This window comes from Mauremys reevesii, unplaced genomic scaffold, assembly GCF_016161935.1.
Source record: "Mauremys reevesii isolate NIE-2019 unplaced genomic scaffold, ASM1616193v1 Contig21, whole genome shotgun sequence".
Lineage (NCBI taxonomy): Eukaryota > Metazoa > Chordata > Testudines > Geoemydidae > Mauremys > Mauremys reevesii.
The window spans coordinates 520,935-592,071 of NW_024100831.1; the positions used below are offsets into that span (position 1 = coordinate 520,935).

The following is a 71,137-nucleotide window of genomic DNA, read 5'->3' on the forward strand; positions in this document are numbered from 1 at the left end:
GGAGTGCACCCCTGAGGTGTACAATCTTGTCAAGGTCAAAACTTCCCTCCAGGGGAAACTGCAGGGTTGGATCATCTCTGGTATACCAATTCCATTTCTTTAAGTATTTAACAGTCGACTGATTATAATTTAAATACCTATATGCAGCAGGCGTGCCTTTGGGTGGGAGCGGAAGGTCTTTTGACCCTCGGTTCCCCATACTCACTCCAGCTCGGTTTCACGCAAGCCAATCACACAAGGAATGCTTATTAGGACTGCCCCGGTTCTATCACCAGTGGCCCACTGACCTGCCCATGGCAGGAACACAAGGGAGCAGGTTCCGAGGCTCGGGATACCGCCTCTGCCAAACCTACAGGGCGAGCGGGTAAGGGGGGCGGGCTAACAGAAAAGCCCGTGGTCTCCGCACGTCTCTCTTCAGCCCTGAGCACCAGCCTTCAAGCCAACGGTGCTGCAGTAGCTTCCGAGCCAACGGTGCGGTTTCCCTGGGGCTTCCCTCCTCTCCGAGAAGGGAAGGGAGCTTATAGCTCCGGGGGGGAAACAAAGGGACCCTGCGGCCTTCGGTGAAGGCAGTGCTCAAAGAGCGGTCACAGGATCATGGGGACGTGGAGAGGGAAAAGGGTAACGGGACGGGGGACGTACATGCACCTCGACTGGTTAGCCACTCACCAAGGCCTGCCAGTCGGGGAAGCTTCCACAGTCTCTCTTCAAGCAGGGTTGTGGGGCTTGCGTTCGAGACACGCCCGGTCACTAGCTTTTGCTTCGCGGAAGGTTCGGGGCGTCTTCCCACAACAGACAATCACACTGGCCGCTTGGCCTTCACACACATACAGGCACGTTCCTGGCACAGTCGCCAGGGCGAATACTGCTCTGGTCCCTCCCGACCTGGCGGCTCCAGGACCCCCGAACCCCTAAAAAGGCGATCAGTTCCCTCGGACGAAAAGGAGTGCGGGTCCGAGGCTTGAGCTTGCCGGCACTTCCAAACAACCAAACAACCAACCAACTCCGGACTCGTTACCACACCGGGAATTACACGGGTCAAACCAACCTCAAGAAAAGGCGTCCGGCCTGCCTGATGTTAAAAGTTCAGATCCAGCTTGTGACTTACCCCAAGCCGGAGCCTACGGATCAGTCCTCCTCCAGACCCCTCCAGAGATTTCAAAAGGTCTCTTACCTTTCAGATGGGCCCGGGGTCTGGAAGGGAACCGCCCGCGGTCCTCCGATCCAGGGATGCCATCTGTGGATCCCGGACGAGCCCCCAAATTGTTGTGGAAAAATCGACCACAGCTTTGAATTTTGGATCAGGCAGCCGGAGGCACTTTTATTATAGTACAAGCATGCATGCAGGGAGAGGGTTAAGCTCCCCTCTGCCTGTTACAAATTTTACCAGGCTTATAAAGGTTAAAACCGCAAATTAGCATTTACTTAAAATTCCCTTATTTGGGAGTATCAATTGTACCATTAGCAAGCTACTTCAGTTTTCTCCCATATATGGTGTTTCCTTTTATTGTTTCTGGGCAGTTTTTTGTTGGTGGTCTGCCAGTCTTAAGACCCTTTCTTTGTGGTTACATTATACAGGCTAAAATTCATAAAGCAATCTAAAAACAAGCTGAACACTCCTTTCTTATTTCCTTCTTTTGGTTCCTCATTTTCCCTGAATGCCCTCTGTACAGATAAACATATTAAAAGCAGAAATGCAAACCTTGGCTTTATATAGAACAGTTGTCTAGACTATAGGCCTTTGGGCCTAATACAATAAATGCTGCAAGCAAATAATAACCTAGGCTGGACAGGGGGGGGCAAATTTTCCCTATCAGGTTGTTCCTTTAAGAGGAATTTCCTCTCTGCCCCGGTCAGCCAGGGATGCAGACCATTCGTTTCTGAGGCTTTTTGTTCTTTTGTTTTTGCAGAAAGTGGAAGGGACAGGAGGGGAGAGCACTCGGCCCAGTCAATTCAGCTCCAAATGTAACAACAACCATGATGAGTCCGGTCCCAACCCCCCGGCTTTGTGATGCCCTGTGTGGAGCAGGGGCAGCAGCCTCGGTAAGTGAGAGGGGGATTTATGGTGTGAACTCCCCGTAGGGAGCGGCTGCGGGTGTCAGAGACTCTGAAAGCCCCTGGCAGTGACAGGCACAGGTTTGGGCGCTCTGGGCACTGGATCCCCCGCTCCAGGGCTCGGTCTGAGGCCTGCACACACAGCACTGACCCTTCAGATGAGCTCTTAGCACCAACAGGCCTTGCTGAAGGGATTCTTAGGAGAAACCGGTGCCTCCTGACTCTGAATGTAAACCTGGCCGTGGGACTGTCCCTGCCAATTCAGAGATTGCTCTGTTCGTCTGCACATGGACTGGCTGGCAGGGCCGCCCAGAGTATTCAGGGGGCCTGGGGTCTTTGGCGGCAGGGGGCCCCCACCGCCATATTGCCGCTGAAGACCCGGAGCGGAAGAAGCTCCAGAGGCCTGGGCACTGAGAGAGTTTTCCAGGGCCCCCGGAGTGAGTGAAGGACCCCACTCCAGGGGCCCCGAAAAACTCTTGTGGGGGCCCCGCAGGGCCTGGGGCAAATTGCCCCACTTCCTCTCCCCCCCCCCCCCCCGGCGGCCCTGCTGGCTGGCACAGTGCTGGACTCCCTGTCACTCATTGGTTCTGTTCAGTGATGCTAGATGTTGATTGGCCAGTAACTGCCATGCGTAGTTTTCCTGTTGTGCTGTGGTGGGGGGGTGATGTTTGTTTGTGATTCTGCCCCCCTTCTTCCCCTTTATCATTAAGTCACTAAACTGAAGTTCCAGAGTGAGGGGGTGAAAGACAAGAAGAGAAAAACCTTTGTCAATGTATCATCCCTACCAGCCCCTTGCCAGTCTGTGGGGCCATTGCCCCGAGGGAGGGCAGGAGCTGTTACTGCTGCCACTCACCCTATGGATGTCTGCCAGGGCAGGGGGTGCTTCACCTGCCCCAAAAGCTCAGTCGGTTGGAGTCACGGGGGAGTGGTGATGGTGGTGGCCTTGAGTCTTTGTCCTGGAGTCTTGGTCTGGCTCCCTTCCTGGCCGCTCTGTGGGCAGCACTGGCTGGGGGCTGTCCCAGGCTAGGGAAAGTCACAGGCACAGTCTGGTTCACACTGACCACTGCACGGCCTGGCAGGAGCCGCATGGCTGGGTGCAGCGTGCCCTGAGTGACTAACACTAGTGTAATAAAAACAGCAGTGTAGCAGGGGGGAGCGTGGATGGTGGCTCAAGCTAGCTGCCAAGTACATACCCAGGGGGTCCAGGCGGGTTTCTTCTCAGGCAGGTAACCCGAGCTGCTGCCTGGCTTACCCCAGCTACACTGCTAGTTTTAGTGAACTAGCTCGAGCAGAGCTATCCTGTGTCCGTCTACACCACGGCAAAGCTCGCTCCCACCTGCAGTGCAGACATGCCCTGAGAGAGGTTTAATGTTACAGATCCCAGGGGGCACAGAGCCAGGGTGACCCTGCTCAGAATTCACCACGTTTGCACCAAGGCTGGAGCCAATGAGGGTGGGTCACCGACATGTAAAATTGCCAGAGCCAGGCACTCATCAGCTCATTGGGAGACCCCAGAGAGCCCTCACGTGGGACAGGTGTGATCAGACAATGGAGCCACTTTTTCCCACAACGATCAGTGGCCATTCCTACCACACTGGCTTGTTTTCCTTTATATATCCCATTCGACAGTAGTGCCTAAATGCTCCAAGCGAGATGGGGACCCCGTTGTGCTGGGCCCTGGACACACCAATAGTCAGGGACCATCCCTGCCCTGGAGAGTTTCTTACAATCTAATAGACCCAGACAGGTCCACAGGTGCAGCCATGGTGTGGGCATGTGGTATGGACTGGCTCCTGACACAGGGACATCTGACCCTTCCCAGAGCCAGGGCAGACGAGGGCTGTGGGGGAAATCCCTTCCCTTCTGGTCTATGTTGGGCAGCAGAGAGGCTTGTTACCTCCTCCCACTGCCCCGTGGCGCTGTCACTGCATCCCTCTCACTCACTCACTGTCTCGTTTGCTATTTCTCCTGTTCCCCAGACCCAGCTACGATGACGGGGAAGGTTCCCTCGTTCTCCCCGGGCTCCACAGTGAGTTCTGCTCTGCCTGGCTACGTCACTCTCTGCCTCGCCCTACAGGTTCTCAGGCTGGTGTCAGGTAGGAGCTCCGGCCTCCTCGCGGGGTTTGCTGTTGTTCTATTGCTGTTCACTAACATCCATCTTACATCACCGCCGTGTCTTATAAACCACGTCTGTGCAGCCTGCCGACAGCCAGCAACGTGGAGAAACCACAGGGCACACCTGGGTCCCCAGTAACCGTGTTTGCTGCCTAGACACAGTCTTCTTGTCAGGCCTTACTGTACACACCCTGCTGCTCTGACTAGAAGCTTTTAAGACATAGAACGTGGTGAGCACCATTACAGGGCTCACATACCATTTAAAGGGACACCGTCCAATTCCTATAGATTACACGGCTGGACCGTGTAAGACACAGATCAGACTCTTAAGCCATGAACAAATCCTGAATCCCAGACTCTCCGGTTATGAAATGAAAATGCACAAGTCATTCACACTGCACTAGGCACATCTGACTAGGGCCGGGAGCGAGACCTCATCTCACAATGGGGATGTGAGGATATTTACTGGCTTCTTCATTCTGTGCCCTTGGTGAAGACCTCACCCCCGGGGCTGCTCCCACAACTACTCAGGCATTTTGGTTCCTCCTGCTGTGGTTTCCATCCTGCTAACTTAACCAGCGCGCGCACACGCGCTCTCTCTCTCTCTCGTCTCTGCCCTGAGACCCGACCCCCCCCCCCCACCCGTTTGTGTGCAGTTCCACAATGCTGGTTCTCTGTCCCCAGCACTTTTCGATCTGCCGCCTTCTCCCTCTCCATTATCTGACCTGTAACTTTACCTGCATAATGATGATGATCAGTTTTCATATCTTTACATCTTGCAGGCCCTTACACCGTCCCTACACTGGTTGGAGAGGCCCCCGCACTGGAGCAGCATGAAAAGTCCTTGGTGTATCAGAGAACCAGACCCCCAGTATCCATTATACCCAAGGGACCCCTATTCAGAGATAACAGGGACAGTGTATAATGTTCACATGTGAACTCTGGGTGACCAGTATTGGAACCACATGCAGTATTTTGGGAACTATTGAATTAACATGAATGTGTATTTTTGTACTCCTTGATAAATAGTATCTATATGTAGCTTTATGGGCTCAGGACTGTAATCTACTCCATGGGGGAGGATGTGACGCTCTGTAACTCAGGGGAACACCCAGCACCCCATGTTCATCCTTGTAAAAATGATTGTGTGGTGTCCGATCCAAAGTTTGTCATGTTGGGTGTCTTCAGAAAGCTCAAGATGCACTGAGCGTCGTTGTTACAAGTAATGTTGTAGTGATGTTATAGGTTATAATTTCAGGTACGTAGTTATGAGGCTAAAAATGTGTCCTCATGGCTTAAAATGAGCCCTGGCAAAAACTCTCCAAGAGCAGAGGGGCGGTTCACACCTCATCAGGGCATGTATAGGACAAACCCAGCCCAGCCTCACAGGAACAAAGGACACTGGCCTAGGCAGCAACAAAGGGTCTGTTGGACACTCCAGTGAGTCACCCCCTTCCCTTGGTCAGTTTGGGACTGCGATGAGGTGATGCTCACCTGACCCTGAAGTAGGGGGGTGGGGGAACAAAGCCAGGAGGGAAGAAAGAAGATGTAAAAGGGAGAGACATTTGCCAGGCTCTCTCTCTTCCGCCTCCATCTACAGACACCGCCACTAAGCGACTGAAGCGCTGATCAAAGGGGAGAGCCTGGCTGAAGAGCAGCCAGCCTGTGGTGAGAAACGTCCAAGTTTGTAAGGGCATTGAAAGTGTTAAGATCAGCTTAGAATGTGTTTTGCTTTTATTTCATTTGACCAAATCTGATTTATTTGCCTTATAATCACTTCAAATTTATTTCCGTAGTTAATAAATCTGTTTGTTTATTCTACCTAAAGCAGTGCATTTGGTTTGGAGTGTGTCAGAGACTCCCCTTGGGATAACAAGCCTGGTACATATCAATTTCTTTGTTAAATTGATGAACTCATAAGCTTGCAGCATCCAGCAGGCATAACTGGACCACTGGAAGACGGAGGTTCCTAGGCCTGAGTCTGGGACTGGAGATATTGGCTAGTGTCATTCAGTTGCACAATCCAAGGAGCAGATTACATGCCAGAGGCTATTTCACTAGGAGGGTGGTGAAGCACTGGAATGGATCACCTAGGGAGGTGGTGGAATCTCCATCCTTAGAGATTTTTAAGACCCGGCTTGACAAACATAGTGTTTCCTAATATCCAACCTAGACCTCCCCCACTGCAACTTGAAACCATTGCTGCTTGTTCTGTCATCTGCCACCACTGAGAACAGTTAAGTTCCATCCTCCAAGTGCTTCAAAATGGATTCTTTGAGGACTTGGTCCATGATTTTGCCAGGGACTGAAGTGAGGCTGACCGGTCTGTAGTTCCTCGGGTTCTCTTTCTTCCCTTTTTAAAATATGGGCACTGTATTTGTCTTTTTTCCAGTCATCCGAGACCACCCCGATAACCACCGTGGCTCTGCAATCACATCTGCCAACTCCTTTAGCACCCTCAGATGCATTAGAGCTGGGCCCATGGACTTGTGCATGTCCAGCTTTTCTAAATAGTCCTGGACCACTTCTTTCTCCACAGAGGGCTGGTCATCTCCACCCCATGCTGTGCTGCCCAGTGCAGCAGTCTGGGAGCTTGTTCTTGAAGATAGAGGCAAAAAAATCATTGAGTACATAAGCTTTTTGCACATCCTCTGTCACTAGGTTGCCTCTCTCATTCAGTAAGGGGCCCGCACGTTCCCTTGATCTGTTGAATATCTGTTGAATTCTACATACCATCATTTCATGTGAAGTTATGAAGTATTGCTCTAGGTTTGTTACTGAAATATGTGGTAAGTGGGAGACACCCAGAGGTAGGCTTTCAATGGCAACAAAGGAGCAAGTGTCACTGTTCAGACAGGTGTTGATGGCCCATCAAGGAGAATCCACTCTCCCATAGGCTTCTCCTAGAGGGCACGCATGCCCCAGTGGCTACCAACCCCCACCTCACATCAAGCATCTTTCTAGCACCTGGAGAGAAAATATAAGTGAAGGATGATATCACATCACAACTCGGCCTCTCTGCTCCCCCCTCTGAACACGTGCAAGATAGAGGGAAGACAAAGACTTTGAACTGGGGAGATTGGTCCCCGGCTGAAAGGGATTCCAGCCAGCGGATTAAGAAGTGTGAGCTTCCTGGAATATCGGTTAGGGTGAGAAACTGCTTGATTCAAATCTTGCCTAGTCTGTGCAATTTACACTGTGATTTTATTTCTGATGTAATCTACTCTGATCTCTCTGCCTGCTACTTATAATCACTTAAAATCTATCTTCCTGTAGTTCAGAGGTTCTCAGACTTCATTGAACCGTGACCCCCTTCTGACAACCAAAATTACTACCTGACCCTAAGAGGGGGGAACTGAAGCCTGCACCCGTGTGTCCTGGTGGGGGAGGGGGAGCAAAGCTGAAGCCCAAGGGCTTCAGCCCAGGTGCGTGATCTGTATCCTGAGCCTCGCCACCAAGGGCTGAAGCCCTCAGGCTTTGGCTTCAGTCCTGGATGGTGGGGCCTGGGCTTTGACTTCGACCCTAGGGCCCAGCAAGTCCAAGACAACCCTGGCAACCCCCTTAAAAAGGGGTGATGACCCACTTTGGGGTTCTGACCTGCAGTTTGAGAACCGCTGCTGCAGTTAATGTATCTGGTCTATATTTTACCTAAAATAATGTGGTTTTAGTTGAAGAGGTTAGAGAATTTCAACCACAGGTATTGGAGCCTTCTCAAAAGTGGGAGGGCTGGGGGCCCCCACCACCTGAGGCCCCTCCCCTTCCCCCCAAGGGCCTGCCCCGCCCCTCCTCTTCCCCTGGAGTCCCCATCCCCGGCCAATCTGGAAGCTGCCAAAAGCATCCCCTGCCCGTGTCCCTGCCCCCCGGATCTCCACTCAGTGCAGGTGGAGGGACCCAGGCTCACCACAGCTGCCCACGCAGCTCTCCCCAACCCGGCTCTGGCTGGGGGGCAGGGTCTCGGAGCCGCAGCCCAGCTATGATAAGAGCTGTGTCGGCAGCTGTGGAGAGCCATGGCGGACCCTCCACCTGCCTGCAGTGAGCAGCCCCCAGCCCATATCCCCATCCCCCAGGCTCCAGTCCCAAGTTGTACCCTGGGGATCCTGTCACAGCCACCCAGCGGGGAAATTGCTTAAAGTAGTTCAGACCAGCTCCCAGAAGTCAAAGAGAACAAAGATTTTTTTTGTTAAATCCTTGATTTAAACTGAGAAGAGACCTGGGATTTTGGGCTACAAACTGACATGACCTGTTAAGCAAGAGGGCATATACCATTATAGAAATGTTTAAAGACGGCCCTACCAGCAAGTCTCATGTGCCAGATGAGAATCATTTGGTATAAGCGTAATGTGTTCAGACTTTTGATTTACGGTACATTTTCTCTGTCAGACTTTTGCTCTGCTTTGGAAGTTATTCTGTCACTAGTAACCACTTTCAAATGCTGTTCATAGCTCTGGGAGAGAAGGCAAAATGCAGGTGCTGGAGTTTTCTCAGGCCTGCTGGGAAAACCACAGTGAATTGCAGGGAGCTGTAAAATCTCAGTGTGGTGAGAGAAGGACGTAGATCCCTGCCCAGAGAGAGGTGATGGCTGAAGGCTTGAGACCTAAGGGGAGGGACGTTCCTTGAGCAGACCACAGAGGAAGTCAGAGGCCAACCCTGTGACTCTCTGCACTCCTAGACATGTTGAGAGCACTGCCTGGGTACATGGTGTTCACTGCTAGTGCAGGGCGCTCTCTTACTGTATATCTTACTGCTGAATTAATGCCACCTTCAGCCTCTCGCCGATTTAACTTCCATTGTTCATTGTACATTTCACAGCACAGTTCACAGTGATTGGACCTGACCGTCCAGTCACTGCCTCCCTAGGAGGTGAGGCCGTCCTGCCCTGCCACCTCTCCCCCAGGATGAGCGCTCAGAACATGGAGGTGAGATGGTTCCGATCCCAGTTCTCTGCAGTGGTGCACCTGTACCGCGATGGGCAGGATCAGTATGCAGAGCAGATGTTGGAATATCGAGGAAGAACTGAGCTCTTGAGGGACGACATCACCAATGGGAGAGTTTCCCTGAGAATACGCGATATCCAGCTCTCCGACAAGGGACAGTACACGTGCTTTTTTCAGTCCAGTGTCACTTATGAAGAAGCTTTATTGGAACTGCAGGTGGCAGGTCAGTAACTTGTGGTGATACTTTGAGGAGCAGGTAAGAACCCGTTGATCATCCTTCATGTAGGAACGAATGACACGGCTAGATTCTCGCTAGAGAGGATCAAGGGAGACTGCCAGGTTGGGTAAGACGCTCAAGGAAATTGAGGCTCAGGTGATCTTCAGTGGGATTCTACCTGTCCCTAGGGAAGGGCGCCAAAGGGGTGACAAGATTGTGATGATAAATAGTTGGCTGAGGGAGTGGTGTTACAAGGAGGGCTTTGGGATGTATGGGCACTGGGAGGCTTTTGGGGACAGAGAACTGTTCTCACGGGATGGGCTCCACCTAAGTAGGGAAGGAAGTAGAATTCTAGGAGGGAGGCTGGCTCATCTGATTAGAAGAGCTTTAAACTAGACATTGTGGGGAGACGGTTGGGAGAGGTCCAGGTACTCTCCACGCCAAATTTATACATTGAGAGTGAGAGCAACAGGATAACAACAGATATAGCCAGAGGGGGAGGGTTAGGTATAAGGAAGAGGGGGGGGACGGATACTAGACCGACAGGTCATACTGGTAGTACTGTGTCCCTACCAAGTTGGGTGGAAAGGGTGAGAGGAGCCAAACAGCAAAAATTAGGATGTTTGTTCACCAATGCGAGAAGCTTAGGTAACAAAATGGAGGAACTGGAGCTCCTGGTCCGAGAATTGAAACCAGATATCGTAGGAATAACCGAAACATGGTGGAACGGTAGCCATGACTGGAGTACAGGTATGGAAGGGTATGTGCTGTTTAGGAAAGACCGATGCAAAGGTAAAGGTGGGGGAGTAGCATTGTATGTCAATAATGAGGTGAAATGTAACGAAATAACTAGCAATGCAATGGATAATACGGAGTCTGTTTGGGCAATGGTGACATTGGGGAAGAAAACTACTAGAGCGTCCCCTGGGATAGTGATTGGGGTGTGCTATAGACCGCCGGGATCTAGCCTGGATATGGATAGTCTCAAAGTTAGACTCAGGACTCACAGTTTGTCAGACCACTCTGTTTTATTAGCACAGCGCTCTGCTAATAACACCCAGATAATGTGAGCACCATGCAAGACACAAACTATCTTATTTATACAGATAAAAGGGTGAGAACTTAACAAGCTAACAAAGGAAGCAGAATCAGATAAGTTTACCTGGGCTAGGCATGCATATCTTATTTCCTTACTAACTATTACCCATCTTCTGTTAATGTTTCGCCATTAGCACCATTGTTTATGCCTAATGTTTCTTTTCCTGGCACCTGTATTTCAACATTTCTTATTTCTGCTTAAAGGTACATACAACATTTCTTTAATCCATTCTTATTTTTACAATATAATTCATTCTACTTTCACAATAGAGAGCTCTTTAATGTTTTTAAGGAGGTAAATACTAATAGGAACTGTATGATCATGGGAGACTTTAACTTCCCGGATATAGATTGGGAAACAAATGCTAGTAATAATAATAGGGCTCAGCTTTTCCTAGACATGATAGCTGATGAATTCCTTCATCAAGTAGTTGCTGAACCGACGAGGGGGGATGCCATTTTAGATCTGATTTTGGTGAGTAATGGGGACCTTGTTGAGGAAATAGTTGTAGGGGACAACCTTGGCTCGAGTGATCATGAGCTAATTCGTTTCAAAATAAATGGAAGGATAAACAAAATTGCATCTGAGACTAAGGTTTACGATTTCAAAAGGGCTAACTTTACTAAATTAAGGCGACTAGTTAGGGATCTAAAGGCGGAAGACACCTGGGGTTACTTCAGGTTGAAGTTGCAGGAGCTGTCAGAGGCCTGTATCCCGAGAAAGGGAAAACAGTTCGTAGGTAGCAGTTTTAGACCGAGCTGGATGAGCAAGCGTCTCAGAGGGGTGATTAAGAAAAAACAGAAAGCGTACAAGGACTGGAAAATGGGAGGGATCAGCAAAGAAACCTACCTTATTGAGGTCAGAGGGTGTAGGGAAGCAGTGAGGAAGGCAAAGAGCCGGGTGGAGATGGACCTAGCGAAGGGGATTAAAACCAATAGCAAAAGGTTTTTTAGCCATATAAATAGGAAGAAAACCAAGAAGGAAGAAGTGGGACCGCTTAAAACTTTAAACGGAGTGGAGATTAGGGATAATCTTGGCATGGCACAATATCTAAACGAATATTTTGCCTCGGTCTTTAATGAGGCTAATGAAGGGCTAAGGAATAGTGGTAGAGGGACTGACGGGAATGAAGATATGGGGGTAGACATTACGGTATCTGAGGTGGAAGCCAAACTTGAACAGCTTAACGGAAGTAAATCAGGGGGCCCGGATAATCTTCATCCTAGAATATTAAGGGAATTGGCGAGTGAAATTGCAAGCCCGTTAGCAATGATTTTTAATAAATCTCTAAACTTGGGGGTTGTACCGTTTGACTGGAGATTAGCTAATATAGTTCCTATATTCAAGAAGGGGAAAAAAAGTGACCCGGGTAACTACAGGCCTGTTAGTTTAACATCTGTAGTATGCAAAGTCATGGAAAAAATTTTAAAGGAGAGAGTGGTTACGGACCTTGAGGCCGATGGCAACTGGGACAAATTACAGCATGGTTTTACGAAAGGTAGAGCGTGCCAAACCAACCTGATCTCCTTCTTTGAGAAAGTAACAGATTTTTTAGACAAGGGAAATGCGGTGGATCTAATATATCTTGATTTCAGTAAGGCGTTTGATACGGTACCGCATGAGGAATTACTGGTTAAATTGGAAAAGATGGGGATCGAAATGAAAATCCAGAGGTGGATAAGGAGCTGGTTAAAGGGGAGACTGCAGAGGGTCGTATTGAAGGGTGATCTGTCGGGTTGGAGGGGGGTTACCAGTGGAGTTCCTCAAGGTTCAGTTTTGGGTCCGATTTTATTTAATCTATTTATCGCTGACCTCGGAACCAAAAGTAGGAGTGGGCTGATAAAGTTTGCGGATGACACGAAGTTGGGAGGTATTGCCAATTCGGAGAAGGATCGGGATATCCTCCAGGGAGATTTGGATGACCTTGTAAACTGGAGTATTAGTAACAGGATGAAATTCAATAATGAGAAGTGTAAGGTTATGCATTTAGGGATGACTAACAAGAATTTTAGTTATAAGCTGGGGACGCACCAGTTGGAAGTAACGGAGGAGGAGAAGGACCTAGGAGTCCTGGTTGATCGTAGGATGACTATGAGTAGGCAATGTGATGTGGCCATTAAAAAAGCTAATGCGGTCTTGGGATGCATTAGGCGAGGTATTTCTAGTAGAGATAAGGAGGTGCTAGTCCCGTTATATAAGGCGTTGGTGAGACCTCATTTGGAGTATTGGGTGCAGTTTTGGTCTACCATGTTTAAGAAGGATGAATTCAAACTGGAACGGGTACAAATAAGGGCCACTAGAATGATCCGAGGAATGGAAGGCCTGTCGTATGAAAGGAGACTTGAGGAGCTTGGTTTGTTTTCCTTAACCAAAAGAAGGATTTGAGGAGATATGATTGCACTCTTTAAATATATCAGAGGGATAAACACCAGGGAAGGAGAGGAATTATTTCAGCTCAGTGCTAATGTGGACACGAGGACAAACGGATATAAATTGGCAGTCAGGAAATTCAGGCTTGAAATTAGACGAAGGTTTCTAACCATCAGAGGAGTGCAATTCTGGAACAGCCTACCGAGGGAAATAGTGGGGGCGAAGGACCTCCATGACTTTAAGATTAAGCTGGATAAGTTTATGGAGGGGATGGTATGATAGGATAACGGGTTTAGTCAATAGGTCAATAACGTGCCACACTGGTAATTAGTACAAAGGGTCAATGTTGGGATAGTGTTAGCCTTTTCCAGAGGGTCTGGCTGGAGAGTCTTGCCCACATGCTCGGGGTTCAACTGATTGCCATATTTGGGGTCGGGAAGGAATTTTCCTCCAGGGTAGATTGGCAGTGGCCCTGGAGGTTTTTCGCCTTCCTCCGAAGCATGGGGCAGGGGTCGCTTGCTAAGGAGTGGGTGGATCGGCTTATGTGGCCTGCATCTTGCAGGAGGTCAGACTAGATGATCATAATGGTCCCTTCTGATCTTGAATTCTATGATTCTATGACATCTTCAGCAGGATAATAAGTGGGGTCAAAGGGGCCATTGTGAGGTGACACCTGATTTATCTCATTCTTGTGGGGCAGCAGCTCTGCTCTGGTTGAGGTTTATTCTAGTTGACTGTTAACAGCTGTTTTTTCTAAAGGCTCTAAACTCCAGACCCATGCTCAGATTGCCTTGAAAATTGCTGTGACTCACTGGACTTCGGGGTAGTATTAGTGGGCTAAATTTAGGGTCATTAGAGCCAGGGATTAATGAGACCCACAGACACCAATAAAAAGTCAGGTGATAGTAACAGGTAGTTACTACAATGTTTTTGTGCACACCAGGGTGCCAGACGATGGCTCTGTTCCTCCCCTCACTGATGCCACCAGCCGGGACTGATTTCGGCTGGTGTCTGGCACCCACGATGGTACAGAGAGTCCTGTAGCCCAGCGCCTGGTCTAAGAGTCGGAGAGCTGAGGAATTGCCTCCCAGGACAGGTGAAGGCAGGAGGTCTGACCCCCTGAAGGTGCTGCCAGACGGACCAGCCAGGGGACAGCTGTAGCTAGGTCTGTGACCGTGATATGAGGCATAGGTCAGGTGCAGCGAATACCAGGCTGCTGATAATCACCATGGCAAGAAGACGCCCCTGTGCACTTCTGTTGACACAACCTACAGACCTCAGCACTGAAATGAGAGACATGCGAGATCCCTCTCCCCATATCACAGTGACAGCTCTGTCAGCCTGCTTGAATGAATCCCTCCCCCAGTCACTACAATGACTCTGAACACGGGGAAGGCAGTGGGCGGGCAGGCAGACGGATGCTGGAATCCAAATTCGAGAAACACAACACAGCAGTGGCACCTTCCCATCGCCCTTCCTCACGTCTGTGTGTTATGGCACCACTTTTACTGAGTCGTGCCCAGCACCTATTGCCAGCCCAGGAGGCAGAGTTCAGGTGGCAGGGCTGGGACGCTGTGCACCGTTACTATGTATCTCTTGGGTTTCAGAAAATAAAGTTTAGCTGCTCTCTGCTGGGCAGCCTTAATTCTGCACTGACAAGTATTTTGTGGAGCACAGCGGGGTAATTCCCTTCCACCACAAGGGCACCTGTTCCAGCTCCCCCACCCCCCAGGGTAAATGCACACACCCCAGAATAGTACCACAAGTATAGGAAAGGGAAATATTGACTTACAGAAGGATGAAGGTAGAAAAACAACAGGGGAGAACATTGTGGGAACAGCAAAACGGGGTTAGCTCCAACAGCAGGAGCCACAGGCCTGGTGGTACCACAATACGAGAGGGTAGACGCTGAGCACTGCAGCTGCATTTAGAGTTCAGGGATCCTGGGCAAAGTTCCAGTCCAGCTGTGAGTCGTGGGTGCTCCTGGTTGTCTTTGGTGCCAGTGAACTGCCCCCAACAACCCCCTTCGGTGCCCTCTTCTGTCACTCTCTGCAAACCCCACAGAGCAACCACCTCCCCATTTACCTCCCTCCTTATTCCTAATGCAGGGTCACCAGCCCCAGTAAGGGGTGACATATTCTTCCTAAAAGGGGGGGGGGACTATGAGGCCCCATCCCCTCTGTGGCCCTGCCCTGCCCCATCTCTTCTCCCTGAGGCCTCAGCCCGTGGCTAAGCTGGAAGCCAGAAGCTGGGGTGGGGAGCCTGGGCTCCCCCATCTGCCCGGGGTGGTGGGGCCGGAGAGCAGCCCCCTGCCTATGTCCCTGCCTCCCCAGCCCCCACCCAGTGTAGGTGGTGGGGGTGTGGCCCAGAGCTGGCCGGGCTCCAGCTTCTGGCCTGGCTGGGGGGGTGGGCATGGCCTTGGGGGGAAGGGGAGGGGCAGGGGTTTGTCCCATACTGAAAAGTGGACGGGCCAGGCCCCCTGCAGAATGCCAGAAGTGGGTAGCAGAAAATTTGGTAGCTCTGAAAGCCAGGGACTACATTGAGCAAAACAAACCCACAAACACTAGATAATGGAGGCCAAGGCAACCTGAACTCCCTTAAAATGACGTTTTCATTAGTGAATTATTTAAGGGTTGTCTACACATACATGTGCACTGGTTTCAATGAACTGGTGCAAAGCTCTGTGTGGACACTTACACGGGTTTGGAAATGGCTTATACTGATTTAGCTTGAGTCAATTCCTTCCTGATTGCAGCAGCCACACAGGAATTTGCACTTGATGAACTAAATCACTTTAAGTAAACTGGAGCAAGAAAAAGCCCTGACATGAACATTAATTTTACTGTGTATCAAATAGGAATCTGACCAGATTAACTGACCAGCCACACTCATGGACTCACATTCAATTATTAGTTTGATAGGAAATGGCTTTTGATAACAGTGTAATAAAGCTTTTGGCTCATCACTGGGCACTGTAGGATCATCAAAAGTACATTTATTTCTTCTGTAGGTTTGGGCTCTGATCCTAACATCTCTGTGGAGGGACATCAGGACAGAGGGATCAGGGTGGTGTGTCGATCATCCGGATGGTACCCAGAGCCTGAGGCTCAGTGGAGAGATCTCCAGGGGCAGCTCTTACCATCAGCCTCTGAAAACATATTCCAAGAGGCCGGTGGCCTGTTTCACACAGAGATTGCCATTGTTCTAAGAGAAGAGTCCAACCAGAAAGTGTCCTGCTGTGTCAGGAACCCCCGACTCAACCAGGAGAGAGTCAGCGATTTCCATAGCAGGTCAGTGCCCATCTGTGCCGCACATGGATGGACAGGGACACTGCCGATGTGGGCAGAGAGTATTTATCATTGTTTCCTATGTATTGGCCTGGGCCTTCAACATGCTGAGCAATTCTTAGTAACTTCTGAGCAGCCTTAGTTCTCTTTGGATATGCCTACGCTAATTCAAAATCCACTGGTGGACCTGCCAGCTGACTCCGCTTGCAGGGCTTGGGCTAAGGGCAGCTTAAATGGCAGTGTAGATATTTGGGCTTGTGCTGGAGCTCAAGCTCTAGGACCCTTTAAGGTGGGAGTTGTGCCTGCTGCCTTGGGGAGCAACCCCTCTCTGTGTTGGGTTCTTGTGTGTTAAGGGTTTGGATTCTAAGAAACAACGTCCTGTTACACTTCAGCCTTCAAGCAAAAGTATTTTTGTTAGTATATGTTGTATAGGTGCGCGTGCTGTGAACATCACAGTTCTCAATGGGGGTGATGGAGAAAATTCTTTAAAAAAGGCTCACCAGCCTGTAACTGTCGGGATCATCTCTGGAGCCTAACTTCAGTACCAGACAAATAGGTTGAAACTATAGTAAAGAACAGAAAAATCAGGCACATATGTGAACGTGATTTGTTGGGGGAAAGTCAACATGGCATTTGTAGAGGGAAATCCTGCTTCGCTAATCTATTAGACTCCTTTGAGGGTGTCAACAAACATGTGGAGAAGGGTGATCCAGTGCAGGCAGGGTACCTAGAGTTTCAGAAAGCCTTTGACAAGGTCCCTCACCAAGGGCTCTTAAGCAAAGTAAGCTGTCATGGGATAAGAGTGTTACGCTTATAGAAAGCAAACGAGATCTTTTTCAGGAGAAAAGGCAACACGCCGTGTTTGTTGAGAATACAACATAATAAATCAGTGCATGTCCATACATACATACACACACACGTCTTGCCGACAATGTTATAGTTACCTAGGCTGTAGCTTGAGGCAATCTAATGACCAGTTAGATTGGTCTCAAGTGGAGAAGCCGGGTCCTTGTCGGTCACGAACTGATGCTCTCACATGCTGGCAAGACGAACCCAAAGCTTTATGGCAAACACCCCTGTGTTTATTGAGCTTTTCACCCATTAGAGCCTATGGGTTTTGCACAGTCAGGTTATAATCAGTCCGTGATCAGTCCTTTGGTCTGCATCCCGAGGCCAGGGGGCCTCAACATTCCCAGGAGGGAAGGTCTGGGTCTCGACAGCCGCATTATTTCATCTTTGTGGGTGTTTACTTTTAGCTTCAGGGTCATCAGGGTTGCTCTTTCCAATATGCTTGTGGCGTCTTCAACTCTCTTCATTCCTCCCTTGAGCATCTGGCTCTAGAGATGGGCCTCCACACTTCTCTTCTCATACACTCCTTCACATGCATACCAACAGATTTCACCTGCGGGTTACCCTTCAAGCATAGTATTGGTTAGTAATGCAAAAATATTACCCTTACTTAGGCCTAAATGCCCTAATATTTTCTTCCTGCCTCAACAGCGGGGTAAGCACTGAACCTCTTATGCAATGTGTGTTTCCCAACGGTCTTCGACCATTTCCCCTGCTATTCAGAACCGGGGGCTGGCAGGGTGCAAAGTACAGACAAAGAAAAAGCATGGAAAGAATTGAAAGGCAACCTGAATGCTAAAACAATCCGAATGCTGTGTAGGAATTCTTACGACCATTTACTTCTCTACTTCATATCATGACACAATTTACTATCACATATTATCATATATGAATTAATTAGGCCACTAGGCGACAAGAGGGAAGCTCCTCTCATGGATCAGTATCTGGTTAAAAGACAGGAGACAAAGGGTAGGAATAACTGGTCAGTTTTCAGAAAGAAGAAAGGTAAATTGTGATGTGCCTCAAGATCTGTACTGGGACCAGTGGTGTTCACCATACTCATCAATGATCTGAAAAAAGGGGGTAAACAGTGAGATGGCAAAACCTGGAGATGATACAAAACTACTCAAGACAGTTAGGTCCAAAGCAGACTGTGAAGAATTACAAAGGGATCTCACAAAACTGGGTGACTGGGCAACAAAATGGCAGATGAAATTCAACATTGATAAATACAAAGCAATACATATTGGAAAACATAATCCTAAGTATATATACAAAATTATCAGGTCTCATTTAGCTGTTACCACTCAAGAAAGAGATCTTAGGGCTTGGCTACACTTACAAATTTGCAGCGCTGCAGCAGGGTGTGAAAACACACCCTCTCCAGCGCTGCAAATTGCGGTGTTGCAAAGCGCCAGTGTGGTCAAAGCCCCAGCGCTGGGATCCCAGCGCTGTCCGTTATTCCCCACAGGGAGGTGGAGTACGGACAGCGCTGGGAGAGCTCTCTCCCAGCGCTGGCGCTTTGACTACACTTAGCGCTTCAAAGCGCTGCCGCGGCAACGCTTTGAAGTGCTAAGTGTAGCCACAGCCTTAGAATCATTGCAGATAGTTCTCTGAAAACATCTTCAGCAGTGGCATTCAAAAAAGTGAACAGAATGTAAGGAACTATTAGGGGGTAGATAATATACTCCTGAGGGGATTCTGCACCCCCATGGGGGCGCATAATTCATATGGCCTGCATTTCTCTGTGCCTCCCGTGCAGAAAAATGGAAAAAAAAAATCGGCCAGGGACACAAGCCACTTCCCAGGCAGCCCAGGAGACAGTGTGACGGTTCCAGTGTGCCCTGCTGGCGCAGCCTCAGAGACAGGGGAGGGAGCAGTGCTAGGCATGCGTGCCTGCGTGATCACCTGCGGGGGGTGTACCTACGTGTGTCTCAACAAGCAAGAGCAAGAAAGAGGTCCCTCTCTCTGCAGCTCCCTGGCATGTAAGGGTCAGGCTTTTTATTAGGCAGGAGGCAGGCTAGGCAGCCTGCCTGAGTTAATTGATCTCATTCTCAGAGGCACTGTGTAGTATAGTAAAGTTGTTCAAGTTGCTGTTGATGGTTAACTGATCTCATTCTCAGAGGCAGAAATGCAGCAGCAGGCCCATTGTTCCTATTGTTAGTTAACTGTTCCCATTCTCAGTCAATTCCCCCAGGAGTATAAAACCTGTGAAACTTTTCAGGCCCCTACATTGCCAGAGTGAGGCTGTGGCTACACTTAGCACTTCAAAGTGCTGCCGAGGTAGCGCTGCCGCGGCAGCGCTTTGAAGCACTAAGGCCTTGGCTACACTTACAAATTTGCAGCGCTGCAGCAGGGTGTGAAAACACACCCTCTCCAGCGCTGCAAATTGCGGCGCTACAAAGCGCCAGTGTGGTCAAAGCCCCAGCGCTGGGAGCCGCGCTCCCAGCGCTGTCCGTTATTCCCCACAGGGAAGTGGAGTACGGACAGCGCTGGGAGAGCTCTCTCTCAGCGCTGGCGCTTTGACTACACTTAGCACTTCAAAGCGCTGCCGCAGCAGCGCTTTGAAATGCAAGTGTAGCCAAAGCCTAAGTGTAGTCAAAGCACCAGCGCTGGGGGAGAGCTCTCCCAGCGCTGTCCGTACTCCACCTCCCTGTGGGGAATAGTTATTGTGACTTCTTTCTGTATTGTATTTTAATTAACTTACCAAAACAATTGAAACTGGTGTGATTACATTGCATTATTAATTCAAATAAAATATGCAGAATTTTGCAGAATTTGGGGGCACAGAATATTGAATTTTTTGGCACAGAATCCCCCCAGGAGTAGTAGTACGACAATAAATATCATTATAAATATATATAAATCCATGATACGCCCACAGCTTGAATACTGTGTGTAGATATGGTCACCCATCTCAGAAAAGATCTATTAGAAATGGAAAAGGTCCACAGAAGGGCAAAACAGTGATTAAGGGAATGAAAGTCTTAAGGGGATGGAACAACTGGGACTGTTCTGCTTGGAAATGAGACAACTAAGAGGGGATATGATAGAGGTCTATAACATTTTGACTAGTATGGAGAAAGTGAACAAGGAAGTGTTATTTAACCCTTCACATAACCCAAGAACCAGGGAATGAAATTAATAGGCAGCAGGTTTTAAACAAACAAAAGGAAGTACTTCTTCACACAACTCACAATTCGTGACACTCCTTGCTGGCGAATGTTGTGAAGGCCAGAACTATAATGAGATTAAAAAAACAACTAGATAAGCTCATGGAAGATAGGTCCATCAATGGCTATTAGCCAAGATGGGCAGGAATGCAGCCCTGTGCTCTGGGTGACCCTAAAACTCTAGCTGCGAGAAGCTGGGAATGGGTGAAAGGGGGATGGATCACTCAATGATTGCCCTGTTCTGTTCATTCCCTCTGAAGCATCTGGCATTGGCCACTGTCAGAAGACAGGATACTGGGCTACATGGAACATTTGTTTGACCCAGTATGGCCATTCTTATGTACATATCTGTTTCCAAGTCAATGGCACTTTCTCTTGCAGAGCTGTTTTTCCCAAGAGTCAATCCCTGGAAGGTGGGTCTGGGTCTGATCCTGCCTCTCCTGGCTCTTCTCATTGTCCTGGCTGGTTACTGCTTCTGGAGGCAACACAGAGCGAAAGGTAAAGTGACAAGAGGGAAGAAACTGAATAAATAATTAATTTATAATGTATCAGAACCCCCCGGAAGGAGATGTTTATTTTATGTGCTCTGGACTATGGAAAATGGTAGGATGCGCCGGGATAGAAATGAGGTTTGGGGACCTGCAAGTCCCCCTGTGCTAGAAGAGGGTGCTCTGGAGATGACCTCAGTGCAGCACTCTTGCAGAATTAGTCCCGAGTTACATTATCCAGAGCAGCCCAGGACAGGAGGATGTCAGGAATGCTGAAAGTCACCTTAGCTTTTATAGGCTCTGAGGCTGCAGGTTCTAAGCACAGGGTCTCACCAAGAAAATTGAGATCGTGTGAAGCAAAATTATGTGGCTTTTTTTTTTTTTAAACTAGAGGGTCCTCTACTTCATTGACTATGTAGGCTGAGTCCCTCACCCCACACTCTGGTCAGAACCCTGTTGATTTGCTGAAAATCAGAAAACAGGATAAGAAACGGTTACTACTGTAACAGTGCTGCTTCGAGATGTGATTCACACACATATTCCACCTAGTCATGTGTGGGACAGCACATTGAAGCTGGGGAATTTTACCTAGTAGTACCTATGGAGGGGCAGCCCTTGAGTTTCATGGTGATGGCCCCTTCCCTGGCTAAATGAGGCAACGCTGCCCCGATCCCCCTTGGTTCCTTCACACCAAGCACCCAAATACTGGACTCTGATGCAAAGGACATGGGAAGTGGGTCATGGAGTGTGAATCATAGAATATCAGCATTGGAAGGAACCTCAGGAGGTCATCTAGTCCCATCCCCTGCTCAAAGCAGGACTAACACCAACTAAATCATCCCAGCCAGGGCTTTGTCAAGCCGGGCCTTAAAAACCTCTAAGGAAGGAGATTCCACCACCTCCCTAGGGAACCCATACCAGAGCTTCACCACCCTCCTAGTGAAATAGTTTTTCCTAATATCCAACCTCAACCTCCCCCACTGCAACTTGAGTCCTTGTTCTGACATCAGATACCACTGAGAACAGTTTAGATCCATCCTCTTTGGAACCCCCTTTCAGGTAGTTGAAGGCAGCTATCAAATCCCCCCTCACTCTTCTCTTCTGCAGACTAAACAATCCCAGTTCCCTCAGCCTCTCCTCATAAGTCATGTGCTTCAGCCCCCTAATCATTTTTGTTGCCCTTCGCTGGACTCTTTTTCCAATTTTTCCACATCCTTCTTGTAGTGTGGGGCCCAAAACTGGACACAGTACTCCAGATGAGGCCTCACCAGTGTTGAATAGAGGGGAATGATCACGTCCCTCGATCTGCTGGCAATGCCCCTACTTATACAGCCCAAAATGCCGTTAGCCTTCTTGGCAACAAGGGCACACTGTTGACTCATATCTAGCTTCTCGTCCACTGTAACCCCTAGGTTCTTTTCTGCAGAACTGTTTCCTAGCCATTCGGTCCCTAGTATGTAACAGTGAATGGGATTCTTCCATCCTAAGTGCAGGACTCTGCACTTGTCCTTGTTGAACCCTATTAGGTTTCTTTTGGCCCAGTCCTCTAATTTGTCTAGGTCCCTCTGTATCCTATCCCTACCCTCCAGGGTATCTACCACTCCTCCCAGTTTAGTATCATCTGCAGACTTGCTGAGAGTGCAGTCCACGCCGTCCTCCAGATCATTAATGAAGATATTGAACAAAACCGGCCCCAGGACCGACCTGTGGGGCACTCCGCTTGATACCGGCTGCCAACTAGACATGGAGCCATTGATCGCTACTTGTTAAGCCCGACGATCTAGCCAACTTTCTATCCACCTTATAGTCCATTCATTCAGAATACTGTGGGAGACCGTATCAAAAACTTTGCTAAAGTCAAGGAATAACACATCCACTGCCTTCTCCTTGTCCACAGACCCTGTTATCTCATCATAGAAGGCAATCAGGTTGGTCAGGCATGACTTGCCCTTGGTGAATCCATGCTGACTGTTCCTGATCACTTTCCTCTCCTCGAAGTGCTTCAGAATAGATTCCAGAGGTCCCATTGAAGCTGCTAGGACTGTGTTAAGGTACCACAGAGGAATTGGCTCTCAGACCGGAGGATGGATGGATGAATAAGCCCATGGCATTAGAAAAGACTGATCTTCTGTGAATGGGGGATGAAACACTGATATCGCCACTTTGTGCACTCTCAATGAGCTACGCACAAGACCGGATGGTTAACGGTGCAGCAAAAGCTGTGAGATGTCCTGGATAGAAGCCAGCATCAGTTGTATTTCGTGGGACAACAACCACACCAAAAAACACGTCAGTGAAATGGACTAAGCCGGGGTTCTCAAATGGGGGGGTTGGGACCCCTCAGGGGGTCATGAGGTTATTATATGGGGAGTCGAGAGCTGCCAACCTCCACCCCAAACCCCGCTTTGCCTCCAGCGTTTATAATGGTGTTAAATATATAAAGAAGTGTTTCATTTATAAGAGGGGTCGCACTCAGAGACTTGCTATGTGAAAGGGGTCACCAGTAAAAAAGTTTGAGAGCCACTGCTAGGCTATTCTGGTAGAAGGCTTTCTACTGAACAATACTCTACTCTTCCTCTTCATTCAGCCGTGAAGCAGCCACATCGCGAGATGCAAAGAGCTGAGCGCGGGATGCAAGGAGTGACCATGATTCTTTGAGAGTAGGTTGGGATGGAGAGGAAAGGGTTCCAGAGAGGCTGAATTGGTAACATGAGAAGGTGGGAGAACCAGCACTGCCTCAGCCATTCCAGGGAAATTTGAATAAGCTTTCCATGACCCACTCTTAGTGATGATTAGGATTGGAGGAAAAGCATACAGGAGAGCTAGCTGGGTGGAAGATGTCAGACAGGGAGCCCAGACTCAGACACTCCCACCCCCACCTCAAGAGCAGACAGCATTTCCTGTTGTCCCTTATGGTGAACAGTTCAATTGTTGGGATGCCCCACACTGCAAAAACGACACTCAGATTACTAGGCTTCAGAGACCACTAGTGGTTTAGGGGAAAATTCCTGCTGTGATGTCTGCAAGATGATTATGAACCCTGGGTAAGTGATCAGCCATTGGAGTGATACACTTGTAGACCCCAAACTGCTACAACCTGATCTCCTCAAGGCAGAGCATCCTGGAACATGCTCCCCTCTGCCTGTTCACATCATATAGTGTTGTTGGTAAGTATATGAATTTTTGACCCCCTGATGTGGGGGGTCTGTGTTTTACTTGAACAAGAAACTCAATTGCCACTAAAATTGGACTTTTCCAGTTTTCTGATTTTTACCATAATCACTCGGGTTCTGCCCATTGACGCCTAGAGCACTCCCGGAAATGTTGGAATTGATCAAATATATTTTTCAAAAAGCTATTGAATTACAGACAAAGACATAGAAATGCCACTGAGTTGAGTGTAGGGTCTTGTTTCACTCAGCCACCAATAGTGGATTTTCATGAGACTGCCTTAACTTCAAGATAGCCCCATTTATTTGAAGATTATCATCTAGATAGCTGTAACAGGAACAGGCCTTTAAATATATACAGGTCTGTCTCATCTTACGCTGGGGTTACGTTCTGCAGTCAGCGCATAACTGGGTTTCCCTATAATCTTCTGTGAGGAATTTTGCAAAGACTGTTTGGAAGTCCACATAAATTATCACCTCACCTACTTTGTCTCTCATATATCCTAGACCAGGGGTCTCAAACACGCGGCCCATGGGACTTTTGCGTGTGGCCCGCTAAGCTCCCTGCACCCCCCACCCCTCTGCCTACCCGCGGGATTGCCCCCTGTGGCTCTGCGAGCCCCGCGCCGCTCTCTGAAGCAGCTGGCAGCATGTCCCTTCGGGCCGGAGGGGAGGCGGCAGAGGGCTCCTGCATTGCCTCCTTCCAGGCACCGCCCCTCGCAGCTCCCATTGGCTGGGAACAGGGAACCGTGGCCAATGGGAGCTTCGTGGGAGGTACCTAGAGGAGCAGCAAGAGCAGCAGATGCACAGAACCCTGAGCCCCTCCCCCTCCCCCAGGGCTGCAGGGACACGGTTCCAGCTGCTTCCTGGAACGGAGCGGGGTGGGGATGGGGGCCAGGGGCCAGGGCAGGCAGGCAGGGAGCCTGTCCTGGCCCTGGCGCGCACTGCTGCCACCCTGGAGCCGCTCTAGGTAAGTGGTGCCAGGCTGGAACTTGCACCCTGAACCCCTCCAGCACCCAGCTCCCTGCCCTGAGCCCCCTGCCGCACCCCACACCCCTCCTGTACCCCCTGCCCTGAGCCACCTGCTGCACCCTGAACCCCTCCTGCACCCCCTGCCCTGACCCCCTGGCGCATCCCGCACCCCTCCTGCACCCCCTGCCCTGAGCCACCTGCTGCACCCTGCACCCCTCCTGCACTCCCTGCCCTGAGCCACCTGCTGCACCCTGCACCCCTGCTGAACCCAACTCCCTGCCCTGAGCCCCCACCACACCCCTCCTGCACCCGACTCCCTGCCGCACCCCACACCTCTCCTGCACCCGACTCCCTGCCGCACCCCACACCCCTCCTGCACCCAACTCCCTGCCCTGAGCCCCCACCACACCCAACACCCCTCCTGCACCCAACTCCCTGCCCTGAGCCCCCTGCCACACCCCACACCCCTCCTGCACCCAACTCCCTGCCCTGAGCTCCCGCCGCACCCTGCATCCTTTCTGCACCCCCTGGGGCAGCATTGGGGTGGGGACTTTGGGGAAGGGGTAGGAAGAGGCGGAGCCTAATGAAAGGGGTGGAGTGGGGGCAGAGCCAGAGGCAGCAAGGGGGAGGTGTCAGTGATGCGGCCCTCGGGTCAATGCACTAGTCCTCATGTGGCCCTCGTGGTCATTTGAGTTTAAGACCCCTGTCCTAGACCCAACGTGGCTACAACAACATTGCAAAGACAAACCCATTCCAGAGGGTTCTCCTTTGACCGCTATTTTATTGGCATGCTCAAAGAATTCAGATAGATTTAACGAGACATCATTTTCCTTTGCAGAAGCTCGGCTGGTGAGAGGTTAGACTCTCATGCCCATATCACTGTTTTAGAATTCGATTTTAGTTATTGATTCGAACCAGTTTACCAGGTGTTGAAGAAAGGCTCACTGGGCTGTAATTCTGTATTTCTTCCTTTGTTGCCCAGGGGGCTTCCTTGCTTTAAGGTCTTTTTCACTTGCTTCTCTTCTGCACAATAATGTGACACTGACTCATTTCTCTGTTTAATTTTCAGACAAACTCCAGGCTGAGCTCAGTAAGTTCCATTCCCCCCAGTATGACCTTTGTGTGACATTGTCTCCTGCTCAGTGTGTCTGTGTCCAGGGGCGTTCTCACCCTCTGTCTGTGTTTGGTTGCAGGGTGGAGAAGCGCCCAGATCTACGCAGGTACTGTACATACCGCTGGTATTTTCTCTATGGTGAGACCCACCTCCCCTGGGAGCTCTCTGCTCCTTTCCCTGTGACATTCAGTAGGCTGGAAATAGCAGTGCTGCCGGGGGCAGATGGAAGGGGGCAGACAACACCCAGGTTTGCTGCAGAGCAGGGACATGATCCCTTTGGGAAAGGGCTGATCGGTGAGGGAACGCTGCCCCCAGTGTCACCTTTGCAGCAGGGCCAGTGCAACCATTTAGGCAAACTAGGCGGCCGCCTAGGGTGCCTAGTGGTTGGGGGAGCCTAAAAGTCCCCTCAGGCGAGGAGGTGGAGTGGAGGTGAGCTGGGTGGGGGGGCGCGCAGGGAGGGCTGCCCGCAGTAACGGGGGAGGGGGCGCACAGCTTGTGACACTCCCCTTATGCTCAAATAAGTTGGTTAGTCTCCAAGGTGCCACAACTACTCCTGTTTTTTCCCAACCCAGTTTCCACAAATGGAGCCACGCAGCAGCTTTTCTGCCTCGCAGCAGTGGCTGAGCTGTGGGTGTTTGCACCCAGCCTGACCATGGGTATGTGTTGGTGCAGGCTGGGAGAGGCTGGCAGCTCCGGCAGGGATCAGAGCCCAGTGGATGTGCGCACACATTGCAGCACCATAGCCAGGGGTGAAGGTGGGACTTACCGGTGCGCCCCACACCGGGCCCAGCGTCCTTACTAAGGGGTGGAAAGGACAGGGCTGGGACGCTCCGCTCCTTCCCCTAAGCCCCCAGCCCTGTTCTGCCACTAGCCCAGTGGCTCCTTGCACGCCAGAGTATCCCCCTACACCAGTGGTTCCCAAACTTTAACAACCTGTGAACCCCTGTCACTAAAATGTCAAGTCTCACGAACCCCCTCCTAAAAATGAATATTTCCAGGGATTTTCTCCTTTACCTGAGTATAATTTATAAAAAGTAGTGATCTTGGAAATATAAGCATGTCATAAAAACACATTTTATTACACGCTATTTATTTTTTATTATTATTTATCATTACAGTATTTTTATTACATTATGAAAACGGCAACACTCTTCCAAGATCTCACTTTCATAGCTTGTATCACTTTGAATAAGCCTGTTATAAGACGAGGCTCCTATGTTTCATCAAGGAGTATCAGATGTGAAACAGCAGGAAGGTATTTAAGAAGCCAGCCCAGAGTTCCTCCTACACAAGCATTCAGGTCTTGAGCAGTCCAGGCAAACAACGCACGTTACAACAAAGCTTAAACTTGTTCTTCATAATAATTTTAAAAACAATATTAGCTGCCTGTTTATTTTAAAAACAGCAAAAAATATCCACCTCCCTTTTCATTTCTTATAAGGAGTCTTAAAGTTTAAATCTCCTCAGTGTGATCAGGGGCGGCTCCAGGCCCCAGCACGCCAAGTGCGTGTCTGGGGCGGCAAGCCGCGGGGGGCGCTCTGCCAGTTGCTGCAAGGGCATCAGGCAAGTTGCCTTCGGCGGCATGCCTGCGGAGGGTCTGCTGCTCCCGCGGCTTCGGCAGACCTCCCGCAGGCAGCCGCTGAATCTGCGGGACCGGGGACCTCCCGCAGGCAAGCCGCTGAATCTGCGGGACCGGGGACCTCCCGCAGGCAAGCCGCTGAATCTGCGGGACCGGGGACCTCCCGCAGGCAAGCCGCTGAAGGCAGCCTGCTGCTGGGCTTGGGGCGGCAAAATACTTACAGCCGCCCCTGAGTGATAGATATGCTTGCTTTGATCTGCTTAACTCTTGAAAGTCCAGGGGCTCCGGGCTGCTTGCCCCATGCTACCCGGAGTGATCTATGGACAGCTCTGTCAACCATTAGGGATTTTTTCCCCCAAGAGCCCCCTATAATGCTTCGTGAACCCCCAGGGGTTCGTGAACCCCAGTTTGGGAACCACTGCCCTACACTGAGCGGGAAGGGAGGGGGTGTCCATCCCTGGGGGTGCTCAAGCCCCACTTCACCCCATGCCCAGCCCCCATTCCATCCCTTCCACCAATCTCCCACCCCGGCCCACCTCTTCCTGCCCAGTTCCACCTTCTCCGCTGAGCGCTCCCTGTCCCCGCTCCTCCCCCCATGTCCTCCTGCACACTGCAGAACCGCTGATCGCGGCGGCCAGGAGATCCTGTGGGGGCGGGGGGAGGAGTGCCTCAGGTAAGCGTCCTCCATCCCCCCCATCCCCTCCCACCTGCAAAATTCCTCCGGCACCCCCCAAACACCATCCCAGCGCCTGCATCCCTCACCCCATACCCCAGCCCAGAACCTGCACCCACACTCCCTCCCAGAGCCTTAGGCAGGTGTTTATGTGGGGGGAGTTTGGGGGCATTCCCTACATTTCTACAAACCTGCCACCCCGGACGTAAAGCGGGTACAATCTAGACTAGTGACTAGCTGTGCCCCCCTTTACGCTGCTTTGCTGCTATAGCATCCAGTCAGGACTGTGCACAGAGACCTTGGTCTGGGTGTCCCTGCCGTCGGCCAGTCACCCCGAGGCTCTTACCAGCCTGAATTATACCTCAGGGTAATCCCAGCACACTCCCAGGCCCACATTTTCCCCGGAAATGTCTGTCTTCTCCTGGATAGTAGAAGCTTGCCAATCTAAAGTCTGTCAATTTATTACTAGAAATGATATGCATGAATCTTGTTATCCCAAAGGGAGTTTCCAAAAATCTTCAATTCAAACACACTGGATTAGATAAAAACAAATTTATTTGCCACAACAAAATAGATTTTAATTGAACATAGTAATGATGAGGCATAAACGATGACCAGAAAAATAAAGGTAACACACAACTCGTGCCAAACATAAAAAACTTCATTACAATCCCCTTCTGACAACAAAAATTGCTGCACGACCTGCAGAGCTTGGCCCGAAGCCTGAGCCCACCCAACCCTGCCACCTTGGGGGGAAGCCAAAGCCTTCCTGAGCTCCGCTCCTCGGTGGGGAGCGAAGCTGAAACCCAAGGGCTTCAGACCCAAGCAGGGGCCTGTAACCTGAGCCCCACTGCCCACGGCGGAATCCCTCAGGCTTCGGCTTCGGCCCTGGGGGGGTGGGGCTCGAGCTTCAGCCCCGGGCCCAAGCAGGTCTAAGCCATCCCTGGTGCCCCATTAAAATGGGGTTGGGACCCACTTTGGGGCCCCACTCAGAGGATGAGAACCTCTGAGATAGGAAGTCTCAGAACAGACTCTCTCCTCTGTTGAACCTGTTCCACTATGGATTGAGTAACTAAAGGTCATTGGGCAAAGGTGCCGACTTTCTTCTTTTTGTGGGTGGATGCTCCACTCCTGCCCCGAGGCCCCACTCTGCCCCTTCCCCCAAGGCCCCACCCTTGCTCCACTCCTTCCTGCCCCCACTCTGCCCCCTCCCCCATCTCCTCCCACCCCCTGCCAAACAGCTGATCAGCAGGGCCCACCGAACAGCTGATTGGAGGGTGGCTGGTGAGCACCCACTTTTTTTTTTTTAATTTCTGAGGGTGCTCTAGCCCCGGAGCACCCACGGAGTCAGCACCTGTGATTGGGCCAGAGAGAGTGAGTATGCGACTGGCTCTACAGCTGGGTGGTTAGAGCACCCCCCTGCGAGGTGGGAGAGCCAGGGTCCAGCCCCCTGCTCCAATGGCCCTTTAATTATTTATTCACCATGGACAGTCCTCAACAGGGGAGGGTGCAGGAGCCCCCCACGTCAGCATAGCCTAGCGGTTAGAGCTCTCTCCTGAGAGCGGCAGAGCCCTATTCCAATCCCTCCTCCCCCTTGGGCAGAGGGGGAGCTTAAACCGAGAGCCCCCACATCCGAGGGGAATGCTGTAGCCACTGAGCTAAAGTTTCCGAGGGAAGCCCTTCCCCACCAGCTGTTGTGTGTGGCCTTGTCTGAGGGTCTCAATCCGAGCGAGCCCTTGAGCTCACCTACCAAACTGGGCCTGGGATGGCTGGACACCTCTCTGCCCCCAGTCTGTGGATCTCGCTGGGGCCCAGGCAGGGGAACAGGCATCCAGGCGCCTGGAGGAGGCAGCCATGGTCATGGCCAGGGGGAGAAACAGGCCGAGGGAACTATTACTGTACAAACTTTGGCACCAAGTGAGTTGGTTCATCGGGAAGTTTGTGCATCACGGTGGAGCTGAAACCAGGGACTTAGGCCCTGAGCTGCAGCCCAATGTGCTATCCAGGAGCCCACGTCCTACTGGCAGTCACTGGGATCTGTGCCCCTCAGTCACAGGTGAAGATCCCCCTCTGTCTGTGCAGTGCCTGGCACAAGGGGGAACTGGCCTGAGTGGCCTCTAGGCCTCACTGTAATGTCCCCCTGGCACCCACCCCTCCCCCCCGCAGCTCCACAGCACCTGCCTGTCCCATTCTGTGCTGCCCCCACAACTCCTGCCCCACCCCAGCCTGAGCCTGGCACCTGCCCTTTTCCTCCCCTCACCAACTCTGTGCCTGCGGCCTGCCTTCCCCCTCTGCCTCCCTAGCACCCGTCCCCTTCCTCAGCTTGGGCCAGCCCCTCCCCACTCTGCTACCCCTCACTACGCCCCTCCTCCCAGCCCCATGGCACCTGCCCTCATCCCTGGTCCCCTGCTGCTACGCACCCCCCAGCCCTCTCAACACACCCTCCCCCTGTGGCCGCTCCATCCCTGCACCCACCCCCATTTCTCTCCCTGTGACCCCACCCCCTCACACCTGCCCCTCCCCTCTGGTGCCCGCCCCTCTGTTTCCCCCATCACCCTGGCAACCACCCCACCCCTCACCTTTTGCCCTGTCCCATCCCCTGGCCCCCACCCTGTCTTCCTCCTCTGATTCCTTGGTGCCAGCCTCATGCCCCCCTACTGCCCCCTGGAGCTCTCCCCCTTCCTTCCCTTCCACTCCTGCTCCCCACTCCTCCCTCAACCTGACCCCCCCCCGCCCCCTCTCCCCAGCATTAGCTGAGCTTCTGACTCCCCTTAAGGGTGAAGAACCCCAGGTCACAGCGATTAACGGGGACGCGGGTTAATTTCCCTTTGATCCCAGTGACCAGCCCCTGCCCCCAGCACTGACTCTGTGACTCTCTCCCCAGTGGACGTGACTCTGGATCCCAACACGGCTCATCCCAACCTCGTTCTCTCTGAGGATCAGAAAACTGTGACATACGATGAAAGACGACAGGATCTGCCTGACAACCCTGAGAGATTTAATACTTATCCCACTGTCCTGGGCGCAAACAGATTCACAGGCGGGAGGTTTTACTGGGAGGTGGAGGTGGGAGACAAAACGAATTGGACTGTGGGGGTTTGTAGGGAATCTGTGATCAGGACAGGGAAGGTCAGACTCACTCCTGGGAATGGACACTGGGCTGTGTGGCTGAGGGATGGGAAATACGAGGCCTGCACCTCCTCCCCCAGGACCCCCCTCTCTGTGAGCGTCAGCCCCAGCCGGGTGGGGGTTTTCCTGGACTATGAGGGGGGCGAGGTCTCGTTTTACAATGTGACTGACAGGTCCCATCTCTTCACTTTCACTGACACCTTCTCAGGGACGCTCCACCCTTATTTCTATCCTGGTTACAAAGAAGAGGGTAAAAACGCAGCTCCTCTGACAATCTGCCCTGTCCCGGCTCAGGCTGGAGGGAATCTCTGTTCCTGACAGTGACCTTGCAGCAGAAACTGTCCCCTCCCAGTGTTGACCAGTCTCCAGGCATGTTCCCATGGGGCTGGTACAAAGGGTATCACCTGCCTGTCCCCCCATATACTTAGAAAATGAAAACCAGCAGGATTTTATTTAGGGGATAAGGCAATATGCTGTGTTTATTGTGACTCTAGAAATAATTAGAGTACATAGTCAGTTATAGCTATAACATTTTATTTAATTGTATATTTATTTTTATACATACATAAGTTTTGCAAGGTTGTTATAGTTACCAGCTTTAGGCCTGGTCTACACTAGGACTTTAATTCGAATTTAGCAGCGTTAATTCGAACTAACCGCTCAACCGTCCACACTAGGAAGCCATTTAATTCGAACTAGAGGGCTCTTTAGTTCGAATTTGGTACTCCACCCCGACAGGTGGAGTAACGCTAAATTCGACATGGCTAGCTCGAATTAGGCTTGGTGTGGATGCAAATCGAACTTAGTAGCTCCGGGAGCTATCCCACAGTGCACCACTCTGTTGACGCTCTGGACAGCAGTCCGAGCTTCGATGCTCTGACCAGCCACACAGGAAAGGACCCGGGAAAATTTGAATTCCTTTTCCTGTCTGGACAGTTAGAATCTCATTTTTGTGGTTGGACATCGGGGCGAGCTCAGCAGCACCGGCAGCAATACAGAGCTCTCCAGCAGAGGAGTTCATGTAATCTCTGAATAGAAAGAGGGACCCGGCATAGACTGACCGGGAACTCTTGGATCTGATCGGTGTGTGGGGCGAGGAGTCTGTGCTTTCGGAGCTGCGCTCCAACAAACGGAATGCAAAGACCTACGAGAAGGTCTCCAAAGCCATGATCCAGACAGAGGATACAGCCGTCATGCAACGCATCGCCGCGTGAAAACCAAGGACCCCAGACAAGGCTACCAAAAAATCAAAGCGGCAAACGGACGCTACGGAGCCTGACACCACTGCCCCACCAGTGACTGTGGACTCTGACGATGGGACAGTGTCGACGGCCAGTTCCTCGGTGATGTTCGCGGACGGGGAAGATGAGGAAGGGCTTGTGGAGGACGAGGCAGGCGACAGCGCCACAACGCTGGTTTCCCCGACAGCCAGGATCTATTCATCACCGTCACGGAGATCCCCCAACAACCCTCCCCGGCCATTAACCCGGACCCTGAATCAGGGGAAGGAGCAGTCGGTAAGTGCTGTAACCATGTTAACTTTTATTCTTAATATAACAGGAATCTGAACTGTGTGAAAAGGAGGGCTCTCTAGATATGGGGATAGAACAGAAATCATCCTTGGAGATCTCCACGAAGCTCTCCTTGCGTTAATCGAAAAGCATCAGCAGGAGGTTCCTGGGGAGAGCTGCCTTATTGGGTGCTCCGTGGTAGCAGAGTTTTCCGTGCAAGGCTTTCATGAGGAACTCAGGGAGCAGTGCCTCCCCGAGCACGGCTGCATCGGGCCCTGGTTCGTGCTAGCTTTCACACAGCATGCACTCTCTATCTCCTTCAGTGACCCTCCTCAGGGTGATCTCGCTCGGAGACTCCTGCATCTAATTAGGGTAATTACTGTAATTTTACGCCTGGTCCAAAGTATTTTTCAGAAATCTACGGACAGACGGTATAGCACAGACTCAGCACGCAGCTGCGTGACGAGCGTAACGGAAAGCCAAAGAATATAATGGACGCTCATGGAGGGAGGGGGGAAGGAGGACGCAAGCTATCCCACAGTTCCTGCTGTCTCCGAAAAGTATTTGCATTCTTGGATGAGCTCCAAATGCTTCTAGGGTCAAACACAGTGTCTGCGGTGGGTCAGGGCATAGTTCGGCAATTTGCGCACACACCCCACCCACCACCAGAAGTGAAAACAATCCTCTGTTGACTCTTTTACATGTCACCCTATCTTTACTGAATGCTGCAGATAGACGCGATGGTGCAGCACTCAACACCAACATCCTTGCTCCCCCCACGCTATTGATGGCTGACGGTACAATAAGATGGAAATCCATCCTCATCATCAGCCTCTTGGCATATGGGGCAGTGCAAAAGGGCTGGTAACCATGCCGACTAGTATCAGTAAGGTCGATCAAGGGCGCCTGTCCCTAATTTTTGATGGCTGATGGTACAATATGGCTGGTAACCGTCCTCATCATTGCAACAGGGGGCTGAGCTCCATCAGCCCCCACCCTTCATTGTAAATAAAAGATTCAATTGCCCCTGGACTAGCAGAGGGATGATGGGCTCCTTCATCCACACTCCTTAATGTCCTGCCTGGACTATCATTGCAGCTGGAGGCTTCCTTCCAGTCATTTCTCACAAACAAGTCACTGTGTCTTATTCCTGCATTCTTTATTACTTCATCACACAAGTGGGGGGACAATGGTATGGTAGCCCAGGAAGGCTGGGGTAAGAACGGAATGAAGAGGTAGTGTTGTTGCAGGAGAACCCCCTGTGAATAGCATACAGCTCAGAATTTATGCAGGATCAGACACAGAGCGGCTGTGCTCTCTGGTTCTATGATACAGTGGTTCTCTAGTACACTTGCCCATAATCTAGGCAGGACTGATTCTATTTTTAGATACCAAAAAGGAGGGATTGACTCAGGTAGTCATTCCCAATTTTTGCTTTTGCGCCCCTGGCTGCTCGGCCAGGGGCACTTATGACAGCCCCAAATGGGGCAGTGCAAAAGGACAGGTAACCATGCCCATCTTATTACCATCTTATTACCAATTTATGGTATGGTTGATGGTACAATATGGCTGGTAACCATCTCTGCTGTCATGCAAAAGCAAAAGCATGCTGCTGTGTAGCGCTGCTGGCCCGCCTCTGTCAGCGGCATCTAGTACACATACGGTGACACATACACAAAAGGCAAAACAGTGTCCATGGTTGCCACGCTATGGCATATGCCAGGGCAATTCTGGGAAAATGGGCTTGAAATGATTGTCTGCCGTTGCTTTCCCGGAGGAAGGAATGACCGGCGACATTTACCCAGAATCCACCGCGAAAATGATTTCTGCCCCAGCAGGCACAGGGGTCTCAACCCAGAATTCACAGAGACAGCCTAGACTCAGTTAATTGTTCGCAAAAATGTATCTTTGCAAGGAATTCACTCCCTGTTTCCCATCTCACAGCTTCCACTGTCTCCAGACCTGCCACAGCATCCCCCTCGCAGAGGCTGGCGAAGATTAGGCGGCGAAAGAAAAAGACAAGGGACAAGATGTTCGAGGAACGTATGGGCTGCTACCTAGCAGAGGCGGACCAGCAGAGCCAGTGGAGGGAGACCGTCTCTCTGTGCCAGCGCTCACACAGCGAACGGGAGGAGAGGTGGCGTGAGGAAGACAAGCAGGCGACTGAAACGCTGCTTGGACTAGTGAGGGAGCAAACGGACACGCTCAGGCGCCTTGTGGATGTTCTGCAGGACCGCAGGAGGACAGAGCCCCCCTGCAGTGTATCTGCAACCGCCCTCCCCGCCACAAAGTCCCATACCCCCCTCACCGAAAATAATCAGGAGGAGGGGCGGCCGGGGACGTGAATACTGTCACTGCACCACAGCACAGTGCTCAAGTACCCAAAAGCTCTCATACCCTACAGTTGCCGAAGTCCTTCACTTCCAGACTCACAGTAGTCCCAATCCCAGTCCCATCCCCTAACTGTCTACTTAATTAATAAAAATGATTTGCTGTTAATTACTGTTTCCGTTATGTTTTTTCAAAGAAGACTGTGTTCGAATGGGGGGCGTGGGGAAGGGTGTGGTTAATTGCATAGGACAGTCACCTTTCCCAGGGTACAGACACGGGGGCAGGATCAGCAGCGGGTCACACACACGGTGCAGTCAGTAGGCAATCTGGTCAGTTTTTGGAGGTGGTTTCCAGGATCTGTGTGGGCGGGGGAGATGTGACTTTGCAGCGGGGGAGGGCGGTTACAGATCTTATACAGCGGTCCTTGTCCTGGACCGCTGAGTCACGCAGCTGAGGAATCTGTATCCGTCCTCCTCCACCACAAGGTCACATATCCGCCCGCACACAGAATTCCATAAAGAGGGATGGCAGGCTCCGTTGAAAGAAGCATTCCGGCACTGCGGACCGCTCTAGGAGCAGGAGCCTGTCATTCCTTGAGTTTAGAGGCGGTCTTTACATCACCGCACACCCTACCCAGCACAGCCTGCGTCCCAGTTTCAACCCTTTCATGAAAAGTCATGAATAAAGAAACCTTTGTTAAGTAATAATGGGACATGTATTTTATTTTTACACGTGTGCTGGAAGTGGGGGTAACGGGGTGAATGGGGTATGTAACCGAAGAGGAGAGTCAACAGTCAGTGGGTAAAGAAACAGGGGCAGGTTCAGCTTCTCTGTAAAGAAACTGAACAGTCACAGGTCACGCTGCTCGCTGGTATTTGAAGAGTTCCTTGTCGCTGTCCCAGGCGCCTGTATAGGGCTTCATGAGCAAGTGCATTAGCGGGCAGGCTGGGTCCCCGAGGATGATTATAGGCATCTGCACATCCACAACAGTTATTTCATGGTCCGGGAAGAAACTACCTTCCTGCAGGCGTCTGAGAGCAGCCCACAGTTCCTGAAAACACATGCATCATGAACCTTGCCCGGCCACCCGACGTTGATGTTTGTAAAACGTCCCGTATGGTCCCCCAGTGCTTGCAGCACCATTGAAAAGTAGCCCAATTTCTCAGCAGCTGACTGTGGAAGAGGTGGATGATAAAGTGCGAGGAGGAGAAAACGGCGATGATCGCAGCGGGCTCCATGCTTGCAGTGCTGTGGCGTCCGCGCTGTCACTGACCAGAAAAGTGCACGAACAGATTGCCCGCAGGCGCTTTCACGGAGGGAGGGAGGGAGGGAGGTTGTGATTGACGGTTCAATGACGACACTTACCCAAAACCACCCTCGACACATTTCTCCCCCCAGCAGGCATTGGGGGCTCTACCCAGCATTCCAATGCGCAGCGGGGAGTGCGGGAACTGTGGGATAGCTTCCCACAGTGCACCGCTTCCAAAGTCGACGCTGGCCCCGTGAATGTGGACTCCGAAATTCGAATTAGTGTATTTAGTATGGATACACAAATTCGACTTCATAAGGTCGAATCCACAAATTCGAACTAAGTTGATTCGAAATAGTCTTGTAGTGTAGACAAGGCCTTAGAGTTGCTTATGCCAAGTCACTGGCCAGGGGGCCTGGACACGAGGATGGAGCCGAGTCTTGTGAGATGCGCATTTGATGCTTTTGGAGGGTGGTTGCAGAACCAGACTTAAAGTTTAGGGTTTGGATTTATAGGGATTTGGTTTTATACAAGTTTATGGGGCTTGGTTTGTTATGCTGCTCTCACCTTTGCAGTGTTGTTTTCATGTTTGAAGTGATAATTAATCATGCAGATGGTACAGCAATGACTGTTTATTTTGTTCTTTGTTTTTTGGGGTGGTTAGGGGTGGATTCTGGTGTGCCCTCGGGGTTACTATTGGGCTATTTTACCCAATGCATTTTTCAGCCAAATGGTTTTGGGTAGTGAGTGAGCCCTGGGGTGAATCTGTGTCACTGCCCCAGGCCAGGAACTATCCTTCCCCCCAGGGCTGCTGCACTGGGATCCCCACCAGAGATGATTCCTGCTCCAGAAACCATGGCACCATCCCGGGGCAAACAGCCAGAGCAGGATATAACCTCAGCCTGCAGCTTTACAGCCCTGCATCCCCAGGAACGCTGCAGGGGGACGGGCTCTGGGATGTATAAACCCAGACACCCACCTGCCAATTCATGGATTTCTTCTGCTCTTTAGACATCAGCTCCAGGGCCTCTTCCAGCTCCTTCCTCAGAGGGCCCAGGGCTTCCTGGAGTTTCACCTGCAGGGGCATTGTGTGTGATTAAACAGCCGTTAGTCTTCATGTGTGACGGGTGGGGACTGCAGGAGGCAGGGCTGGATGAAGCAGAGGCCCTATAGGACCATGTCTAGCCCTGGCTACTGAAGACATGTGATTACATCAGGATCTTGGCTTCCGTGTGTGTGTGGGGGGGGGGGGGGGACATATTTCAACTATCAGGGTTGCAAAGAAAATACTGAAAACGTGCTCCTAGTGTGGCAGATGCTGTGACACCTGCCTGAGTCTGCAGAGAGTCTGAGCCAATTACCCTGACAGGTAATTGTCAGGGGTCCATATGGGGTGTTAACCTGCCGTGCAGACTGCACCCCAGCAGAGGGCTGTGTGTGTGGCAGGAAGGGGAGAGCTCAGTGGCTCTGTCCCCCAACCCATGCAGAAACACCTCAGTTGCTGGGGTCAGTACAACAGGGAAGGGGGATCCCTGATCCTGTCTCTCTCTCAGAGGAGAGGGGACCCCCCCCTCCTGCCCTCAGTGTCCCCAAGGGGAGGGAGCCCCCAGCTGTTCCCCCTGTCTGCCCAAGGGGGTTTGCAGGCCCCACCCCCAGCAGACGCCCTGGGGTGGGTGACCCCTTTCACAGCCAGTGGGGCAGGGTCACAGCAGGGCCCTGTGACAGCGTGTGGAGCCTGGGCCCTGAGTGGCCTCAGTCCAGCCCTGTGTGCAATGCACATTTCAGTAACAAAGCCAGGAGAATGCCCTGGGCAGAGGCAGCAGGGTCAGCGCTGCAGGGCCTGGGGCATCGTCTGGCTGAGACGCTGATTCCAGGGGAGACTCTCCCCCACCCGGCTGCCACACTCAGAGCCTCTGGAACGCAGGACTTCAGCTGAAGTGTCAAGACACTGAGTTGAACCCCGGCCCTGCCGCCCCTAGCGCTCCCCTGGTGGGGGAGGCATCAGGATAGGGCAGATCCATGTGTTTATGGAGCAACACCAAGAAGCCACCGAGGGGCCCAGACTCTGGCCCCTTCTCTATGCCCATCCCCCACTTCTGCACCTCATGGACGCCCATCACTGTAGAGCAGGGGTGGGCAAACCTTTTGGCCCAAGGGACACATCAGGGTTGTGAAACTGTGTGGCAGGCCGAGTAGGGAAGGCTGTGCCTCCCCATACAGCCTGGCCCCCACCCCCTCCCACTTCCCACTCAATGACAGCCCCCCTCAGAGCCCCTGACTGCCCCCTCCCAGGACCCCACCCCCTATCCAACCGCCCCTGCTCCTCGTCCCCTGACCACCACCCCATCCAACCGCCCCCTGCTCTGTATCCCCTGACTGCCCCCCAGAACCACCTGCCCCTTATCCAACCTCCCCCCGCACCCTTACCGTGCTGCTCAGAGCGGCAGGAGCTCGCAGCTCTGCGGCCCAGCCAGAGCCAGCCATGCTGCTCACAGTGTGCTGAGGCTGCGGGGGAGAGGGACAGCATGGGAGGGGCTGGGGGCTAGCCTCCCTGGCCGGGAGCTCAGGGGCCGGGCAGGATGGTCCTGCGGGCCGGATGTGGCCCATGGGCCATAGTTTGCCCACCTCTGCTGTAGGGTGTCACTCATCCCAGGGCCAGAGTTCCCTGAGCCTGCTCAGATCCAGTGCCCCCTGCACTGGGTGAAAGTTATCAATGTCCAAAACAGAGAGTTCTGAGGCTGAGGAGAGAGAGATTTACACCCATGGGGAGTAACCCCAGTTACCACACTCCTAGGGAAGGGTTACAGGCAGCTGAGCTAGGCTGATCGGGGAGGCAGCCACAGCCAATTCAGCCATAGCTGACTCTGATATAAGGGCAAGTGAGGAGTCGCGTCATGGGTGGATGGGATTGAACCTGGGAACTTCTGGAGCAAAATGCATGAGCTTCTGTTGTGTGAGCTAAAAGCCGCCTGGTTGTTAACTAAGGCTGAAGCAGACTCATTAATCTCTAAGGGGGCTCAGTGCCACTACATGGGACAGAGCACCACACCCAGGAGGTGTGTGGTTACACATTGGAGATTTTTAAGAGCACGTTAGACAAACACCTGTCAGGGATGTTCTGGATGGTGCTGGTCCTGCCATGAGTGCAGGGGACTGGACTTAATGACCTCTCGAGGTCCCTTCCAGTCCTGTGCTTCACCTGTACCGCGTCCTTGCCCAGAGCAGACACACCACCTGGCTGGAGCTGAGGAGAGGCCAAGCTGCAGGAACCGGCAGAAATGTGGGTGGGAGGTGGCTCTTTGGCCCTAATGACTCTTCCCAACTCAGCCCACAGCAGCAGGGAGTTGGCCGAAGGGAAATGGCTGGTTGCTGTCAGAGCAGCACATTTCTGGGAACAGGAAAGTGAAACTAAACCTTTTACTCCTGGGTCACATGGGGACAAGCCAGAGAATGGGGCCAAGTGAACATAAGTAGGGCGACCAGACAGCAACTGTGAAAAAAACGGGACAGGGAGTGGGGGTAATAGGCACCTATATAAGAAAAAGACCCAGAAAATGGGGCATCTGGTCACCTTATGTTAGATCAGGGAGCTGCCAAGTGGTCTGCGTCATGGCAAGTCATGGGCGGATGTGGCGGGGAGGACACACCCTGAGAGGGTCGGGTTCTAGTGATTCATGTGTGGGGGGATGTTTCTATGCGTGAGTGGGTTGCAGCTTTGGGTGCAGATATAACACAGGCCTCACTCCAGGGAGCGCAGAGAGGCACCGAGCTCGGGGGAAGCCCAGGGGACCTGCCAGCTCCCAGGGACAGCCAGAGCCTGGGGAGACACCGAGCCCAGAGACGTAGGGTAAGGACTGACTGGCCCCCCACCCCCATCATCTCTTCAATCAGGCCCTGAGTCGGGACAGAGCCCCAGACCCAGGGAGACGGATTCGGGCCCCGTGTGTCTCTGACTCTACCCAGGATACAGAGCGATTTGTCTCCGTGCAGCTGGGCCAGGGCTGCTGGGAGATCCCACTGCTGCCTGCACACCCCGGAGGGGGGGGGGAGAGCTCTGCTCTGGGGCAGGGAGCAGGGACAGCTGGGCTCACCAGCCCCCAGGGCCAGGGTAGGACAGCAGCTGGGCAGGGCCCATCAGTAACTGGGGGCTGCGCATGGCTCAGGCTCAGGGCTTGTTTGGGGTCACCAGGGTTTGTCTCCCCAGCGTGATAGGGTTGTGGAGAAGGGGGTCCCAGGGGTGAGGTCCCCTCTAGGGACCCAAACTTTCTCATGCCTGGGGTATCTGCATAGAAGGGCTCTAACGCTTCCCTCCCATTCCCCATCTCATCCCTCATGGAACCAGGCAGGGGTGGGAGCTGGGACCCTCCCTCCCCACTTACTGCTCCTGCTGCCCCTCCCAGTCTCTCCCCTGTCTCCCTCCTGCCCCCTCTTCGCTCCCCTCTGGCTGGGAGCCTTGCTCCCTAGCCCGGCCGGGGCTGGCTCGGCTCCTGCAAGCGCTGGAGGGAGCAGAGCCGGGGGGGGGGGGGTCTGGGAGGGCAGCAGCTCTGAAACTCACAGCCCCTCTCCCAAGAGCTGGGGTGGGGCCGCTGGAGCAGAGTCACTTCCCTGCCCAGCCCCAACCCTTTCCCCTGGGGCCCCTCACCTGCAGGCTCCGGGTGTGGGGCTGGTGCGGGCAGAGCCTGGAGCTGTCCCAGGGGCTGGGTCCAGCTGCCACAGAAAGTCCCCCCGACTGGGAGGGAGTTCTAATGACTAACTCTGTGTTTCAGTGAAAGCTCGGGGGGGGGGGGGGTGACTCAGGGCTGGTTCTGAAGGTGGCTGCTGGGAGCTGAGGAGGGACAGCAGGGTCCCATCCCTGTTGTGCTGTTTGGGCAGCAGCAGCCCTGAGAGGGGGGCCCTACACCCCAGAGCAGGATTCGAGGGGAGAGCATTCCCTGGTGCTGAGTTTCACAGGTTGACTGTGCGTTGTGTGAAGAAATACTTCCTGTTGTTCGTTTCAAACCTGCTGCCTATTAACTTCATTGGATGCCCCCAGGTTCTTGTGTTATGTGAAGGGGTAAATAACACTTCCTCATTCACTTTTTCCACCCCATTTATGATTTGATAGATCTGTAGCATCCCTTTCCTAAGATGAACAGTCCCAGTCTTTTCATTGGTTCTTGCATGGAAGCTGTTTCATCCCCTTAATCATTTTTGTTGCCCTTCTCTTTACTTTTTCCAATTCTAATATATCTTTTTTTGAGATGGGATGATCAGAACTGCACACAGTATTCAAAATGTGGACGTACCATTGGTATATGTAGTGGCATTATGATATTTTTTGTCTTCTTATCTATCTCTTTCCCAATCATTCCTTCCATTCTGTTTGCTTTTTTGACTGCTTCTGCACATTGAGCAGATGTTTTCAGAGAACTACCCACAATGACTCCAAGATCTCTTTCTTGAGTGGTAACAGCTAATTTAGATGCCCATAATTTTGTATATATGGTTGTGATTATTTTTTTACCAATGTGCATAATTTGCATTTATCAACACTGAATGTCATCTGCCATTTTTTTGCCCAGTCAGCCAGCCACTGGCTATTGGCTATAGAGATACTCCTCCCTCGGTGCCATGAGCCCCACTCTTTCCCTCTATTTGCAGCCCCCCTTTTTTACACTTGAATTCCCAGTCCCTGGTCTTCTGGGCATCTGCAGTGTATGCCAGTCTGCTGCCGCCATAGAAGCAGTGCCCCCCAGTTTGCTGGTTTCACCTTAATTTAACTCTCTGCCTAGCACAAGTTACTTAAGTGCGTCTACAGTAAAAATAAATTGAAGTTTATTTAACAGATCTTGAGATAGAGATTCTCATGAAACTTGGTATAAGGATTTGGAAACATACAGTTACAGGTTAAAGAAAAACATGAGAGACGGTCTATAGGCTGTACTCATTTACCAGTTATTTTCCTGTCTAATAAAGTATTTCTCATCCAACAGTGTACCTGTCCAGTTTCGAAAGCTGGGATCCTCTTTTCATGAGACACTTCTGCTGAGTCTCTGCTCCAGAACTGGTAACATCTGGTGTCTTTTCCTATTCTGTTATGCAGGCAGGCCTCGACTTTACGACGTTCAAGTTATGATGAATGGCACTTAAGCCGTTTATAGACTGACATCCTGTTTCGACTTTCCAACATCAGTTTTGGGTTTCTTGTGCTTGAGAGGACGCAATGCAATGCCGGTGAACAAGTTCATACATGCACAGCGACTTTCTATGCCGCCCATCTCCATAACTTAAGGTGCTCAGTTGCTGTTTCGACGCCATTTTTACGTGGTGGATCTTTGCACTTCCAAACTTTTTCTTAAAATTTAGTGTTTGCTTGCCCATAATAATGGCAGAAAAGCGGAAATCTGGTGCAAGTGGTGTTTCTTCTTCTAGGAAATATACAAGAATTAGTTTGGATACAAAAATTGAAATGATTAAGAGGTTCGAAAGAGGTGAGACGCCAACTGAAATTGGTAAAGCTTTGGCTATCGCCCGATCGACTGTTTCAACCATCCTGCAAAACAAGGAACGGATTCAGGAACGTGTTAAGGGTTCAGCTCCTATGCAATCAGCTGTGACAACTAAGCAGCATGTTGGACTTAATGGCCAGGTTGAGAAACTGTTATTCATTTGGCTGAAGGATCAAAATCAACGCTGTGCTCCAGTGAGTTCAAGCAGAATTCAGGAGAAGGCCCGGAGTCTTTATGATGATCTAAAGAAACAACAGGGGGAGAGTTCTAACACTGAGCCTTTTAATGCAAATAGGGGCTGGTTTATGCAGTTTAAAGCCAGAGCCAATTTGCATAACATGAAGGTCTCAGATGAAGCTGCCAGTGCTGATGAGGAGGCAGCTCGTGTTTTTCCTGAGACACTGGCTAAAATAATTGAAAAGGGTGGATATTGTGCTCAACAAGTTTTTAATGTTGCCGAAACTAGGCTCTTTTGGAAAAAAATGCCATTGAGAACCAACATGGCTGAAGAGGAGGAATCCATGCCAGCGTACAAAACTGCTAAAGATAGGATCACTCTTTTGCTCGGTGCAAATGCTGCAGGTGACTTTAAACTTAAACCTTTGCTTGTGTACCATTCAGAAAACCCCAGGGCTTTCCAGGGATATTCCAAGGCATTTCTCCCAGTGATATGGAAATCCCATCCTAATGTGTGGGTCAATAAAAACATTTTTGAGGATTGGATTAATTATCATTTTGTGCCAAGTGTCAGGGATTATTGCAGCAAAAACAATCTTGCATTTAAAGCACTGTTAATCCTCGACAATGCTCCTGGTCATCCACCCAGCCTTGACGACTTGCATCCTACCATCCAAGTGGTGTTTCTGCCCCCAAACACCACTTCACTGTTGCAACCCATGGACCAGGGGGTAATTGCATACTTCAAGGCCCACTATCTCAGGAGCGCATTTGCTCAGGCCATCAGAGAAACTGAGAAGCAAGGTGGACCAACTCTGAAGGAATTCTGGCAGAGCTTCAGCATTTATCATGCAGTTAAGAACATTGATGAGGCATGGAATGAAGTCAAACAACACAATTTCAATGGTGTTTGGAGAAAATTGTGTCCTGGTTTTGTGTCTGACTTCCAAGGCTTTACTGACACTGTTGAGGAGGTGACCAATGCTGTTGTTGAAATGGGCAAAGAACTCAACTTAGATGTTGCGCCAGAGGATGTTGATGAGTTGCTGGCATCACATTCTGAAGAACTAACTAATGAGGACCTCATTGAATGGGAACAGCAAAAAGTGGCAGAGGAAGAAGACGACACATCCACTGCTGAAGAGACTCCTCATAAAGTCTTGACAATAAAAGTGTTGGCTGAGGCATTTCAACATTTGGAAGCTGCCATGTCCATGTTTGAGGAACATGACCCCAATGTTGAACGCAGTGCATCTGTGAATAGGGACCTATACAACACGTACAGCTGCTACAGAGAAATTTACAAAGGAAAGAGGAGAATATCTGTCCAAACTCCCTCGAACACTTCCTTATCTCCTTCCAATTCAACTCCAAATACCCCTGAAAGCCCTATCCAATTAGAATCACCTGTGAGCTCAGACGAAAGTGTCCCATCTCCTACTTCATCCCTTCAGTCAGTTTCTTAGATCAGCAATGCCTAGGAATGATGAAGACAAGTTAGGTTAAAAATGTTAAGGCTTTAAAATGTGTCTATGCATTTTAGCTCACTTGTGGGTAGGGATAATGTACGGTGTACAGCGCTGTACAGGTATTATATTTCTGCCCAAAATCCACAAACCTGGAAATCGTGGACGCCCCATCATCTCGGGCATTGGAACTCTCACTGAAGGACTGTCTGGATATGTGGACTCTCTACTCAGACCCTATGCCACCAGCACTCCCAGCTATCTCCGTGACACCACTGATTTCCTGAGGAAACTACAATGCATTGGTGACCTTCCAGAAAACACCATCCTGGCCACCATGGATATAGAGGCTCTCTACACCAACATCCCGCATGCTGATGGAATACAAGCTGTCAGGAACAGTATCCCTGATGATGCCACAGCACAACTGGTTGCTGAGCTCTGTGCCTTTATCCTCAGACACAACTATTTCAAATTTGATGACAATATATATCTCCAGATCAGTGGCACCGCTATGGGCACCCGCATGGCCCCACAATATGCCAATATTTTTATGGCTGACCTGGAACAACGCTTCCTCAGCTCCCGTCCACTCACGCCCCTTCTCTACCTACGCTACATTGATGACATCTTCATCATCTGGACCCATGGGAAGGAGACTCTGGAAAAATTCCACCACGATCTCAACAGCTTCCACCCCACCATCAACCTCAGCCTGGACCAATCTACACGGGAGGTCCACTTCCTAGACACTACGGTGCAAATAATTGATGGTCACATTAACACCACCCTATACCGAAAACCTACCGACCGCTATGCCTACCTTCATGCCTCCAGCTTCCATCCCGGGCACACCACAAGATCCATTGTCTACAGCCAAGCACTGAGGTACAACTGCATCTGCTCTAACCCCACAGACAGAGACCAACACCTACAAAATCTCCACCAAGCATTCTCAAAACTACAGTACCCGCACGAGGAAATAAGGAGACAGATCAACAGAGCCAGACGTGTACCCAGAAGCCTCCTACTGCAAGACAAACCCAAGAAAGAAACCAACAGGACTCCACTGGCCATCACATACAGTCCCCAGCTAAAACCCCTCCAGCGCATCATCAGGGATCTACAACCCATCCTGGAGAATGATCCCACACTTTCACAGGCCTTGGGTGGCAGGCCAGTCCTCGCCCACAGACAACCTGCCAACCTGAAGCATATTCTCACCAGTAAATGCACACTGCACCATAGTAACTCTAGCTCAGGAACCAACCCATGCAACAAACCTCGATGCCAACTCTGCCCACATATCTACACCAGCAACACCATCACAGGACCTAACCAGATCAGCCACACCATCACCGGTTCATTCACCTGCACGTCCACCAATGTAATATATGCCATCATATGCCAGCAATGCCCCTCTGCTATGTACATCGGCCAAACTGGACAGTCTCTAAGGAAAAGGATAAATGGACACAAATCAGATATTAGGAATGGCAATATACAAAAACCTGTAGGAGAACACTTCAACCTCCCTGGCCACACAATAGCAGATCTTAAGGTGGCCATCCTGCAGCAAAAAAACTTCAGGACCAGACTTCAAAGAGAAACTGCTGAGCTCCAGTTCATCTGCAAATTTGACACCATCAGCTCAGGATTAAACAAAGACTGTGAATGGCTTGCCAATTACAGAACCAGTTTCTCCTCCCTTGGTTTTCACACCTCATCTGCTAGAACAGGGCCTCATCCTCCCTGATTGAACTAACCTCGTTATCTCTAGCTTGCTTCTTGCTTGCATATATAAACCTGCCCCTGGAAATTTCCACCACTTGCATCCGAAGAAGTGGGTATTCACCCACGAAAGCTCATGCTGCAAAACGTCTGTTAGTCTATAAGGTGCCACAGGATTCTTTGTTGATATTTCTTTATGTATTTTTAGTGTCTGTGATTCTTTTATGTCAACATGATTATTATTTTCAATATGAATACATTAATGGAGCTATATTACTTGTCTATAATTGATTGAGTACAAAAATCTGCGTGAAAATAGCATATCGGGCCTCGGTTTAGAAACCAATCCCTCATTTATAACGTTCCTATGGGACAATTGGTTCCGGATTACAACATTTCAACTGAAGATGTGATTTTCAGGAACCAATTGTGTCATAAGTCCGAAGACTGCCTGTACAGTTACAGTCTATTGTCTCTTACCCCAGGGGTCCCCATTCAGAGACTTGTCTTGGGGTTCTTTTGTCTTTGTTAATGCTCAAGCCTGCTTCTGGTCCAGACAGTAAACACAGGGCTTGGGCTGGGTTCCAGATGTCCATTGTTCTCAATGTTGATTGAGTCAGTCCTGGGTCTCACCCCCCACCCCCAGATGAGATCTTTCATCTCCAACAGTTTTGGATACTATATCCTACATGGCACATGTTAATAACTATGACACTCATTTAGACATTAGCTTCTGCAGAGACCACTCATGACACCTTTCAACGAGATATTGAGAAGATGGTTGGACACAGGTGTAATTAGTCATTTCCCCAGCTCACCAGCAGATGTCAGCAGATAGCTCCTGCCCTTGCAGAATCTATGTCCACCCAGCGCTCAAAAGCAACTTCAGCCATTCGTTCTCGAGGTGCCTTTCTCTGCAGAGCCCTTCAGAACCTGCTAATTTCTCCCTGTGAAGGGGCTTATACACCATTGTGACATTGCACTCCATATGAAAATATGCTTGTAAATATGACATAATTGGAATGTGCTTTTTTGCAAAAGGTCTCATGTCTGATATACTTACAAAGGTTATACTCTACTGAGTCTGTTCATCCTACTTCTTTGCATGTATTATTTCTATCTCTGGAGTTCAGAAAATAAGGTATAAACCTGTGTTACTGATGTAGGGATATTAAGTAGAAGCCATTGAGGATGCTTCAGAAACAATGAGTTGTGAATGGCCTTGTTCACCCACAAGCCTTCCTGTGTACCTGGGGGCTGGCCCAGGAAGAATGGTGGCTAGGGTCCAGGGGTGAAAGTAACATACAGGACTCAATGGTACTTGCCAGAGTCCTGAGGGGGGCGTGGCCTTATCCGGAAAAGGCGTGGCATCCACCAGAAGAGGCAGTGCCTCTCAAGATTTAAAAACCCTGGGGCACCGGCTGTGGCTGGGAGCCCCAGGGCCTTTAAATCAACCCGGGGCTCCCAACTGCAGAGGTGGCTGGGAGCCCCCGGGGCTCACGGGCAAATTAAAGGGCCTAGGGCTCCGGCCGCCACGGAGCTCAGGGCTCTTTAAATCACCACCCCAGCTCCAGCTGGGATTTAAAGGCAGCCGCGGGAGCCCCGAGCCTTGCTGGGCTGGGTCCAGGATTTAAAGGGCCTGGAGCTCCCGCACCTGCAGGGAGCTCCGAGCCCTTTAAATCCCAGACCCAGCCCAGCTGCAGAAGCTGTGGGTGGAATTTAAAGGGCTCTGGGCTCTCCGCAGCTGCAGGGAGCTCCAGGCCCTTTAAATCCTGGCCTCAGCCTGGCCGCTGAAGCTGTGGGCGGGATTTAAAGGGCTCTGGGCTCCCCGCAGCTGTGGGGAGCTCCAGGCCCCAGAGCTGTAACTAGGTATTTTTGCATCGAAGCAAGAATATAAAATTGCATCCTCCCGCAGGGCTGGCTCTTTGCGGCAATTCGGCGGCGGGTCCCTCAGTCCTTCTCAGAGGGAAGGGCCTGCTGCCGAATTGCCGCCAAAGAATGAATGAAGGGGCTGTGGTGGAGCCTGTGATTTTGGGGGGGGGTCAACTCATGATTTTTGACGGCTTGGGCTGGTAATATTGCTTCCAAGATGGTCTTTGGTTCCAGTCCAGTTCCAATCCAGAGAGGGACTCACAGGTTAAGAGAGGAGGGAGGTGCTGGATATCAACAGTGGCCACTAGGGATCAGCCTGTGTCCTGAGAATGCTGGGAGTTCAGGTTTGCAGGGCAGGATCAAGGGTGGCAGATCTGTAGAAATTTTGGTGGTGCCCAGAACCCGCCTCCACCCAAACTCCACCCCCCCCACCCGCCCAAGGCTCTGGGAGGGAGTTTTGGTGAGGGAGGAGGTCTGGGGTGCAGGCCCTAGGCTGGGGCAGGGGACTGGGGTGCAGGCTCTGGGAGAGAGTTTGGGGATGGGAGGGGGTGCAGAGGGATGCACAAAAGCCTGCAGAGCTGAAATTAACACTGGGCTCCTTCCCCCTCAAACAGCCTGTCAGTTCCAGGTGGGACACGCCCTCCTGCTGCTGCAGGTGGGGTCTAGTGTGAGCTCAGGAAATTCAAACTTAGGGTTCCCCTGCCCAGAGGGAGCCATGGCTGCAGAGACCCTGTGGAAAGTCTCCAGGACCAAGCCACGTGTCCCATCTGTCTGGAGTACTTCAGAGAACCTGTCACTCTGCAGCGTGGGCACAATTTCTGCCAAGCCTGCATCAGTCAGTGCTGGGAGGGATCCAACACAGACGCCTCCTGCCCCCAGTGCAGAGAAACTGTGCAACCGAGAAACCTCAGGCCCAACAGGCCATGGGCGGCAGGTTATATAGACCTGCGGTGCCCGGGCTCCAGGAATATTCAGGGGCCGGGTGCCCTGCTCCAGCAATATGTGGAGCTGGGTCTCTCCCCCGGCCCTGCCTGGATCGGGCCCCGGCCCCCATGGGCCTCGCCCCCCCGCCGCATCCCTGCCTGGAGCAGGTCCCAGCCCCCGCCTGCCACCCCTCCCCCTGCGTGTGTCCCTCCCCCCCACCTGAAAGAAAGCAGGGGGAGCCTCTTCCTCATGCTGCCGGAGTAGAGCAGCTCCTGGCAGAACTGCTGTCTGCTGCCGCAGGGTCCTAGTGCCTGCCCCCCACTAATGGCAATGCAGGCTGCCCTTACCCTGAGCCTCTCCAACGCCCCAAACCCTCATCCCTAGCCAGAGCCCTCATCCCCAGCCAGAGCCCTCAGCCCCCCGCACCCTAATCCTCAGCACCAGCCCTGAGCCCCCCCGCATCATGAACCCCTCATCCCCCAACCCCAGCCAGAACCCTCATCCCCTTGCACCTTAATCCTCTGCCCCAGCCCTGAGCCCCGTGCAGCATGAACCCCTCATCCCCCTGCACCCCAATCCTCAGACCCAGCCCTGAGCCCCCCCATGCATCATGAACCCCTCATCCCCTGCACCCTAATCCTCAGCCCTGAGCTCCCCCCACGCAGCATGAACCCCTCATCCCCCCCGCACCCTAATCCTCAGCCCCAGCCAGAGCCCTCACCCCTGCACCCTAATCCTCTTCCCCAGCCCTGAGCCCCCACAGCATGAACCCCTCATCCCCCTGCACCCTAATCCTCTGCCCCAACCCTGAGCCTCCCCCCATGACGTTATTGATATAAATTGGGACCATATAGAACATGGGTTGCAACCAAGGTCCTGTAGTGGCACCGAATCTTAGGTAAAGGGGGTCATCTAAGGTGTCTAAGACCAGGTTATGGGTTGCTGATTATGATTATGCTGTCTATATGTATGTATCATTTTTAGTTAAAGTTATGAATATTGGCTCTATACTGTCTGTATTTCAAGTTGGTGCTGTGCTTTTGGGAAACATCCCAGACAAGTTGGTGTTAGCTCTGCCCAGCTTGCTTGATGGCCCATTAAGGACCATCAGCTACACAATTGACCCATGGAGAGAAGGCAGATACGCCTTGTAACTCAGCAAAGTATGCAGGGACTGGCCCATGTGACTCCAGACTCCATTTTGCTGTAATGTTCCACAGTAAGGACAAAGAGGTTCTTGCACCTGGAAAAGCCTATATAAGGCTGATGCCTCATCTCCATCTTGTCTTCAATCAGGGGCAGCTCCAGACCCCAGCACGCCGAGCGCGTGCTTGGGGCGGCATGCCGGGGGGGCGCTCTGCCTGCGGGAGGTCCACCGGAGCCGCGGGACCGGCGACCGGCAGAGCACCTCCCGCGGCATGCCGCCCTGCTTGGGGCGGCGAAATGTGTAGAGCCGCCCGTGTCTTCAATCCTGCTTCTTACCTCTGGAGGGACTTTGCTACAAGCTGAAGCTCTACACAAGGGACTGATGACCCATCCCAGCGGGGGATGTACTCCAGAGACTTGATTTGAACCTGCAGTTTATTCCATCACTGCTGCAAGCCTGTGACTGCCCTGTTTGAGCAATTGGTCCTGAATTGGCACTCTCAGGTGGGTCCCGCCAGAACCGCATCGTCACACCCCCACAGGATGAACCCCTCATCCCCAGCCAGAGCCCTCATCCCCTCGCACCCTAATCCTCTGCCCCAGCCCTGAGCCCCTCCACGCAGCATGAATCCCTCATCCTCAGCCCCACAGTCCCCACCCCTGTATTCCCTCCTATCCCCAAACTCCCTCCCCACAAGGTGCACCCCCTTCCCCTTCCCACACATCCCTTCCCACCCCCAAACTCCATCCCAAAGCCTGCACCCTTCACCCCCTCCTGCACACCCACCCCCTGCCCCAGCCCAGAGCCTGCACCCAGCATCCAAACTCCATCCCAAAGCCTGCACCCTGCACCTCTCCTGCACCCTAATCCCCAGCCCAGGATCTGCACCCCAGACCTCCCCCTCCCGAGCCCCCTTCCAGAGCATTAGGCAGGTGGGGGCAGAGTTGGGGGGTGGGTTCTGGGCACCACCAAAATTTCTACAAACGTGCCACCCATGCTTATCAGTGGTGCTGGGAGCAGATGCAGGGCCTGGCTGTGCAGTGCCAGGCCCTGGACTGGGGCCTGGAGCTGATGTGGGTAGGTTGATTTTATACAAATGCCTTCAGTTCTCCTCTAAGTCAGGTTTGTGGGGTTTTATCAGTGTGCTGCTGCCTTCAGTTGTCAACTTCAAGTCATTGACTAAAGTGCTCTTAAAAATCACTCCATTCTCATTCACATTTGTTGGATTTAAATTCTTCTTCTAAGCTCATTTGGCTCAATTCATTTCCAGTTTTATGAAACTGCCCTTTTAAAAGCACACAGTTACATGGGGGAGGCATAGCTCAGTGGTTTGTGCATTGGCCTTCTATACCCAGGATTGTGAGCACAATCCCTGAGGGGGCCATTTAGGGAACTGGGGTAAAATTCTGTCTGGGGATTGGTCCTGCTTTGAGCAGGGGGTGGGACTAGATCCCTCCTGAGGCCCCTTCCAACCCTGATGTTCTATGTTACTGGCCTGGCCTCTGTTTGGTGTTCGCATATGATAATGTGCTCAGGTCACAAGGACTTTTACTCAAACTACCTGTGATGTTCAGTGCTGTGATCGAGTCTTTCTCGGCCAGGACGAGGTCGCATAGAGCATTTGTGTGGGACGCAGCAACGTCTGAGTCAGGCCATTGTCCTGTGTGATAGTTAGAAACCCCCCAGGGGCTCGAACACCAGCAGCCTCCAGCACGTGTCACACCCGCATCACGCAGCTCCGGGAGTCGCGCACCCTGTTCCCGGAGCCCCCCTGGGACCCTCCCTGCCGCCCCGTTTGATCCGCCTCGGCTGCGGCAGGGAGGGGCTGGCGAGTGAGGGCAGCGCGGGAGGGGGGCGGCTTCAGCAGCTGTTACTGCGCATGCTCCGCTCCCCCAGCCGATCCGGGGGGGAGCAGGTTACACACACACACACACCGGTGGCCCGGGACGGACGGACACACACACACACACACACACACACCGGAGGCACGGGGCACACACACACACACACACACACCGGAGGCCCGGGACACACACACACACACCGGAGGCCCGGGACACACACACACACACCGGTGGCCCGGGACACACACACACACACACACACACACACACACACACACACACACACCGGTGGCCCGGGACACACACACACACACACACACACCGGTGGCCCGGGACACACACACACACACACACACACACACACACACCGGTGGCCCGGGACACACACACACACACGAGATCGGGGCTGGAAGAAGCTGTAGCCGCTACTGACTCTGGGCTCTGCCTGTCGCTGGGGGGCGGCTCCCCTGGCTCTCAGCAATTCCGGGGCTGGACTTCCCGGGTCACACGCTGCCGCCGCCGCCGCCTCCATTGTGAGCCGAGCCCGGGCCGAGCCTGCAGGTGAGGGGGCCCCGGGGAGGGAAGTGACTCTGCCCCCACGGCCCCTCCCCGCGCCAGCTCCGCTCCGGGGGGGCTGCGAGTCCCAGAGCTGCCGCTCCCCCCCCCGCCCCCCCGGGCCTGCAGGAGCCGAGCCAGCCCCGGGGGAGCGACCGCCCCGGGCCGGGCCAGGCCCCGAGTCTCCCAGCCCGAGGGGCAGGAGGGAGCCGGGGGCAGAGACCAGCAGGAGCAGCGGCGGGAGGGAGGTTCCTGGCTTCCGGCTCCCAGCCCCATTCCCTGCAGCCCTCCGGGCAGTGTCTGCCCTGGGGAGAAGGGGCGGGGCAGGGAGAGGAAAAGCCAGTTCCTGCCTCTGCGGCTGCCCTGGGGACAGGGTCGGGGGAGCCCCCAGAGCGGCGGCTTTGATTCTGCTGTTTGGCTGCACAATAATGTTCTTTTCAGTTGCTTACAAAGTGCTGAAAGTCACTGGATGGACCTTGGCTCTGAGCCCGTCTGGCAGCAGTGCCCATGTTCATCTTCCGGGTAGAAAGCCTCTGTCCAGAGCGAATTTGTTTTGGAAGCAGATTAAAAAGCACCGCTTAGCCTCATTTTCAGCAAGGGGGAAATGACCCTTTTACCATAAGTTTTTAAAAGTGTTATCAACCTTTGAACTAATTCGGTAGCAGAAGGATTTAGGCTGGTAACTTTTCATTTGATGCAGAGAGAATTCCTAGTCAGACAGTCTCTTCTCTCAGCTCTGGTTAAAAACGACCTGTGATGTGTGTTTTCTCAGGGTTGAATAACTCTCTGTTCTGCACACATACTGATTTCTTCTTCCGTTTGGTAAGTTTTGTTTATTAACTTAGGATCTTATTTTGCCAACATTTCCACACATTTCCTCTGTTACTAGCCAGATCTACAGATGTCTCACAGATTTATTCCTGGTGGCAGGGGCAGAGTCTGTGCTATAATCACATGACAAAGGCCTGGAACTTTAATTACAGGACCCTAAAAGTACATTTCCAAATCCATATTCAGGCAGTGGAATAAGTGGTAATTGGGAGAAAATACAACATGGTTTTACAAAAGGTAGATTGTGCCAAACCAACCTGATCTCCTTCTTTGAGAAGGTAACAGATTCTTTAGACAAAGGAAACATAGTGGATCTAATTTACTTCGATTTCAGTAAGGCATTTGATATAAGGTGCCACAAATACTCCTGTTCTTTTTGCATTTGATATGGTTCCACATGGGGAATTATTAGTTAAATTGGAAAAGATGGGGATTAATATGAAAATTGAAAGGTGGATAAGGAGCTGGTTAAAGGGGAGACTACAGCAGGTCGTACAGAAAGGTGAACTGTCAGGCTGGAAGGAGGTTACTAGTGGAGTTCCTCAGGGATCAGTTTTGGGGCCAGTCTTATTTAATCTTTTTATTACTGACCTTGGCACAAAAAGTGGGAATGTGCTAATAAAGTTTGCGGATGACACAAAGCTGGGAGGTATTGCTAACACAGAGAAGGACCGGGATATCATACAGGAAGATCTGAATGACCTTGTAAACTGGAGTAATAGTAATAGGATGAAATTTAATAGTGAAAAGTGCAAGGTAATTCATTTAGGGATTAATAACAAGAATTTTAGTTATAAATTGGGGACGCATCAATTGGAAGTAACAGAGGAGGAGAAGGACCTCGGAGTATGGGTTGATCACAGGATGACTATGAGCCGCCAATGCGATATGGCAGTTAAAAAAGCTAATGCGGTTTTAGGATGCATCAGGCGAGGTATTTCCAGTAGAGATAAGGAGGTGTTAGTACTGTTATATAAGGCGTTGGTGAGACCTCATCTGGAATACTGTGTGCAGTTCTGGTCTCCCATATTTAAGAAGGATGAATTCAAACTGGAACAGGTACAGAGAAGGGCCACTAGGATGATCCAAGGAATGGAAAACCTGTCTTATGAAAGGAGATTCAATGAGTTTGGCTTGTTTAGCCTAACCAAAAGAAGGCTGAGGGGGGATATGATTGCTCTTTATAAATATATCAGAGGGATAAATATTGGGGAGGGAGAGGAATTATTTAAGCTTAGTACCAATGTGGACACAAGAACAAATGGATATATACTGGACACTAGGAAGTTTAGACTTGAAATTAGACAAAGATTTCTAACCATTAGAGGAGTGAAATTCTGGAACAGCCTTCCAAGGGGAGTAGTGGTGGCAAAAGACATATCTGGCTTTAAGACTAAGCTTGATAAGTTTATGGAGGGGATGGTATGATGGGATAGCCTAATTTTGGCAATTAATTTGGCAATTGATCTTTGATTATCATCAGGTAAGTATGCCCAGTGGTCTGTGATGGGATGTTAGATGGGGTGGGATCTGAGTTACTACAGAGAATTCTTTCCTGGGTGCTGACTGGTGAGTCTTGCTCACATGCTCAGGGTTTAACTGATCGCCATACTTGGGGTCAGGAAGGAATTTTCCTCCAGGGCAGATTGGCAGCGGCCCTGGAGGTTTTTCACCTTCCTCTGCAGCATGGGGCATGGGTCACTTGCTGGAGGATTCTCTGCAGCTTGAGATCTTCAAACCACGATTTGAGGACTTCAGTAGCTCAGACATAGGTTAGGGGTTTGTTACAGGAGTGGGTGGGTGAGATTCTGTGGCCTGCATTGTGCAGGAGGTCAAACTAGATGATCATAATGGTCCCTTCTGACCTTAAAGTCTATGAGTCTATCAATAGCTCTGGACACTCAGAACCAAACCCTGGGGTTGCAGGCTCAGAGTTTTTGAAACTCAGGCCACTTATTGAGATAACTGATTGTTGGGCCCTAATTTCATGTTGCTCATTTGTTTGCTTGACCCCAAGTAGAAGTTCCCATTTCCAGACCTGAAGTGATCTCCTGGCTGGAGTGAAGGGAGGCGCTGTGGGGCCCCAATCTCCAGGGAGAGGAGGAAAGAGAGATACTGAGAGACGCCCGCAGAGGTCAGGAATTGGCAAAAGTGGCTCAGAAACTGTGTTTTACCCCTTCATGGCAAATGCCAGTTCTGAGTTTTCACCAATCCTGTATGCCCATGTACAAACAAACTCTCTCCTAACTATTCAGATGGGAATGTGGTGGCAGAATTGGTTCCCTCCTTTCTCTCTCTGGGGAAGGATTTGGGGGCAGTTGTTTGGTGTGTTTCCCCTTTCCCATTCCCCTTTTGGTTTGTCCCTGTTTTTCTGCAGCACATGGCATGACTCTGAACTGGATTATCTCTGTGTCAGTGAGTGAGACCGAGGAGGAGAATCCTTAGCTGGGAATCTGGAGCAGGGGGACCCACACAGGACAGTTTAGGGAGATCCTAGGAGACTCAGCCCAGGCCATATGGGCACCCGGTGAATCAGCTCACCAGAGCACAGGGGTTGGAAAAATCAAAGAAACTGCCCAGCAGAGAATCCCCACAGGAGACAGACCCAGTATGTTTGGTGACTGTGGGAACAGCTTCCCTGGGAGTTCAGCCCATATTACTCAGCAGACAATCCACATGGGAGAAAAACGCTATCGATGTGCTGAATGTGGGAAAAGCTTCTCTCAGAGTACGACACTCATTAACCATCAGAGACTCCACACAGGAGAGAAGCCCTATATGTGCCCCATGTGTGGGCTCAGCTTTGTTCAGCTCTCACAAGTTGTTAGACACCAGAGAATCCACACGGGAGAAAAGCCCTATACGTGCGTGACCTGTGGGAAAAGCTTCAGTGATAAATCACATTTCAATCAACACCAGAAGATCCACACAGGAGAAAAACCCTATACATGTCTGACCTGTGGGAAAAGCTTCCGATACAGTTCAGCTCTTACCACACATCAGAGAAAACACACTGGAGAGAAACCTTATAAATGTCCTGAGTGCCAAAAAACATTCAGTGACAGTTCAATCTTTAGCAGGCATCGGCGAGTACACACAGGAGAGAAGCCCTTCAAATGCTGTGATTGTGGGAAAAGCTTTGGGGAGAGTTCAGACCTTCTTGTACACCAGAGAGTACACACGGGAGAGAAACCCTATAAATGTCTGGAGTGTGGGACAAGTTTCAGAGTACCGTCAGCACTTATTGTGCACCAGAGAGTGCACACGGGAGAGAGGCCCTATCAGTGCCTAACCTGTGGGAAAACATATCGGTGTAGCTCACACCTTACTAAACATCAGAGAATCCACACAGACAAGAAATCCTTGAAGTGCCCTGACTAGGGAAAGGCCAAGTGAATAACGTCTTTGCCAATTCCCGTGAACCTCAGAGCACCAGGCCAGGTTGAAGTGGCCGTGTGACATTAGTGACATGAACTGGGACCATATAGATCATTGTTGCACCCAAGGTCCTTTAGTGGCACCAAATCTTCTCTAAAGGGGGTCAGATAAGGTGTCTAAAACAAGGTTATGATTGGCTGGTTATGATTATGCTCTCTGAGTGCATGTACCATTTTTGTATTTAAAGTTATAAGTATTTGCTCTAGACTGTCTGTACTTCAAACTTGTGCTGTGCTTCTGGGTGACACCCCAGACAAGTTGGTGTTAGCTCTGCCTAGCCTGCTTGATGGCCCATTAAGGACCATCAGCTACACAATCGACCCATTGAGAGAAGGCAGATACACCTTGTGACTCAGCAAGGCCGGCAGGGACAGGCCTATGGACAGGACTCTGAGGTTTTTTCTTGCCATGTGTCCCAGTGCTTGTCTTTGCAACAAAGAAAGAAAGGCCACATGACAAGAGACTATAAAAGGCTGATGCAGCTCCTCCATCTGGTCTTCAATCCTGTGTCTTACCTCTGGAGGGACTTTGCTACAAACTGAAGCTCTGAACAAAGGACTGAATGACCCATCCCAGCTGGGGATGTTCCAGAGACTTGATTTGAACCTGCAGTTTACTCCATCACTGCTTCAAGCCTGAACCAAGAACTTTGCCATCACTGTATGTAATCGATTCCATTTAACCAATTCTAACTCTCATCTCTATCTTTTTCCTTTTATGAATAAAACTTTAGATTTTAGATTCTAAAGGATTGGCAACAGCGTGATTTGTGGGTAAGATCTGATTTGTATATTGACCTGGGTCTGGGGCTTGGTCCTTTGGGACCATCTGGAGTACTGTGTCCAGTTTTGGGCCCACACTACAAGAAGGATGTGGAAAAATTGGAAAGAGTCCAGCGGAGGGCAACAAAAATGATTAGGGGCTGGAGCACATGATTTATGAGGAGAGGCTGAGGGAACTGGGATTGTTTAGTCTGCAGAAGAGAAGAATGAGGGGGGATTTGATAGCTGCTTTCAACTACCTGAAAGGGGGTTCAAAGAGGATGGATCTAGACTGTTCTCAGTGGTACCTGATGTCAGAACAAGGAGTAATGGTTTCAAGTTGCAGTGGGGGAGGTTTAGGTTGGATATTAGGAAAAACTTTTTCACTAGGAGGGAGGTGAAGCACTGGAATGGGTTACCTAGGGAGGTGGTGGAATCTCCATCCTTGGAGGTTTTTAAGGTCAGGCTTGACAAAGCCCTGGCTGGGATGATTTAGTTGGGAATTCTATAGGTCCTGCTTTGAGCAGGGGCTTGGACTAGATGACCTCCTGAGGTCCCTTCCAACCCTGATATTCTATGAACAGAGTCGTGTGGAGCAGGAGGCTAGGATAAGATTCCCACATTGTGATGGGATTTGATTATAATTTTTCAAGACTCTCTGAATGTCCCCTGATCAACTCCTACTTTTAAGTTAATTCCCCACAGGAGAGTTGGCACCCGTACCAGAGTGCTGGGCAATTCCCAGAGCTGAGCTCTCCCACAGGAGCTGATGGCAGACTTGGGGTGATTCTAGAGTTGGGCGTGTCCCTACCTGTGTGGCTGAAATGGGGGTTTGAGAGCCTGACACAGCAACACAGAGTGTATGGGGGGAACCCAGGCTGGGGGGACAGGCACACTCAGTGAGACCCCAGCACATCCGGTGGCACCCCGGGAATGGGGACCCAACCCATCACAGCATCACACACACTTCTCCCCCAGGAAAGGATGAGAGAACAAAGAGGCTGGTTATTACACCACTGATAGGTAGGGGTGCTCACATCCTGTGGGGATGAGCACGGTATAAGCACCCACACAGAATAGAAATGATCTTGTCTTATGCTCTGTAACCTCTCATTTCTACTTGACAATACATTGTTTAATAAAATGGATACATTCAGGAGCAATACTGGTCTCCAGGAGGTTTGAAATGCAATGTCCTGACCTGGGCCTTGGGATGACGGTTTATTTGTGATGTTCCTGCTCTGCCAGAGAAGGAATAACATGGGTCTGAGTTTCTCAGATTCATTCATCTGCAAAGGAGAAGAATGTGAGAATGGGCCTTCAGGGGGTGAGATGGGACTTTCAGGAAAGTCTCTTTACATGTTTCTTTTAAATTACAGAGTCTAGCAGGGCTCTGCTGTTTATTCCCTGTAGTTAACAGGAATTCATAGATCGAAGTAGTATAGCTCAGTAGTTTTCAACCCGAGCCTTGTGGGCCACTTGCAGGCTGCAGCCCAATCAGCACGCAGCTGCAGCCCATGTGACACCCTTAGGGCCATACAGGTTGTACATCTCAGCCGTTCTCAACCTGGGGTCTGTGGCCCATAGGGTGTCTGTGAGCCCTTTCAAGGGGGCCGTGGGGCCCTGTGGCTGAAGCTCTGATCTCCACTGCCCCCTGCAGGGCTGAAGATGGGAGGTGCGGGGCTGAATCCCCGATCTCTGGTGCTCCGAGGGGCAGGTTAGCCCTGAGCACATGGGCAGAGTTGGGGACATGGAGGGCATAGCCTCCCCCCCAAATACACACACTGCACCGCAAGATCACAGCAGTCCTGGGGTAGCGCCACACCTCCCCCCCCCCCCCGGCCCCCCCACCCAGGTCAGAGGCAGGAAGCCGGAGCCGGGCAATGAGGGACCGCTGCTGCTCTGGCTGGTGTATGGAGCAGGCAGCAGCGGTCCTGCCTTGCCTGCTGGTGCCCCAGATTGAAGCTGCTCCTCAGCTCCCAGCCCCCTTTATTCCCACAGAGGCAGCCGGTAAGAGCCACCCAACTCCATGGCTGGCAGAGCCCTCTGGGAATGGGGACCGCAGGGGAGTCCTCCCAGCACCATCCCTAATGCCCCTCTAGCTACCCCCTGCCCCCACACAGCCCCTAGCTACCCCCTCCCTGCGCCCTGAGCCACACCCTGCCCCCACACAGCCCCTAGCTACCCCCTCCCAGTGCCCTGAGCTAACCCCTCCCTGCACCTTGAGCCACCCCTGCCCTGCATCCTGAGCTACACTCTGCCTACACAGCCCCTAGCTACCCTGTCCCTGAACCTTGAGCTGTTTTCAAACTTTTTGAGCTAAGCTCCCCACCTTTGAGTTATAATTTTTGGTTGCACCCCCTGCCCCCACCCGCAAACAGGTGGGTGGCCTGCTGAGGTGAGTCAGAAGGTGGCGGTGGCTCTGCCTCCCTGGACCCTGCTATCTGGGGCCAAGCCCCACAGGCCCTGTCTCTCCCAAATAGACATCAAACTACACCTATGCCCAAGGCCCCTCTGCCCTCACCCCCGGCCCTGGAATTTGTATAGTGGTGGTGGTGGTGAGGGGGTGCTCAGAGAGCAAAAGGTTGAGACCCCCTGGTCTATATGTTGTGTGGCTGCTCCCTACACAACACAGAGCGAGCTGCCCACAATGGTAACGAGCTTGAGCACCATGGGCTTAGCTGACTGAGTGGCTGAGTGTTAGCAACGTTCCCTCTAGTATTTGCATCCAAGTGCGTAATGAATTTTGTTACGTGCACCAACATGGAGCTGAGACGTGGTAGGGGTGGGGCTGAGGGGTTTGGCGTGTGGGAGGGGGCTCAGGGCTGGGGCATTGGGGGCTGAGGGTCTGGCTGGTGGTGCAGGCTCTGGAATGGGGCCTGGGAAGAGGGGTTTGGGGGGGCAGGCTGTGGCAGGGCAAGAGGACTCAGAGACTCTAAGGTCAGAAGGGACCATTATGACCATGTAGTCTGACCTCCTGCACAACGCAGGCCACAGAATCTCACCCACCCACTTCTATAACAAACCCCTAACCTATGTCTGAGTTACTGAAGTCCTCAACTTGTGGTTTGAAGCCCTCAAGCTGCAGAGAATCCTCCAGCACGTGACCCGTGCCCCATGCTGCAGAGGAAGGCGAAAAACCTCCAGGGCTTCTGCCAATCTGCCTTGGAGGAAAATTCCTTCCCAGCCCCAAATATGGCGATCAGTTAAACCCTGAGCATGTGGGCAAGACTCACCAGTCAGCACCCAGGAAAGTAATTCAGATCCCACCCCATCTAACATCCCATCACAGGCCACTGGGCATACTTAGCTGATGATAATCAAAGCCCAGTTGCCAAAATTAGGCTACCCCATCATACCATCCCCTCCATAAACTTATCAAGCTTAGTCTTAACGCTAGATATGTCTTTTTCCCACCACTACTCCCCTTGGAAGGCTGCCCCGGAACTTCACTCCTCTAATGGTTAGAAGCCTTCGTCTAACGACTAAACTTCCTAGTCTAAACTTCTTAGTGTCCAGTTTATATCCAGGTGTTCTTGTGTCCACATTGGTACTAAACTTAAATAATTCCTCTCCCTCCCTAATATTTATCCCTCTGATATATTTATAAAGAGCAATCATATCCCTCCATAGCCTTCTTTTGGTTAGGCTAAACAAGCCAAGCTCTTTGAGTCTCCTTGCATAAGATAGGTTTTCCATTTCTCGGATCATCCTAGTAGCCCATCTCTGAACCTGTTCCAGCTTGAATTCATCCCTCTTAAACATGGGAGACCAGAACTGCACACAGTATTCCAGATGAGGTCTCACCAGTGCCTTGTATAACGGTACTAACACCTCCTTATCTTTGCTGGAAATACCTCGCCTGATGCATCCTAAAACTGCATTAGCTTTTTTAACAGCCATATCGCATTGGCGGCTCATAGTCATCCTGTGATCAACCAATACTCCAAGGTCCTTCTCCTCCTCTGTTACTCCCCTGTGACTCTTCCCAGGCCTCTCTCATCGCAGTAGCCAGGGGCTGGGGGAGAGGTGTCTCTCCTCATCTGCACAGTCCTTGGTAGCCAGGCAGCTTAGAGGGAACAGAGCTTATCAGGAGAGTTACACACGTCCACTCTCATGGGTCTGTAGTGCTCCTGCATGGCACATGTATCCTCTTCAAAGCTCTGCCCTACGAATGTGAAGTGGAATGAGACAGGCTCCCCACTAAGAGCTGGGTAGGACAAGGGGACGGTTCAACTAGAGGCGTAGGTGGAGGAAAAGGGGGTCCAGGGCACTGCCACTATCTGTGGAGCTCCGGGGCCGGGGGCAGCGCCTCTCCCCCCCCACCCCATTTGCCCAGAACTTGCAGCCTGGGACATGGTCTTTCCCAGTGATCACACAGACCTTACAACCATCCCTGAGGGAGGCACATCCATCCAGACCAGGGTAGCAGCATGAGCAATGAGACAGCCAGCGCCTGTGGAGGCAGGGGATGGGCAGGCACCCAGAGCACTGCCAGACTGGGCACAACAGCAACCACACAGGTGAAGCACCATCTCAGAGTGACACCTCTTCAGTGTCTTCCTCGCTGTGCCCGGCTGGACTGATGCTGCTTCCCGGCCTGCAGCTGCCGCCCATGTGTGCCCCCACCCCACTCCCAAGGGATGGCTGGGCTGGGGAAGGGGCCAGGACAACACAAGTCCAGAGAGAGACAAGCGAGCTCACTGACTGTAACTCTAAACGAGGCAGAAGCAAGGATCCTGGAACTACTGAGAAGTGTCTCCGGTATTACTGTGACAAAGTGGGGATTTCCTATTGTTATGTAGTATGTGAACCTATGTGAGTCTTACTGTTTTGCATGAACGCTGTGTGTGCCTCGGTTTCCCTGTGTGTTGCACCAATACCTAGGTGGTGGGAATCAGGGTGTGACTTTGGCTGAGACCCTCTGGAGTATAAGTGGTGACTGCAAGGGTGCTCCGGGGCTGGAGCACCCATGCAGAAAAATTAGCGAGTGCTATGCACGCAGCAGCAACCAAGCTCCCCCCACCCGCTCCCCTGAGCACGCCATGTCCCCATGCCTCCCCCTCCCACCCACCATGAAACAACTGTTTTGCTTGTGCTTAGGATGCCCTGGGAGAGAGGGGGAGAAGTAGGGGTGCGGCCTGCTTGGGGGAGGAGGTGGGGCAGGACTTGGGGAAAAGGGTGGATGGGGGCAGGGTGGAGCGGGGGCAGGAAGAGGCGGGGCAGGGGTGGGGCCTTGGGGGAAGGGGTGGGGTTGGGGCAGGGGTCGAGCACCCGCCAGTCAGAGGGGAAGTCGGCGCCTATGGGGCAGGTGAGGCTACCTGCACATATACTATGGCCAATGCCCTTCATAACCTAAGACCCAGGAGGGGGATGCGACCAGGTGACTCTGCCTGGGAAGCTAGACAAATACAGGGAGGAGGAGCAATGGATAGGGCAGGGCAGGGGCCAGGCTCTAAGAAAAGAGAGGATAGGTTAAAAATCATTATACAGAGAAGATACGGAGTTCTACGGTCAGTTTCATAGTCTACTATGGTGAGCTTCAGCATTGCAAAAAGTTCTTTTCAGAATTCGTCCATAGATTCTAGGCCAATGTTCAATATCAGGGTGCTCCAGACTGGAGCTGGAGATCTCAGCCATGGACTCAAACATCCCGACGAAGCTGAAGCAGATCTGAGATAGCAGGACGCCGGCCCAAGGGTTCCTTTTACAGTTCTCTGGAAGCCTCTTGACAAGCAGGTGTTTCTTGGGTGCAGCATTGTGGCTTTGATGTAAAACCTCCTATTTCCCATGTATACACAGGTAACTAGTTGCAGTCATCAGCAGAAGGGAATTATCCATTAAGCAGTTCACAGACAGTTTACTACAAACTTCAAAGAGAATTACAGACAATGATATTGTTACATCAAAATGTTAAAATTCCCATTTGATCTCTGAATCAATAGACCACAGTTACAGATAGGAACCGTCTGTTATACCATTAACCTCTAACGAAGGGGTGGCCAACCTGTGCCTGCGAAGGAGCCAGAATTTGCCAATGTACATTGCCAAAGAGGCACAGTATTATGTCAGCAGCCCCCATCAGGTCCCCCGCTCCACCTGCCCATCAGTGCCTCCCTCCCTCCAGCACGCAGGAGGCTCCGGGGGCAAGGAGAAGAGTGGGGGTGCGGCAGGCGTGGAGAAGGGGGAAGGGGCCTGGGGAAAGGGGGGAAGTGGGGGCAGGGCCTGTGGCACAGGCAGGGGTTGAACAGTGAGCATTAGGAAGTTGGCACCTGTAGCTCCAGCCCCAGAGTCGGTGTCTATACAAGGAGCTGCATATTAACCTCTGAAGAGCCGCATGTGACTCCGGAGCCACAGGTTGGCCACCCCGTTCTAACAAGATATTGGTAAACACACACAAATACAACCACTATCTTCTTCTAATTTTCTAACAATACAAGTCTACATTTCACAGCTCTAGTTTATCTAACATGGAATGGCCCCAATTACCATATACACACTTTTAAATACAGTGAGTCTCTAAAGGCTGGATTTGGGTCATGTAACCTGCTAGTTGATTAACTGTTTCTGATTCGGTCACACGAGCGCCCCACAGATTCTACAGGTTCACTAACTCATGTATGCCCCTTACACTGGACCAGGTCTTTCTGCTGTCCTCTTGGCCAGACTAAAGCTTAAGGCGAGGCACCCAACATTTATAGACAGAGACACCATCTGGGGTAAAAAACATATGTACCACCTCCTGTGGTTCATGACATGTTTGTTACCTCTCTTATTCCTGATATCTTGGCCAAAACTGGCCCTCTCCACTGTTCTGTCAAACCATCCTCTCTTGTACTAGACTGAGTTGTATCTGTACTAGCTGGAATATATCTATGTAAATCTCTGAGTGCTGAATGCTGAGTGCACTAGCAACAACTCTGTCAAGTTCATGGACCTAGCAGTGAACTTGTAAGCTTCTGTTTTAATACATGGCCTGACTTTTCACTGCCTCTTTTTCAGGCCTCAGATCTTACCCCAGTGCTCCAGGCTCGCTACTAGATTTGCTCTTAGAACTATGGACAGTGATGCCCAATGAAAACCATCTCACAGTGTTACCAAAAGTAAGTGATGAAGAGCTACGAGTAATAACATTTAAAAAAGAAGATAATTTAAAGGCAAAAAACTACATTTCTAGTGAATTCCAATCAGAACAGAAGCGAAGATGAATTTGTGAATGGCTGTAGCTCTTTATGCAGGCCTATAAACTGAGATGGGATTCTTTGAACACTAAAAACATGTCTGGTGATTATATTTCGGTGGGGGGCGTATGTACACTATTTCACGGAATCAAGTCTCCTTCCATCATACCAGAGAGGGAAGAGCTGCGGTGTCTAGGCACTGGGATGCACGGAGCCATTATGGAAACAGTCCTAGGATGTAGGTGCTGAGCTGCATGGCCCGGAAGGGTGGGAGGGGATCCCCTCTGCCCCAAACACCCTAATTTTGCAACCACTGCAGATGGCCCAGCCCATCTGGAGTAAATTTATCTCTCTGCCCCACTCTACTCCAGGGTTTTTCATTGCTGCCCATGTCTGGCAACATCTGTATCCCATTTCTAATCTTGGTGCTGCCCCATCCTGATCTTGCCCCTCAGCCCCTCACTTCCCCCTGCCTCGGCTGTTTGCCCCTCCTGTGCAGTTTCGCCCTGCACAGACTCTGCCCATCTCACCTCTCTGATTCACCCCCTCTGAACCCCATGACCTGCAGGGACCAGATTGTCACCACAGAATCCGGGCAGCAGCTATAACTGATGTTACCCAGCATCCTCAGTTCACCCAAGCCTCCTCACGAACAGCCAAGCAGCAAATTCAGTCAGGCCTCAGCTTGTAGTATTACACAGGCACCTCACAGAGCATTCAGCGAAGGCTGAGAAATGTTGCACTGAGCAATGCTTCCCGACCGCAGTACTCTGTGCAGCCTCCTCTGTGGGAACCATAGTGTGAGCAGTGGCACAGGAGCCAGCCAACAGAGCTGAAAACAGGGGAGTTTGTGTGGGCGTTTGGAAGTGGAGTTTGTGGGAAGGGGGGGGGGATATTCCGGGTTTGTTCTGTGTGTGTGTGTGGGGGGGGGGGGGTTGGGTTTTTTTTGGTTTTCTTTCCTTGACAGGAGCACAGGAGGTAAGCTGCAGAGGCAGCAGTGGTAGTGACCCAATGAATGGAAGAGACAATGACGATGACTAGATGTGGAAGTTGCGGGATGTCCATCATCCCAGAGCGGGTACCTGAGAAGAGCTTTGTTTGTAGGAAATGCCGCCTGATAGAGCTGATGGAAGAGAAGATCCAAGTTTGGAGATGCAGACAGAAACTACAGTGGAGTTTCAAAGGGGATTCGAGCAGATGATGGAGGGACAGTGAGAGGAGGCTGAAGGGAAAACTCAACACTGGCAGATGCAAGTTGGACTGGAGAACTGTGAGGAGAGACTGCTGGGTGAGGAAAGTGGCCAGTGGACACTTGTGACTACAAGAACCAGGCAGAGGAAAAGAATGGCTAGTGAAGGAGAACTGAAGTTCAGGAACAGGTTTGCTGAGTGGGAAAATGAAGGATGGGTGCAGCAGACAGCAACAGAAGGTGGGATGGGAGGGCAAGGAAGAAGAGAACAGCTAGTTCTACTAGAAGAGGGGAAGAATCAATGGATATACCCAGAGTTCGGAGCCCCCAGAAGACTTGCAGACAGAAAGAACAGGAGAAAGGCCAGAGAACCACCAGGAAGAGGAAGGTCTACATGACTGGGGACTCCCCACTAAGAAGAACAGAGAGGCCCGTCATCAGAGCGGATTTGGAGAATAGAATGGTGTGGTGTCTGTTGGGAGCTAAAGTCTGGGATATGGACCTGAGACTGAAGAGGATCCTTGTGGGAATAGGAAATAACCCAGATTATTCTTCAGGTGGGAACACACAATACTGCTGGACTCTCACTGGAATGCACTCAGGGAGAGTATGCCAGGCAGGGGGAGACACTCAAAGAAATGGAGGTTCAGGAGATCTTCAGTGGGATTCTACCTGGCACTAGAGGAGGAAAGCGAAGGCAAGACAAGATTATGATCATCAGTAAATGGTTCATGCACTGGTGCAATAAGAAGGGCTTTGGGATGTTCAACCACTGGGAGACATTCATGGGATGGAACTCCACCTGAGTAGGGAGGCAAATACACTTCTGGGGTGGAGATTGGCACAACTGATCAAGAGAGTTTTAAACTAGAAATTAAAGGTACAGGGTTGGGAGCTGTTCATGAAATCTCCAAGCTTCATCCCATTAAGCAGGGGGAAAATCAAATAATATAGGATACAGTAATGGAGAAAGGAACAACAGAGGGGAGAAGTTAGACTTCTGCAGAGCCTCTGGCTGCCGCTGTATTACAAATAATCATGGTATTAACTGAGTCACAATTATTTTGTAGCCAGACAAGAATGAATTTGGGGAAAGTTGTGGTAAGAGGAACAGGCTAAGTATCAAAGAGAGATTCCCAAACCTCACCATCTAAAGTCGCAGTCCTGCAAAAACCTTATTTACATGTTTAATTTTACAACTGCCAATAGCCCCATTGATTAAAATGGGTCTCAGCTGGTATTAGGCAGGTGGTAAGACTGATTCAGTCTTGGGCTGAAATTCAGCTCAGAGAGCAGAATCACGTTACCCATATGTTTTCTACATAAACTTGGGAGTATAGTGCCTGTAGTTGAGCCTATGACAGGGCAGGGATGAGGTTGCTTGGGTGACCTCACTGTGCATTTCCATACCAGACCATTCTTGCACTGCTTTTAGGAGTAACGTCCACTCTGAATCTGCTGGATATTTAATGCAAACAAAGGACACCGGGAGTGGGAGAAATTAAATTCTACTTTATTATTCCAAAGGACAAAGACAGACTCCTTTCCCCACCCCCAGCCCAGCTCAGCATGGGACTTTGTATCCCCAGCCCAGCACACTGTTGTTGGGAATTGGTCCTGCTTGGAGCAGGGGGTTGGACTAGATGACCTCCTGAGGTCCCTTCCAACTCGGATATTCTATGATTCTATGCACCCAAATCCCCCATGCACCAGCAACAGAGCAACATTTACAAACTGGTAGAAAAGGGCAGAGCACCCAGGAGAGATGCTGGGGCCGTCACAAAGCAAACACTGCAAGGGCAGGAATCCAAGGAGATGAGATTAGAGGGATGGGGTGTGGGGTTGGTGGGGCAGACAGTCTCTGTTGTCCCCAAACAGGACACGGCTGAGGATGTGAGGGAGATTCCCAAACCTGAACTATTCTTTTTAGGACACAAATCCAAGGAACTGTCCCAGACTGAGGTGTCATTAGAGGAGGTTTTGGAACAAATTGATAAACTAAACAGTAGTAAGTCCCCCAGATGGTATTCACCCAAGATAGGAAACAAAGGGTAGGAATAAATGGTCAGTTTTCAGAATGGAGAGGTAAATAGTGATGTCCCCCAGGAGGGCTTTGTCCTGGAACCTGTTCTACTGAACATATTCATAAATGATCTGGAAAAGGGGGTAAACAGTGAGGTGGCAACATTTGCAGAGGATACAAAACTATTTAAGACAGTTAAGACCCAGCAGACTGCGAAGAGCTACAAAAGGATTTCTCAAAACTGGGAACTGGGCAACAAAATGGCAGATGAAATTCAGTGTTGATAAATGCAAATTGGAAAACATAATTGCAACTATACATCTAAGATGATGGGCTCTAAATTAGCTGTTCCCCCTCAAGAAAGAGATCTTGAAATCACTGTGGATAGATCTCGATAAACATCCACTCAACGTGCAGCGATAGTCAAAAAAGCAAACAGAACATTGGGAACCATTAAGAAAGGGATAGAAAATAAGACAGAAAATATCATATTGCATCTATATAAATCCATGGTACGCCCACATCTTGAATACTGCATGCACATGTGGCAACCTCATCTCAAAAAAGATCTACTAGAATTGGAAAAGGTTCAGAAAAGAGCAACAAAAATGATTAGGGGGATGGAACGGCTTCCATATGAGAAGAGATTAATAAAACTGAGACTTTTCAGCTTGGAAAAGAGACAACTAAGGGGGGATATGATTGAAGTCTATAAAATCATGACTGGTGTGGAGAAACTAAATAAGGAAGTGTTATTTACTCCTTCTCATAACACAAGAACTAGGGGTCACCAAATGAAATTAATAGGCAGCAGGTTTAAAACAAACAAACAGAAGTTCTTCACACAATGCACAGCCAACCTGTGTTACCCTTTTCCAGAGGATGTTTTGAACCTTGCGTATAACAAGGTTCAGAAAACAACTAGATAAATTCATGGAGGATAGGTCCATCAGTGGCTATTAGCCAGGATGGGCAGGGATGGTGTCCCTAGTCTCTGTTTGCCAGAAGCTGAGAATGGGTGATGGGATGGATCACTTGATGATTCCCTGTTCTATTCATTCCCTCTGGGGCATCTGGCACTGGCCACTGTTGGAAGACAGGATACTGGGCTAGATGGACCTTTGGTCTGACCCACTATGGCTGATATTCTTATATTCATCTCTAGCTCTCAGGAGTCTGGTTCAGGATCAAAGAAATCAAAAAGTGATTTCCAAGCATGGAGAGCAAAGGACATTGTGGCAAGTGCCATGCTGGGAGCTGGAAGGTGGAATGGGGAAAGGATAAACTCTTCAAGACTCGGACAGAGGCTGTTGTTTCAGAGTGGAGGAAGAATAACAGTGAAGGGGGAAGGAGGGAATCCCTCCTACTCACCCCATCATCTTCATGTAACACAGACACCAAAACACCACATTTTACTGTCTCTGCTACAGCACTTTTAGAATCTATTTAATTCTGGTCTCTAAGGGAGTCAGTATACAAAAAATAAATGTTGCTGGCATAGCCTGGCACAATGTGAGACTATCTAGGAATGCGACAATCTCTCCCCAAAGGGGGAACTCAGTGACTAACAATCACTCTGCTAATGGGGGAATCAGAATATATAAACTGGTTGGGGTCAGTGTAGACTAGAAATGGGGGTGGGTGGGTCCAGGGGAGATTTGCCAGCTAATGCCAACCATTTTTCTCAGGGCTTTGGAGCTGTGCTCCAGCTCCACTCCAGCTCCAGGCAGACTCCTGCAGTTCCACTGCTCCGGAGCTGCTCCGTGCTACAGCTCCAGCCTCTGCTCCAAAGCCCTGATTTTTCTAACTAGAGAGAGACCTTTGGCAGCAGAGGTGGGATCAATAGGTGTTTAGGCCTCCCATTAAAGACCCTGTGGAAATCAGTCCCTCAGAACAGCACTCAGCCATACAGCTGAAAGCAGGCAGAGAGGGAGAAAACACTGTAAATTTCACTTGCTCCAATTAGCATAACAAAAGTGATGATGGTTTTGTAATATTTAGACACACATAAAGATATAGTTAGCTGTAGATTTAAGGGTTTTTTCAAGTATTACACAGGGATAGTTTAAGGTGACGTGAGCCACAAATCCAAAATGGCGGCTGCATAATTTTACATCAGAAAATCAAATTGGAGAACTTAGGTAGAGTTGACCAATAGTGTGTAGGCAACTAGGGTGAAGTAAAGTTCAGCAGGGTGAGATTAAATTCACTCCCAGAGGGAAGTCAGGTGAGAAAGAGGTTCCTGCCTGGGTCCGGCTCAAATGACAGGTAACGCTGATTGGCTGAACAGGTATCACCCCACCAGGAGGGCACTATGGTAATAACTGGTACTGTGTGAGCAACCAATCAGAAAAGGGTCAAAAATCATATATAAGGCAAAGCGCTGACAGGCTTCAGTGCGGGTGTGTAGTGAGCAGAGAAGAGAAGATCGAGAGAGCGGAGCGGATAGAAGCGAGGAAGAATCCTTCTAGAGCTGAAATCACCGAGATGAGTCAGAAGGAAAGTACGGAACTGATTAAGTAAGGAATAACTCTCTTGATTATAAGGAAATAATGGTTAATAAAGCTGGATGCCTGCATCTGAATGGATTTTACCCCACTTAGTCTGACTGATAACCATTCATAGTATGTTATTACTTAATAACGTTATGTAATGTATGTGTGTGTAAGGGATCTGTATGTTACATTGTAATAGGTTTGGTAAAATATTGCAACATTTTATAAAGGCTTTATACATATGTATAAGGGTATTGTATTGTGCAACATTGTATCTGCTACATGGGTCATGTAGTGTATTGTGTCCCTCTAACGTAGCTTGTGTTGCATTGTATTTTCCCTTAATTAGTGCAATTAATTGGTTTGTTTAAATAAATGTTATTTGTTTTCAAAGAATTACTGCTTGAGCGTCAATCCTTGGGGAGGGCTGTAGCCATATCTTCCCAGGAGTTCACAGAACTAGTCTGTTCAGAGGAGTCCTCTGAGGGTTAGAGACTAACTCCCGGATAAAAGCTAGGCAATTCCTCTAGGGTGGGCCGCCTCCTGTTACCCACTGAGACACACCAAATTGGCAACACTTTGCAGTTATGGAGAGGCCATTATTAGGGTGCCCTGGGTTCAAATTTTGGGGGTAACAAGATCCCTAGGCCTTTAGGCCTCCCACAAAGGCCCCTGCTATTGGGTGGATCAGAATATAGAAGAT

General features: G+C 50.9%; 1 protein-coding gene and 1 long non-coding RNA gene across 2 annotated transcripts; one reads left to right on the plus strand and one right to left on the minus strand.

Annotated features, from left to right (window-relative positions):
• Window positions 1–2,016: 2,016 nt before the first annotated feature.
• LOC120393515 (butyrophilin subfamily 1 member A1-like) lies at window positions 2,017–31,795 on the plus strand. Its single transcript, XM_039518112.1, has 8 exons — window positions 2,017–2,040; window positions 4,032–4,148; window positions 8,977–9,324; window positions 15,798–16,057; window positions 20,456–20,594; window positions 25,796–25,816; window positions 25,920–25,946; window positions 30,977–31,795. The coding sequence occupies exons 2-8, from the start codon at window positions 4,043–4,045 to the stop codon at window positions 31,537–31,539; spliced, it is 1,464 nt and encodes a 487-aa protein (XP_039374046.1). The 5' UTR covers window positions 2,017–2,040; window positions 4,032–4,042; the 3' UTR covers window positions 31,540–31,795.
• A 10,438-nt stretch (window positions 31,796–42,233) lies between these two features.
• LOC120393517 lies at window positions 42,234–51,778 on the minus strand. The gene is made up of 3 exons (XR_005592058.1): window positions 51,679–51,778; window positions 44,385–44,454; window positions 42,234–43,042 (listed from the first exon to the last, which is right to left on the minus strand). It is a non-coding gene; the product is annotated as an uncharacterized LOC120393517 (long non-coding RNA).
• Between the last annotated feature and the right edge of the window lie 19,359 nt (window positions 51,779–71,137).

Coding starts and splice junctions, on each gene's coding strand:
- LOC120393515 (XM_039518112.1), top strand. CDS start 4,043: ATGACGGGGAAGGTTCCCTCGTTCTCCCCGGGCTCCACAGTGAGTTCT. Junction 9,325..15,797: donor ATTGGAACTGCAGGTGGCAG/GTCAGTAACTTG, acceptor TTTCTTCTGTAG/GTTTGGGCTCTGATCCTAAC. Junction 16,058..20,455: donor CCCGACTCAACCAGGAGAGA/GTCAGCGATTTC, acceptor TCTGTTTCCAAG/TCAATGGCACTTTCTCTTGC.